General features: G+C 49.9%; 1 protein-coding gene across 1 annotated transcript; it reads right to left on the reverse strand.

Moving 5' to 3' along the window:
* Positions 1 to 23,520: 23,520 nt before the first annotated feature.
* MMP15 (matrix metallopeptidase 15) lies at positions 23,521 to 57,068 on the reverse strand. Its single transcript, XM_068264955.1, has 7 exons — positions 56,918 to 57,068; positions 50,126 to 50,287; positions 48,234 to 48,454; positions 46,528 to 46,666; positions 42,667 to 42,817; positions 36,929 to 37,044; positions 23,521 to 24,603 (listed from the first exon to the last, which is right to left on the reverse strand). The coding sequence occupies exons 1-7, from the start codon at positions 56,979 to 56,981 to the stop codon at positions 24,170 to 24,172; spliced, it is 1,287 nt and encodes a 428-aa protein (XP_068121056.1). The 5' UTR covers positions 56,982 to 57,068; the 3' UTR covers positions 23,521 to 24,169.
* Between the last annotated feature and the right edge of the window lie 13,247 nt (positions 57,069 to 70,315).

The following is a 70,315-nucleotide window of genomic DNA, read 5'->3' on the forward strand; positions in this document are numbered from 1 at the left end:
AAATCGCAATGTGGGCAGCAGTCACCAGAAAATCGCAATGTGGGCAGCAGTCACCAGAAAATCGCAATGTGGGCAGCAGTCACCAGAAAATCACAACGTGGGCAGCAGTCACCTGAAAATCGCAACGTGGGCAGCAGTCACCTGAAAATCGCAACGTGGGCAGCAGTCACCTGTTAAATCGCAACGTGGGCAGCAGTCACCTGAAAATCGCAATGTGGGCAGCAGTCACCAGAAAAAAAAAATGCACCTGCGAAAAAAAAACAATTCACTTACCTGACAGAAGTCTTCTCCTCTCCCAGCATCTGGCACCAGCTCCCCGACGTCGATCCTCCTGCAGCACATCTCCCGCGCTGACAGGCAGAGTGCAGGGCTACAGCAAGATGGCTTCCAAAGCCCTGTACTGGAGACACAATAGTCTCCAGAGCAGGGCTTCGGCAGCCATCTTGCCGTAGCCCTGCTCTGCCTCCCGGGAGAGTACAGGCTGCGGGGATGAAGCTCTACACTTGGCTGGGGGGTCCCGCAATTGAGAAGGCGTCAGCGCTCCCCCCCCCCCCCCCCACACACACACGGCTGGCGGGCCCCGGGATCCCGGAGCACACACACATGAGCAGGCGGCAGCTGCACTATAACAGTGGCTGCCGCTGCTCAGATTCAGGAGGCACTTCCGGTCTAGGTGCGAGGGGGTGGTTCCAGACACCCGGAACACCCCCTTCCGTGCGCCATTGTCAGTATAGGTAGATAGGCATAGGTAGGAGTCCCAGTATAGGTAGGTAGGCATAGGTAGGTCCCCTAGTATAGGTAGGTAGGTGTCCCCGTATAGGTAAGTAGGTGCCCCAGTAGTTAGGTAGGAGTCCCAGTATAGGTAGGTAGGCATAGGTAGGAGTCCCAGTATAGGTAGGTAGGTGCCTCAGTAGTTAGCTAGGCATAGGTAGGAGACCCAGTATAGGTAGGTAGGTGCCTCAGTAGTTAGCTAGGCATAGGTAGGAAACCCAGTATAGGTAGGTAGGCATAGGTAGGTGCCTCAGTAGTTAGCTAGGCATAGGTAGGAGACACCCAGTATAGGTAGGTAGGCATAGGTAGGTGTCCCAGTATAGGTAGGTAGGCATAGGTAGGTCCCCTAGTATAAGTAGGTAGGTAGGTGTCCCTGTATAGGTAAGTAGGTGCCCCAGTAGTTAGGTAGGCATAGGTAGGTGTCCCAGTATAGATAGTTAGGCAGGGCCTGGCTGGCACAGTAATAACAATTACCAAGGTCCAGCTGCAACAGATAGGGCTGTATAATGTTAGTGAGCAACACACACACAAAAACCACATCAGGAGAATATTAGCTCTCAAAAGAGCTGTTGAGGGGTGCTATTTTAGCAATAACAATCAGCCAGGAGCAAGCCAAGAGCCTAACTAATCTTTCCCTAGGAGAAAAAATCTATAGCAGCTGTCCCTAAAAATCTGCAGCAGCTCTCCCTAGTCTGTCTATTTGCAGCAGGCACACGAGTGAGTGTCATGGCCAGCAAGCCTGCCTTATATAAGGGGGGTGGGGCTCCAGGGCTTAGTGTAGCCTGAATGGCTACAATGTGCCTGCTGACTGTGATGCAGAGGGTCAAAGTTGGCCCTCATAGTGCATTATGAGGCGAATCGAACTTCCGCAAAAGTTCGCCTGGAACCGTTCGCCGGCGAACCGTTCGCTACATCTCTAATGATAATATGAAGGATAATGAACCAGGATGAAAAGGATCAGTGTGGTTTGAATGATAAAACAACATATTTTTCCTACGAAATCATTACGGTATGCGTGACTAGGGGTGTGTCAGGGGGGGGGGGGGTGATCAGGGGTGTGGCTTAAGTGTCCCACTTTCTTGGGAGGTATGCTCCTCCCCCTTCCAAAACACCTCATTCCAAAAACCGTTCCCCTAACTATTAACGATTGTTAATAGCGACAGATGTGTATGAGGGATTAGTGACTGAGGCAAGTGTCCAAAGTCACTTAGAAACAAGCATCCTCTCTAATAATCTCCCTGTGTCGCTGCGTCCAGCTGTCCCTGTTATTTGCTACTGCGCATGTGCGCAGAACAGACAGCTGGACGGGACCAGGGAGCGAGGCGGGCGAGGCCGCGCGGCGGGTGCGTGCGCACTGGTGGCGGCAGTAGAAAAACGACCTAGAGCCTGTTTTTAAATGTGCTTAGGTCTGCTAGTCAGTGTAATAAATGTCATTTGCAGCAATAATAAATAATAATACAATTGTTAGAGACATAGTGGAGGAGAGTGTATTTCAGGGCTGGCCTTAGATCCCCGCCCTTAGTTCCTGGAAGGGTTCCCGCCCGCCTTGTTGTCTTCCTGCCGCCCCTTTAACATTTTCCATAAAATAAACCAAAACAAACAAGACAAAAGGTGCCGGCAGCTGCGCAAAGCTGAGAACCTCTCCGCAGACTTCCCGAGAGAGATGGATGAAACATCTGCGTAGTACAAGTCTCCAGCCTCCACCGAATGCCGAAATACAGATTCTGGGTGGAGTGACCCCTATAAAGAGGACCTGTAGTGAAAATAACAGAATGGATAAAATGGCTTAATTTTTTTGTTTGTTTGTCTTACAATAATTAGGGTTCGTTCACGCTGGAGGCGTTTGGATTTTTTTAAGCGCCTGTGATCTTTCAAAATCGCCCTGAAAGCGCTTACACTATGCTTTCCTATGTGCCAGTTCAGATTGGGGCGATCCGTTCGCTTTCCGCTCAGAGAAGCGCTGCGTGGACCATTTTCGGGGTGATTTTGCTACAATGGAAGGTATAAGAAAAATGCAAAACGCTCACAAAATAGCTTTGTGCAGCGCTTGCGTTCGCATGTTTAAGAATAAATACATTGTATTCATTTTCCGGAACAAAGAAAAAAAAAACGAATCGCTTTGCAAAAACTTACAAGAACGCTTACCAAAAACGTCAAACTAACAGAAATCGCCGGGAAGGGGAAAAAATATTGCTTCAAAAAAAGTCCAACGCTAACGCGATCGGAACACAATGTGAACGAGACCTTATAGATTTAGTCAGTGTTTGCTCACTGTAAAATATTTCCACTCCCTGATTTACATTCTGAAATTTTTCACAGGTGGTGACATATTTAGTCCTGTCAGGTGATTTCTGCGGAATGTTTGTTAGTAAGAGCTCTATGCACACTGGTTGCTTAGCAGTTGATAACAGCAGCTATTTCCCACAATGCAACAAACTGTGAGGGCCTGACATCACACTGTGGGAGGGGTTTCTCCACAATATCAGCCATACAGACCCCCTTCTCCCCCCCGATGATCGATTAGAGAAAAGGAATAGATTTCTCATGGGAAAGGGGGTATCAGCTTCAATTCGTTCCCCTTTAAGGTGTGGCCAGACAGGCTGGGCCTCTGGTGGGCGTAGGGTGTGACTGCAATCTCTAGGGCAGTGAAGGGCGCACATAATCTGGGCACAACGCAGCGGCGTTGGGAGACTTTGATAAGATGCCTGCGGGCAGGAAAGATTCCACCATCTGCTGTGGGGATAATAATGACCCTCTGTGTTGTGGGCCCGGCTGGGTGACCGGAGGGGGGTGAAATCTGCTGCGCTCTGCTGTTCTCTCTCCCTCGCTAAACTTTTGATTCCCTTTGCAACAAAGCCTTCTGTTTGGTTCCTTGTTGATCCGTCTGGAACTTCTGCAGATCTTTGACAGAAGAAATGTGTTGTTTTTGTGATATCTTCCTACTCAGTGCTCAACCAGCAAAGCTACTTCCCCTTCCCAAAGCTGCTGATGCTGAGTATACTGGTTCCTCGAGAGACCCCCAGCTGTATATACAGTATACACCCATCATATGCCTCCTATCCTATGTGGCCCATACACCAAGTACAGCCGCCCACCAAACACATTCCCCAATCAGAATACATGAGGTTTGTGGTGGGCTCCATATCAGGGGAACTCTTAGGCCAGATACTAGAGTGCTATCTGTACCCTCTGAAGGTGGCCCTGCCCTCGTATGAACGGGGCAGCCATCATCTCATCGCCCCATAACAAGTCCAGCCATCATCTCATGTCACCCCAATAACAAGTCCAGCTGTCCTCTCATGTTACCCCAATAACAAGTCCAGCCGTCGTCTCATGTTACCCCAATAACAAGTCCAGCCGTCGTCTCATGTCACCCCAATAACAGGTCCAGCCGTCGTCTCATGTCACCCCAATAACAAGTCCAGCCGTCATCCCATGTCACCCCAATAACAAGTCCAGCCGTCGTCGCATGTTACCCCAATAACAAGTCCAGCCATCCTCTCATGTCACCCCAATAACAAGTCCAGCCATCATCTCATGTCACCCCAATAACAAGCCCAGCCATCATCTCATGTCACCCCAATAACAAGTCTAGCCGTCCTCTCATGTCACCCCAATAACAAGTCCAGCCGTCCTCTCATGTCACCCCAATAACAAGTCTAGCTGTCATCTCATGTCACCCCAATAACAAGTCCAGCCGTCATCTCATGTCACCCCAATAACAAGCCCAGCCGTCACCTCATGTCACCCCAATAACAAGCCCAGCCGTCACCTCATGTCACCCCAATAACAAGTCCAGCCGTCACCTCATGTCACCCCAATAACAAGTCCAGCCGTCATCTCATGTCACCCCAATAACAAGTCCAGCCGTCACCTCATGTCACCCCAATAACAAGTCCAGCCGTCACCTCATGTCACCCCAATAACAAGTCCAGCCGTCATCTCATGTCACCCCAATAACAAGTCCAGCCGTCCTCTCATGTCACCCCAATAACAAGTCCAGCCGTCCTCTCGTGTCACCCCAATAACAAGTCCAGCCATCATCTCGTGTCACCCCAATAACAAATCCAGCCGTCCTCTCGTGTCACCCCAATAACAAGTCTAGCCGTCATCTCATGTCACCCCAATAACAAGTCCAGCCGTCAACCCATGTCACCCCAATAACAAGTCCAGCCGTCCTCTCATGTCACCCCAATAACAAGTCTAGCTGTCATCTCATGTCACCCCAATAACAAGTCCAGCCGTCCTCTCATGTCACCCCAATAACAAGCCCAGCCGTCCTCTCATGTCACCCCAATAACAAGTCCAGCTGTCATCTCATGTCACCCCAATAACATGTCCAGCCGTCACCTCATGTCACCCCAATAACAAGTCCAGCCATCCTCTCATGTCACCCCAATAACAAGTCCAGCCGTCATCTCATGTCACCCCAATAACAAGTCCAGCCGTCCTCTCATGTCACCCCAATAACAAGTCCAGCCGTCCTCTCATGTCACCCCAATAACATGTCCAGCCGTCATCTCATGTCACCCCAATAACAAGTCCAGCCGTCATCTCATGTCACCCCATAACAAGTCCAGCCGTCATCTCATGTCACCCCATAACAAGCCCAGCCGTCCTCTCATGTCACCTCAATAACAAGTCCAGCCGTCACCTCATGTCACCCCAATAACAAGTCCAGCCGTCACCTCATGTCACCCCAATAACAAGTCCAGCCGTCCTCTCATGTCACCCCAATAACAAGTCCAGCCGTCATCTCATGTCACCCCAATAACAAGTCCAGCCGTCCTCTCATGTCACCCCAATAACAAGTCCAGCCGTCATCTCATGTCACCCCAATAACAAGCCCAGCCGTCATCTCATGTCACCCCAATAACAAGTCCAGCTGTCATCTCAAGTCACCCCAATAACAAGTCCAGCCGTCATCTCATGTTACCCCAATAACAAGTCCAGCCGTCCTCTCATGTCTCCCCAATAACAAGTCCAGCCGTCCTCTCATGTCACCCCAATAACAAGTCCAGCCGTCCTCTCATGTCACCCCAATAACAAGTCCAGCTGTCATCTCATGTCACCCCAATAACAAGTCCAGCCGTCATCTCATGTCACCCCAATAACAAGTCCAGCCGTCCTCTCATGTCACCCCAATAACAAGTCCAGCCGTCCTCTCATGTCACCCCAATAACAAGTCCAGCCGTCCTCTCATGTCACCCCAATAACAAGTCCAGCCGTCATCTCATGTCACCCCAATAACAAGTCCAGCCGTCCTCTCATGTCACCCCAATAACAAGTCCAGCCGTCCTCTCATGTCACCCCAATAACAAGTCCAGCCGTCCTCTCATGTCACCCCAATAACAAGTCCAGCCGTCACCTCATGTCACCCCAATAACAGGTCCAGCCGTCACCTCATGTCACCCCAATAACAGGTCCAGCCGTCACCTCATGTCACCCCAATAACAGGTCCAGCCGTCACCTCATGTCACCCCAATAACAAGTCCAGCCGTCACCTCATGTCACCCCAATAACAAGTCCAGCCGTCACCTCATGTCACCCCAATAACAAGTCCAGCCGTCACCTCATGTCACCCCAATAACAATTCCAGCCGTCACCTCATGTCACCCCAATAACAAGTCCAGCCGTCACCTCATGTCACCCCAATAACAAGCCCAGCCGTCACCTCGTGTCACCCCAATAACAAGCCCAGCCGTCATCTCGTGTCACCCCAATAACAAGCCCAGCCGTCATCTCATGTCACCCCAATAACAAGCCTAGCCGTCATCTCATGTCACCCCAATAACAAGTCCAGCCGTCACCTCATGTCACCCCAATAACAAGCCCAGCCGTCACCTCATGTCACCCCAATAACAAGCCCAGCCGTCATCTCATGTCACCCCAATAACAAGCCCAGCCGTCATCTCATGTCACCCCAATAACAAGTCCAGCCGTCGTCCCATGTCACCCCAATAACAAGCCCAGCCGTCGTCTCATGTCACCCCAATAACAAGTCCAGCCGTCATCTCATGTCACCCCAATAACAAGTCCAGCCGTCACCTCATGTCACCCCAATAACAAGTCCAGCTGTCATCTCATGTCACCCCAATAACAAGTCCAGCCGTCCTCTCATGTCTCCCCAATAACAAGTCCAGCCGTCATCTCATGTCACCCCAATAACAAGTCCAGCCGTCATCTCATGTCACCCCAATAACAAGTCCAGCCGTCCTCTCATGTCACCCCAATAACAAATCCAGCCGTCATCTCATGTCACCCCAATAACAAGTCCAGCCGTCATCTCATGTCACCCCAATAACAAGTCCAGCCGTCACCTCATGTCACCCCAATAACAGGTCCAGCCGTCATCTCATGTCACCCCAATAACAAGTCCAGCCGTCCTCTCATGTCACCCCAATAACATGTCCAGCCGTCATCTCATGTCACCCCAATAACAAGTCCAGCCGTCATCTCATGTCACCCCAATAACAAGTCCAGCCGTCCTCTCATGTCACCCCAATAACATGTCCAGCCGTCATCTCATGTCACCCCAATAACAAGTCCAGCTGTCATCTCATGTCACCCCAATAACAAGTCTAGCCGTCCTCTCATGTCACCCCAATAACATGTCCAGCCGTCATCTCATGTCACCCCAATAACAAGTCCAGCTGTCATCTCATGTCACCCCAATAACAAGTCCAGCCGTCGTCTCATGTCACCCCAATAACAAGTCCAGCCGTCGTCTCATGTCACCCCAATAACAAGTCCAGCCGTCCTCTCATGTCACCCCAATAACATGTCCAGCTGTCCTCTCATGTCACCCCAATAACATGTCCAGCCGTCGTCTCATGTCACCCCAATAACATGTCCAGCCGTCATTTCATGTCACCCCAATAACAAGTCCCAAATAACAAGAGGCGATGATGTGAATAAGCCCCCGCATGCCGTGTATCCGTAGCGGTGATGTGAATAAGCCCCCCAGCACGCTGTGTGTATCAGGAACAGTGATGTGAGTTTTGGCGCTGCTCCCGGAGGACACTTCAGCTGTATCCGGAGTCTGGGAATATTCTCCCGCAGTTTCCTGTCACTTCCACAGTTGATGCCAGATTGTGGGACAATTAAGCTCTGGGGTGGAAGTTGCTGCTGGAGGGAACGTGTGACATATATGGAGAGCTGCAGCATCTTCCACGGGAGCCACAAGGAATCACCCTCCAACCCTTCTGTGTCATCCACTTGGAAATTCTCCCCCCCCCTTTCACCCCATATTCACCTACTAGGCAAAGTAGAAATGAAAGAACATGATACACTTGGTGCTGAGGTGTAGCTAGACTTAATAGGGCAAAAAGGGTCCATGAGAGTCGCGTGATCGGGAGGCGGCGAATGGTAGCAGAGAGTGTTCTGCTGTGAAGCAGTGTCTAGATTCTAGAAGCAGGAAAAAATACAGACGATCCCGTTACTCTGCATGGCGGGAGGAGGTGGCAAGGAAGTTTTTAGTGAGTGAACGGGAAGGTTTATTTGCTAATTGGCTGCACTTTTGGTTGGGGCGAGGGTGGAGGAGGGTCCACAGCCTCTGGGCCCCCCCTGCGATGGCAGTGGTTGCAGGGGTGATTGCTACGCCCATGACTTGGTGTTAACATGCAATCATTGTCTGCTGCTGTTGGGTGGAAGGCATGCCGCGTAATTCTGATGTGCTGGGTGGGGGTGAGCAGGCAATGTCCTTTTGATATGGGTGTGATTGGGGGGAGGGGTACGTCAGGGCCCATGCTTCCATAAAGTCAAACTGGGCAATTGCCTGGGACTGCAAACTCCATAGGGACCCCACAAGTCAGGAACTCTAGTTTACTGCCAGTACAGTATGAGACTGTAAGGGGACCCAGGTTATTTCTTTGCCCCATTTTACCTAAAACCACCAACCACGGGGCTCTACCAGGTATCTAATTCTGATGAGGATGTCATCGGGGTACTTAATTCTGAAGTGGTGGTGGTTTCATCAGGCAAATTAATTTTCTGATGGGGAATATTTGTTACATGGCCCTGCCCACAAACTATCATGGCCACACCCACTTTTCCCATGTCACACTGCTCACTCCACATGATTGCACCTCTACTGGTGTTTCCCATCCGTCCTCAGAGCTATTAAAGGGAACCTGTACTGAGTAAAATTATTTAAAATAATATGAGGTAACTTCAAATGAACATTACCTACCGGAAGTTACCTTGCCATCAGTTCCTCTCAGAAACTTACCATTTTCTTCTGACAATGATCCCTTCCAGTTCTGACAACATTTTTGTCAGAACTGAAATATATCAGTTGCTGTCAGTTCTAGATCAGTTGCTGTCAGTTACAGCTGAGAGGATAACTGATGTGTCCAAGTTTCCCTATGGCTCAAGTGGGCGATGTTACAGTGTAACTGTGTGCTGACCAGGAAGCTGTTAGGGGGTAGTGGCCATTTTTCAAAATGGAGGACGGAGAATTCCATCGATCACAGTGGACAAACAGGATGCAGGAGAGGAAAAAGAGATTGATGAGTAGACTACATGAGAGGTAAGTATGACTTGTGTACGGTTATTTTGACTTTTCATTTTCAGTTCAGGTTCTCTTTAAGCTTAGAATCTGCCCTGCATGTAGAAGAAACGTATACATTACGCAACGGTTTCTGGCAACTTTCAGCATTGAGGTTTTGAGACTGAAGAAGATGCATCAGGGATTGGATGTTCTGGATGTTCATGGTGTGATTTTGACACATTCAATCAATCTCAGCTAATTCAATTGTTGATACACATTGAGATTACAATTCATGAGTGTTTGTATGCCAAGGCGATCAGCTAAGTGGGTACTGAAATGTTTAAACAGAACTTTTATTTGTTAACCACGTCGTGCAATATTCAACTCCATATATATATATCCTGTATTTATCCATTCCTCAGACAGGACCCTACTAAAATGCTGGTTCCTGCCATTGATAGAAAGAATAGTATAACATTCTGCTGTGTGGTGGACGGTCTTACAGACTGGCACCACCTCCTTCCATCCTGCACACGTCATCCACCTCTCCTCTCCATCCTCCTCTGCTGCTCCTCTCTGCCAAGTCCTCCAACGGCCGCCAATTCCCAAATATATCCAGTTCAAACATTTTACGTTAACCTTGAAAGGTAATCACAACCTTGTTCCTCCATATCTCTCTTCACCAACCTCCAGGTACCACGCTAATATTCTGCAAGCCACCCTCTAATGTACACTAGAATTCACTCTTCACATTCACATACAGGTTTTCTCAGGAGCTCCCCATCCCCCTCCTCAGACTTCATCCTACAATTTTCTACTCCTCAACAGTTGAATCCTTTAAAGGCAACCTGAAATGAGAGGGATATGGAGGCTGCCATGTTTATTTTCTTTTAAGCAATACCAGTTTCCTGGCTGTCCTGCTGATCCTCCGCCTCTAATACTATTAGCCATAGCCCCTGAACAAGCATGCAGCAGATCAGGTGTTTCTGACAAAAATATGACAAGATTAGCCACATGCTTGTTTCAGGTAATTCAGACACTGCCAGGGCAACTAGAAATAAATATGGCAGCCTCCATATACATCTCTCGCTTCAGGTTCCCTTTAAATGCGAACAAAAACTCAAAGCAAGGATATCATTTATCCAAGAGCGCGCCTCACCAAGGTCTTCTTTCTGCAGAATATAGAGCTGACAAGAATCTTATCTGTCAGCCTGTCTCTATTCTGGGCCATTGCCGGGGTGAGGGAAGCTTGTTATCTCTCCTCCCACATTTCTGCTCCTCACTGATTGGCTGAGGGCAGTTCAGTGAGTCCTATACAACTCACTTCCACCGATCCAGCACTGGGACTAACACACACACCCCGCCGAGCGTCTCTGTGCTACTGCACATGTGCAAGGTGTCTTGCGGCTGCACAGTGCATCTGCAGACTTCCACAGGGTCTTAGCACTGGATCGGTTGCTTTTTCTTAAATGACAAGTTTACTTTAACCACTTCACCGCCCGGGTACAGTATATCTACGCCCCTTTTAACTTCATTTCCTTACCTGGGGCGTAGATATACGCACCCCTGCCGCTACCGCCACTGTCCGTGCTCCCGCTCGCTCCCGCGCTCGTGCACACCGCCGCCAGCTCGGAGATCAAAGAATGGGAAGAACAGTTCCTGTTCGTTGATCTAAGCCCCCCAGCAATGATCGTCTGCTTCTATGAGAAGCTGCGCAATCATTGTGTAAAAAAAAGTTTTCCATCCTCACTGCACTTCCTGTAAGCGTACTTACTACGCTTACAGGATCATTCACATAAAGTGTCAGTCTAAAGCATTTTTTATATACAAATACATAATTTAACATTTTAAATTAACTCATTACCTCCCACAATCCCCAATTGTTCAAGAAAACAACAATCCTTTGGGTGACGGTCTACCACTTGGATATGAGAACTGAATGACCACTGAGGTGAAATACAATTGATTGTGAAACAGTGGATTCACTCATGATCTGCGCTGACTTTAAATAAATAAAAAAATGACAATACAAAAATACATAAATAGTTACCTTGGGGACTGAACTCTTTAAATATTTATGTCATGAGGGTATAACAGTGTTACTTTATAAACTATGGGCTTGTAATTAGGGATGAGCGCAAAACTGAAAAAAATGCACCTTTATTTCCAAACATTGTGATCGGGACATAATTTAAATGGTGTAATAACCAGGACAAATGGGCAAATAAATGGCATGGATTTTGATAACGGTAGCATGCATTACTTAAAAACTATAATGGCCGAAAACTGAAAAAATATTTTTTCCCAATTTTTTTTTCCTATTTTCCCATTGAAACACATTTATAATAAAATAATTATTGGCATAATGTCCAACCTAAAGAAAGCCTAATTAGTAGCAAAAAATACCAAGATATCGTTCATTTCATTGTGATAAGTAATGATAAAGTTATAGGCGAATGAATGGAAGGAGCGCTGAAAGGTGAAAAATTGCTCTGGTGCTCAAGGGGTAAAACCCCTCAGTTGTGAAGGGGTTAAACAACTGATGTAAGTGGCTCATATCTGGCATAGTTTATTATTTTGATTTATGTAAATTAGATTTAGGGGCCTGAAGTACTGGGGAGGGGGGGGAGGGTTGAGGAGAAGGGTACTTGGTGCAATATTTGCACAGGGGCAGCAGCTATGAAGGCACACCTCTGCTACCTGCCCCAGTAATAGGGAGTCATGCTGGCAGCAGAGGGGAAGCTGATCAGCAACCAAACACTTTGCACACGAAAGAGTAAAGAGCTGGCACGTCCAAAGTAATTAAGGACCAGACCAGGCTATGCTGGTCGGATCTGTGCTGCGTGGGCTCTCCAGCCCACAGCACAGATCGTATAATAGCCAGGGCGACCAGAATTCTCCCCCCCCCCCCCCCTTTTTCCCCACTAGGGGGATGTCCTGCAGGGGGGGTCTGATCGCCGCCGGCTTGCTGCATGTAGCACAGGGGCTCCTCAAAGGCCTCCGCAGCGATATCGGGCCTCCCTGTGCTAACCTCCGTCCCCTGGGCGGCACAGGACGGCGATGCGGCCTGCACCGCCTCTAATAGGCTTCAGCCTATCAGATGCCGGCAATCCCTGGCCAATCAGAGGCCGGGGATCGCCGATCTCCTTGCCGTATGATGTAAACAGCGGGGATTTCTTCCCCATGTGTTTACATTTAACCTGCGAGCCGCGATCGGCGGCTAGCAGACTGTTCATGGAGACACCCTCCGTGAACTGACATGGAAAGGCCGTTTCCATGGGAAACCACTTGCGACCTGCCGACGCCTATGGACGTTAGGTGGTCGTTAAGTGGTTAATTGGTTCCATGTAAAAGCATATGGCCAACGTTTTGGAGCCACGCAGGTCCCCTTTATCAAGGCAATGTTTGCTCAGAGTTAAAACTCTGTCTGCTGCTGTGTAAAAGTTCCAGTAGAAGTAGGAGACAGGCTCTTCAGTACTCACTCCACAGCAATGTGTGTTCAGCGGGCGGCTGCCTGAGGCCTAGTTCATGCTAGAAATCGCCAGCGCAATTGCAAGTGCTTTTTACGCTTTTTAAAGCTATTTCCCCAGCAATTTTAGTGCAATAAGGCCTTGTTAACGTCATAAATCACAAGCGTTTGCACGCAATTTTTTTTAAGCACCTGCCGGCGCTTACCTTCACATTAGGGATTGTAGACTGGAGCTTTTGATGAGTGATTCGTTTTTTTCACTTCCTGACGTAAGTCAGGAAGTGAACTCTTTGACCTGGAAAATGATACAATGTATTTATTCTTAAAAGCGCTAAGGAAATCGCTATACAAAGCGCTTAGTGATTTCCCTATACCTTCCATTGAACCAAAACGCTCAGAAAATGTTACAGGCAGCGCTTTGGTGAGCGGAAAGCAGTCGAAAACGCGCCGATATGAACACTGTCATAAAGAATCTTTGCACAAGCACTTTTAAAGCGATTTTGAAAATCACTGGCGTGTAAAAAACCTGAAAGCACCCTTAGTGTAAACAAGCCCTTAACGATTTTACTTAGCGCTTTTGTTTGGCAATTCGATTTTTTTGTTTGTTTTGCTGACACTCAGGAAGTGAACTCTTTGACCTGGAACTGAATATGACTAATATAGTTTCTATTGAAAAACGCGCAGAAAATCACTGCTACAAGCGCTTTTTCAAGCGCTTAGCGATTTTCCTATACTTTACATTGAAGCGCAAACGCTCAGGAAATGGTGCAGGAGCCGTGTTTGCGATTGGAAAGAAAGATCATCGCTCATGTGAGAATACTCACGGTGAGAAACATGGCTCAAACACTTTTAAAAATCGAAAAGCGCTCATGGGGCTTGAATCACAAAAGAGTGCTAACTGATAGCACAGCCGTTTTCGCGTGGATTTTCGCATTTCGCACGATCGCAAATCTTTGCGTGAAACGATAAGTTTTTGCGCACAAACTATATCATTTTTGCACGTAAATTCGCGTTTGGAGTGAAAAATTGTGATCGCGCGAACCATGAAAATTAGCGCGAAAATGGCCGTGCTATCAGTTAGCACTCTTTTGTGAATCAAACCCATAGTGTGAACATTTGTGACTATGCATACGAAGCCCACACTAGACGCAATGAGGAGCTCCAATACTACGCTAGGCGGCCAATGTGGATGTCGTCCAGCTCGCAGGCTGGCGATATATGGAGCCTGCAGATGTCAGTTTACCCCACTCAGCCCGTCTGCCATTATATTAATGAATGACTCACATTGTGGGACCGGCGGCCATTAAACTGATGAAATGCGTAGAGAGGAAATTTCATTAAGTAAAAAGCAGTCCCCTTCCCCCGCTGCAGGTCAGACACATTACTGTGACGTACGGAGGCTGACAGGGGTCAGACTGCGCACTATTCACAGGGATGTATAAATATTATACTGCCAATAACGCATCTCTGCAGTGGGTGGAGGCTGCTGCCGCTTCTCCTGATCCTGCAGGTTTTTTGTTTTTTTTTTTTTAGACTTGGAAATTTCCTGACCCATTTCTGTTCTTTGCCAGGCACAAATCGTTTTTCTGAAACGACTGCCTTTCTAAACTCATCAATAGCCGGCACGGTAAAGTGCTGCTAAGAGCATCTGACAAATGAGAGTCACAATGCGCTGTGCTGTCTGGCTGTGGCAGCCAATCAGGAAATTACTGCCAGCACGTAAAAATCTCACTTCACTTTTACTGATATGTTCAGGCAAAGACTTTGACAAGACTTCTCTTGGGCTGCCCCAATTCAGTGAAATTTAAAGTGAATCTGAGCTCAGAACTTCATCTCTGCTCTAAGGGTTGGTGCACACCGAGCGGCTTTTTCAGCGTTTCTGCAGCAGCTTGCGGCTGCGGATCCGCTTGGTCAATGTATCTCAATGGGGTGGTGCACACCAGAGCAGGAGGCGTTTTGCAGAAACGAAAAATGCCGGGGTGAGGCATTTTTTGGATTGTGGGTGCGTTTCTGCCTCAATGTTAAGTATAGGAAAAACGCAAACCGCTCTGAAAAACGCCTGTTCAGAGCGGTTTTGCCGGCGTTTTTGTTACAGAAGCTGTTCAGTAACAGCTTTACTGTAACAATATATGAAATCTACTATACTGAAATCCGCTGCAGCAATCCGCAAAACGCTAGCAAGACGCCATAGAAAAATAACAAAGCGTTTCAAAATCTGCCAGCATTTTGCGGATCTGCTAGCGGTTTTTGGTGTGCACCAGGCCTAAAAGATTAGGCACAGAATGAAAACAATCAGGGAAAAAAAATCTTTGTTACAATACACTGAAATCCAAAAAAAAACCATGAAAATGGACTGGATGAGCCTTCAGGGAGCAAAGGGTTAAAGCATCTGTCTTTTCCTGCACAGTCAGCGCTGCCAGCACCTAGGCGCTACTGATAAAGTCTTACAGATAATTACACTCAAATGCATCTAAATGAACAAACACAGCTCAGTGCAGCCGATTTCTACAGCATTGCTATGTGGAATGATCACTTTTCAGTCTGTTCTTTGCAAGAGCTCGAACCCTAGTTTAATTTCCTTTCCCTATATTGCTATATTCATAGTGTTAGGATATGTCAGGAATGGATGCCATATCATCTTTGGCGCACGTTGTTTCCTGGCGTTGTTTAGTGTGGTGGTGCAGTGTACATTTTCACATTGATAAATTACCACTTTAGATTGATGCCATTAAAACGATCAACAATGCGTCAGCCAATTATCATTGAAAAATAATGTAGTGAAACGAGAAGAGAGGATTATCGTGCTTTCTGACCAATCCACCTGGTGCCTAGTTTTGGCAGATTTTCGCAAGCCATAGTGTGTACAGAGATTATGTTACAGACGATGCACAGCAAGTAGTACGTAACGCGGCGGAAGGTGCATTACATTTCTGGCTTACCAAGTATTTTAGCACAATTGCTATTGTGTGTTAGTGTGTGCTTCACTTAGAGACACTGAAGCGAAAAAAAATTATATGATTTGTATGTGTAGTACAGCTAAGAAATAAAGCATTAGCAGCACTGATATGAGTCTCATATTGTTTCCAGTACAGGAAGCGTTAAGAAACTCCAGTTGTTATCTATGCAAAAGAGCCATTGAGCTCCAGGACTTCAAAGAGCTCTGTCTTCTGAAGCTTGTTATCTCAAGTGTCAGTCACTGTATTTTTTTTGTCCTGCAGAGGACAGTTCAAAACTTCACAAGCCTGCTCTGTAAAATCATTTAGAATGCTGAGTAGTGTGTAAACTGCAAATATTAGAGAATGATGCACTGTTATATAAAAAAAAACCTAACTGAAAATAAAAATGGGAGAATATTTTCTTTGCTGCTAACGGTCTAGCAATTATTCATACTACACAACCAATTCATTATATCATTTTTTGTCTTCGCTTCAGTGTCTCTTTAATACATGCACTGGTGATTTGGATGGTATGGGCAGAGGGTTGACTTCCGGTTCTTACAGGACAAAAGTACGTCTATAATGTAAACTGATTCTTTAAACCTATACAAGTCAGTCTGCAGTTGTACATTGTTTGCTCTAAACAACATCCATTGAACGTGTGTGCAGGGGGCATAAAAGACACTGCAAGCAGGGTCCACCTTAAGTTATCTATGCAAAAGAGTCAAATTTAGTTAGGGTTTCCTGAAATGTAAATAGAGGCTAAAGCAGCTGAGGGTTAAGGCTTCTTCCCCACTAGGACCCTGCGTTAGATGCGACGTTAAGGTCACATAACATGCCTGCAACGCATAGCGAGGTTGAAGCTGGACGTCAGACTGAGCCATGTTACGCAGCTCTTCCTGTGATGCGTACTCTTGGACGCATGCGGCATCACGTCTTCCTGCCAGCCAATCGCCGTACAGAGCGCCGCTCCAGGAAGTAAACACTGCACTTCACATTGTGCAGTGAATATTAATTAGCCATGTGGCTGGCCGCGGAGGAGGAGGGGAGACCTCCTCCTACATTACTGAGCATGTGCAAGCAGTCTAACGCTGCTTAGCCCAGTATAACGTACAGCATGCAGCTCTTGGTGCGCCTTTTTTGTGCTATAGACTGCAGAGACCACGTGATCCGAATCACATGGTCCCGCCAGCCAATCGCCGCACAGAGCGGCCGCTCCAGGAAGTAAACACTGCACGTCACTGAGTGCAGTGAATATTAATTAGCCATGTGCCCGGCCGCTCTCTGCTCCTCTCCAACCTTACTGAGCATGTGCAAACAGTCTAACGCGTCTCTGCCGCTTATAAAGTACTGCATGCAGTACGTTGTCTTATGGCGTAACGTTACTAAGTAACGCAACGTGGGCACTGTGAACAGCCCATTGATTTTTCATTACTGTGAGTTGGGCTGCGTTACAGGCTGCTCTAACGTGCGCCTGTAACGTCCCACTGTGATACCAGCCTATGTGCAGTAAAATTCCAAGGGTCATTACTTCTCTTTCAGCTTAAGAAGGCAGAGTGTGAATTCTAAACAGCAATGGATGCAATCTTAAAGATTAAGCCATTAAACTAAAAATATGAGCCTCATTTCCATGTTACTAATGTTCTATTTATCCTCCGTACTACACATGGGCCTCAATTCACAGAGCTTTATCCAACACTTTATCGAACGTTTGATACATTTTCCTCATGGGTAAGATCTAATTTTGAATTCAGTAAGGTGTTATAGATTTGTTGAACGTTTTATCAAAAAAATATTCGATAAATATAACACCTTAGTAAATTCAGAATTAGTGAATTGAGGCCATAGAGTGAATTACCTGATAAGTCTATTTTCACTTCAGGTCCCCTGTAAGGTGAGGTGGGAGAGAATGGGCCCAGAAGTGAAGCCAACGAGGCCCCTAAACACCAACTAGGAAATATGTGCCTGCCCAGCTTGCCTTGTGAATAGACCGGCTCTGCTTTATTTGTATTTGCAGGGGATAAAAACGGTTGCCCCTCATCATAACTTTGAAGAGTTGGTTGAATGAAGGTGTGATTGGGTGCAATGGTACATTTTTGCCTAGCAGTCAGAGAAGGAACGGCTGGGGATCATAAATGTACAGTGTACCACGCCGTAAGATAGATCTTGGTCTGATCCAATCTAATCTGTTGGCTACCCATACACCGCAAGGCCGACTCCTGATCGATTTCAGCAGGATCGAATTGACCTCGAGATGCTTTTCCGCCGCCTGGCCACCCACAACGTTAATGTTTTTTTAATCGCCTTTCCTTGCGCATTCTAAGCGCTTTTGCAGAGCGTCTTTTTTTTTTTAGTCAGGAAATGAACTCTGACCTGGAAATGAATACAATGTATTTATTCATAGAAACGCTGGGGAAGTCGCTATACAAAGTGCTTTTCTCATGTGTGAACTCTCTCATAGGGAATCATTGCAAAAGCGCTTTTAAAGGAGAACTGTAGTGAGAGGTATATGGAGGCTGCCATATGTATTTCCTTTTAAGCAATACCAGTTGCCTGGCAGCCCTGCTGATCCTCTGCCTCTAATACTAATAGCCATAGCCCCTGAACAAGCATGCAGCAGATCAGGTGTTTCTGACTTATTGTCAGATCTGACAAGAATAGCTGCATGCTTGTTTCTGGTGTGATTTAGCCACTACTGCAGGCAAATAGCTCAGCAGGGCTGCCAGGCAACTAGTATTACTTAAAAGGAAAGCAATATGGCAGCCTCCATATACCTCTTGTTACAGTTCTCCTTTAAGGTGCCCATACATGGTACAATTTTTCAATTTTTTTCGATTAGATAATTTAGTTCGATTATTCTGTTAGATCAAATATAAAGATTTTTCCAGCATGTCCGATCAGATTTTTTTTCTCGGAAAAATGGGATAATCGTTTGAATTTCTTGATCGACTTTTTTTTTTTTCGACTTTCATTCAATTTGATCATTTAGATCGAATGAACGGGAAAATCTAACGTTTCTATTGTGTTCTGTACGGCCACCGGGTGATTTCTAAAATTGACAGCGCTTAAGAAAATACGCAAATGCTCATAGTGTGGACACGCCCTGTCCTGAGGCTGCCGCAGCCGTTTCCAGGCACCGGATCAGACGGTGCTGATGAGATCCGGGGAGATGCTCAGACATTGGCTGAATATTCCCGCAGGTGGAATTCTGTATCTCCTGCTGTGGGTGACACGTATATAATGTCATTGTTAGCGGAGGTCATGGCAGATGTGACCCCCAGAGGATCCTGGGAGCCCCTCCCCCGCCTCTACTAATAGAAAGAGGAAATGTATGATGTCAGTATGGGAGAGAGGATGTGGAATTAACCCTCATTATCCCAGAATCTCTCTGTCCCTGGGGGGGGGCAGCTTCCTCCAGCGATGGTCCCGCAACACTCGGGATGGAGCTGCTGATTACAGAGTACAGAGATGGGTGGAGTTGTGGTGGGATTATTGGAATCTCATAGGGGGGGGGCACCCAGCTGTCTGCAGGGACGTCCATCACCATCAGGGGGACACAATGGTCAGGATTGTTCTCTGTACAGAAGCCCGTCTCTGTCCGCTGGGCTCTCGTTTCATCAGCTGCATTCTCACTAGGAGGAGCGACATTGCTGGGCCATATTTAGATAGTTTAAATTTCTTCTTCTGTAATGCCAAAAACAGAGGCCTGCAGATGGTTTTTACAGCTCTGCCTCCCTAACATGCAATATTATATAATTATTATTATACAGCAGTGATGGGTAACCTTGGCACTCCAGCTGTGACAAAAAACTACAAATCCCATTATGCCTCTGCCTCCCCGAGTTATGCTTAGAGCTGTCAGAGTATTGCAATGCCTCATGGGACTTGTAGTTCCACCACAGCTGGAGTGCCAAGGTTAGCCATCTCTGGTATACAGTCATTTACACAGAATATTGATGAGAGGAGCTGTAGTGAAAATAACAGGCGGTTCATTATTGGGTTCCCTGCAGTAGTTTGTGTCTCCTCCCCTCCTACAATGGTGAGATCTCCCTGCAGTGGTTTGTGTCTCCTCCCCTCCCACAATGGTGAGATCTCCCTGCAGTAGTTTGTGTCTCCTCCCCTCCCGCAATGGTGAGATCTCCCTGCAGTAGTTTGTGTCTCCTCCCCTCCCGCAATGGTGAGATCTCCCTGCAGTAGTTTGTGTCTCCTCCCCTCCCGCAATGGTGAGATCTCCCTGCAGTAGTTTGTGTCTCCTCCCCTCCCGCAATGGTGAGATCTCCCTGCAGTAGTTTGTGTCTCCTCCCCTCCCGCAATGGTGAGATCTCCCTGCAGTAGTTTGTGTCTCCTCCCCTCCCGCAATGGTGAGATCTCCCTGCAGTAGTTTGTGTCTCCTCCCCTCCCGCAATGGTGAGATCTCCCTGCAGTAGTTTGTGTCTCCTCCCCTCCCGCAATGGTGAGATCTCCCTGCAGTAGTTTGTGTCTCCTCCCCTCCCGCAATGGTGAGATCTCCCTGCAGTAGTTTGTGTCTCCTCCCCTCCCGCAATGGTGAGATCTCCCTGCAGTAGTGTGTCTCCTCCCCTCCCGCAATGGTGAGACCTCCCTGCAGTAGTTTGTGTCTCCTCCCCTCCCACAATGGTGAGACCTCCCTGCAGTAGTTTGTGTCTCCTCCCCTCCCACAATGGTGAGATCTTACTGCATTAGTTTGTGTCTACTCCCCTCCCACAATGGGGAGATCTCCCTGCAGTAGTTTGTGTCTACTCCCCTCCCACAATGGTGAGCTCTCCCTGCAGTAGTTTGTGTCTCCTCTCCTCCCACAATGGTGAGATCTCCCTGCAGCAGTTTGTGTCTCCTCCCCTCCTGCAATGGTGAGACCTCCCTGCAGTAGTTTGTGTATCCTCCCCTCCCACAATGGTGAGATCTCCCTGCAGTGGTTTGTCTCCTCCCCTCCCACAATGGTGAGAACTCCCTGCAGTAGTTTGTGTCTCCTCCCACAATGGTGAGATCTCCCTGCAGTAGTTTGTGCCTCCTCCCACAATGGTGAGATCTCCCTGCAGTAGTTTGTGTCTTCTCCCACAATGGTGAGATCTCCCTGCAGTGGTTTGTGTCTCCGCCCCTCCCACAATGGGGAGATTTCCCTGCAGTAGTTTGCGTCTCCTCCCCTCCCACAATGGTGAGACCTCCCTGCAGAAGTTTGTGTCTCCTCCCCTCCCACAATGGTGAGATCTCCCTGCAGCGGTTTGTGTCTCCTCCCCTCCCGCAATGGTGGGATCTTCCTGCAGTGGTTTGTGTCTCCTCCCCTCCCACAATGGGGAGATCTCCCTGCAGTAGTTTGTATCTCCTCCCCTCCCACAATGGTGAGATCTCCCTGCAGTGGTTTGTGTCTCCTCCCCTCCTGCAATGGTGGGATCTTCCTGCAGTAGTTTGTGTCTCCTCCCCTCCCACAATGGTGAGATCTCCGTGCAGTAGTTTGTGTCTCCTCCCCTCCCACAATGGTGAGATCTCCCTGCAGTAGTGTGTCTCCTCCCCTCCCACAATGGTGAGATCTCCCTGCAGTAGTTTGTGTCTCCTCCCACAATGGTGAGATCTCCCTGAAGTGGTTTGTCTCCGCCCCTCCCACAATGGTGAGATCTCCCTGCAGTGGTTTGTGTCTCCTCCCCTCCCACAATGGTGAGCTGTCCCTGCAGTGGTTTGTCTCCTCCCGTCCCAAAATGGTGAGATCTCCCTACAGTAGTGTGTCTCCTCCCCTCCCACAATGGTGAGATTTTCCTGCAGTGGTGTGTCTCCTCCCCTGCCACAATGGTGAGATCTCCCTGCAGTAGTCTGTGTCTCCTCCCCTCCCACAATGGTGAGATCTCCCTGCAGTAGTTCTGTCTCCTCCCCTCCCACAATGGTGAGATCTCCCTGCAGTAGTTCTGTCTCCTCTCCTCCCACTATGGTGAAATCTCCCTGCAGTGGTTTGTGTCTCCGCCCCTACCACAATGGGGAGATCTCCCTGCAGTAGTGTGTCTCCTCCCCTCCCACAATGAGTTCTGGGTCACCATGAGCTTGCTGGTTAGTCTGTACCTCCCACAATGGTGAGATCTCCCTGCAGTAGTTTGTGTCTTCTCCCACAATGGTGAGATCTCCCTGCAGTGGTTTGTCTCCGCCCCTCCCACAATGGGGAGATCTCCCTGCAGTAGTTTGCGTCTCCTCCCCTCCTGCAATGGTGAGATCTCCCTGCAGTAGTGTGTCTCCTCCCCTCCCACAATGGTGAGATCTCCCTGCAGTAGTTTGTGTCTCCTCCCCTCCCACAATGGTGAGATCTCCCTGCAGTAGTGTGTCTCCTCCCCTCCCGCAATGGTGAGATCTCCCTGCAGTGGTTTTTGTCTCCTCCCCTCCCACAATGGTGAGATCTCCCTGCAGTGGTTTGTGTCTCCTCCCCTCCCACAATGGTGAGATCTCCCTGCAGTAATTTGTCTCCTCCCCTCCCACAATGGTGAGATCTCCCTGCAGTAGTTTGTCTCCTCCCCTCCCACAATGGTGAGATTTCCCTGCAGTGGTTTGTGTCTCCTCCCACAATGGTGAGATCTCCCTGCAGTAGTGTGTCTCCTCCCCTCCCACAATGGTGAGATCTCCCTGCAGTAATTTGTCTCCTCCCCTCCCACAATGGTGAGATCTCCCTGCAGTAGTCTCTGTCTCCTCCCCTCCCACAATGGTGAGATTTCCCTGCAGTGGTTTGTGTCTCCTCCCCTCCCACAATGGTGAGATCTCCCTGCAGTGGTTTGTGTCTCCTCCCACAATGGTGAGATCTCCCTGCAGTAGATTGTGTCTCCTCCCCTCCCACAATGGTGATATCTCCCTGCAGTAGTGTGTCTCCTCCCCTCCCACAATGGTGAGATTTCCCTGCAGTAGTTTGTGTCTCCTCCCCTCCCACAATGGTGAGATCTCCCTGCAGTGGTTTGTGTCTCCTCCCCTCCCACAATGGTGAGATCTCCCTGCAGTGGTTTGTGTCTCCTCCCCTCCCACAATGGTGAGATCTCCCTGCAGTGGTTTGTGTCTCCTCCCACAATGGTGAGATCTCCCTGCAGTGGTTTGTGTCTCCTCCCCTCCCACAATGGTGAGATCTCCCTGCAGTAATCTGTGTCTCCTCCCTAAATTATGAGATTTTCCTGCAGTAGTTTGTGTCTCTTTCCACCACGGAGCCCCTAAAGCTATATACTCACCACCCGACGGAGGAAGATGGATCCAGCAGCGTACCCCTGACAAGCGTTTCACGATCCATCTCCTGGACGGCGGATACACGTAACGTCACATGACGGCTGCGAATGGGAAGTCAAGTGATGGCGGTATTTTGCGCAGAGTCATCGGAGATCTTATAGAGATGCCACGCCTCTGTGTCCTGGTGCCGCTGCTAGTCGTCCCCGTCGTCCCCCCTCCCCCCCAGGGTCTGTCCTGATTGGCAAGCCTCAGGTACACAAAGCAGGCGAGCAACAAGCAGATTGTCGCTAGCCTGGAGATATTTTCAGGGGGGACAGCAGAGCCCGGGGGGGGGGGGGGGACTAGCAGGGGCAATAGAGAGACACAGAGGCATGATATTGTGCACAGGACACGCCTCTGGGTCCTATTAAGATTTAAATATTCCGCCTCTGGTTCTCTTTAAAGATCTTATCCGCCGTGACAGTCATTGGCGGCGTGCTTCATATGATCGCGTCTGTACCCAACTCACGAGATCGTGGAAACAATCGCTCAAAAAATAAAAATAGAAAAAACTGTTGTAGTCAAAAAAAATCTTGCATTTTGGTGGAGCTGGGCCTTTCGCTTTCATACACAATGACCAATTACTGAATTGAGCTGTTGCCAAGAGACATCAGAAATGACAAGACACCATTAAAAATTTACTAAAAAAAAAAAAAAAAATTAAAACAAAAATTAAAACATTGAGGTGAAAGACATTCGTACAAGATTGTGAAATTCAAATTAACTTTTTCCTTCGCTACTAGACAAATTCCACAGAACACAGGACCCCATTCTATCCCGCGGTGACCTCCTGCTGACCTCCGACCTTATCGGGGGGTCACGTGTGTGGGAGCGGGGGAGGGGCGCCAGCATTCTGCTATCCATCGCGCCAGCATTGCTTTCCATTTCAGATCTCATCAGTGCAAAGTTCTAGCAACGTTTGTGTTCTGTCCTAATAGTGCTTGATTGAGATACCAACTCGAGGGGGCAGCCAGTGTGCAATAAAGTACCTTCCACCGACACAAGTGCAATTCACAGAACAGCCACCAGGCGGCGCCAACAGCATGGCCCCCTGCAACATTCACAGTGGTCAGCAGGGGTGGGGGCAGCAACTTCACACAGGGCACAAGCAGATCAGACTTTGTGACATTCCTTCATATCTTCCCTTTCTCCCTCCATAGAAAATGGCGGAACGGAAACATTCGCTCCCACCAGTCTCTGCGTTATCCCTGCGAGAAGATCGGCTTAAAAAAGGCAAATAAAGTGAGGTGACGCAAAGGGGAGTGGTCATACCCATTCCTGGAGGGAGCGCTTACAGTATCGAAGAGCTCTAGGCGGTCCTTTCCTGTGCATCTGAACAATGACGTAGACAAGTCCCAGAATGCACAGCAGCAGTAGTAGCGGTACTATTACCATGGCAACACTGACTGCACGAGTGTACTCGTCAATATGGACAACGACATCGACATCGCGTCCAGTGTCCTCGCCGCCCCCGCCGGGCTCACTGTCTCTGCTTCTGTCGCGCTCCTCGGGTTCCACGTCAGGGTCAAAGGGGGGCTGATCAGGATTGGGCCACCGGGGGGCAGTCTCTGGGTCTTTGTACACTTCCTCCTGGCAGCCCATGAAATCTCGCAAGATGGATTTGGGGTAACCTGGCTCCGTTTTCAGACGCTGGTTATCGAACTTCCAGTATTTGGCCCCTTTGTAGAAGTAGGTGTATGCTGCAAGTGAAACAAAGCGGATCAGTAATGGAGAATTCAAATACAGTGCCCCTTGTGGAAAGGGGAATAATAATTAAAGGCCATAGTAGTGATTATTTTGACATTGTTACCCCTGTAGACATTCATGTAATAGGAGCCAACTTGATTTTATGCCAGGATTCTAAAGAAATTAACAGTCATGAGATGAGTTCTGTGTTAATCTTTGTAGCTCAAACTAATGTATATGCTTTAACTGCACATAAACGCTCAGATTTTTTACTACCAACTGATTCAAGACAGCCTTTCAGCTATCTCATATTTCTGGTTTAACCATGACAGCCTTTTAGCTATCTCGTATTCCTAGCTTAATATAAACAGCCTTTTAGCTATCTCGTATTCCTAGCTTAATATAAACAGCCTTTTAGCTATCTCGTATTCCTAGCTTAATCTAGACAGCATTTTAGCTATCTCCTATTCCTGGCTTAATCTAGACAGCCTTTTAGCTATCTCGTATTCCTAGCTTAATATAAACAGCCTTTTAGCTATCTCGTATTCCTAGCTTAATATAAACAGCCTTTTAGCTATCTCATATTCCTGGCTTAATCTAGACAGCATTTTAGCTATCTCCTATTCCTGTCTTAATCTAGACAGCCTTTCAGCTATCTTACATTTCTGGCTTAATCTAGACAGCCTTTCAGCTATCTTGTATTCCTGGCTTTTTTATGCATATGATGGCAGATTTGCATCAATTAGCAATGTGCAAGGTTTGTGAATTCCATGTCTGTACGTTTGGCAATTAATATATTGGAAGTACAGATTTAAATACCTAGTGCAAGAACTACAATAGCGGCGACATACACATACACTTGCGAGGGGTTCGTCTGAAAATAAACGCTGTTACCGCCGCACGCCCGATTGGGCCCTCTTGAGACTGAGATCATCCAGCATGCTTGATCAATTCTTTCGATCGATTTCAATTGGAAATATAACTGAATCCGCCAGCTATTGATTAATGTATGTGCAGCCTAACAATGTGAGCAGCCGGACAAGGAACAATACTAGAAAGATCTGTCATCTGAATCTCCACCCACTATGAAGCAGTAAACCACTGGGCTGATGGGAAGTGTAGTCCAGCCTGTGAGCTGCGCCTGCAAGGTAGGCTCCTCCCTCCAGCTCTGTGAAAGAGCATCAGCACACCAATGATGAGGTCACCACAACTTCAGCTGCAGATGAAAGGCTCCCTTACTAGCAATATAATGTGTTTTCTCTCCTGAGCAGAAGCCATTTGGTATTCTGTTCCTGAATGGGGAGCTCAGACTACAGTTCTGCGTTATTCAGTGCAGTTACCTTGCTTGTATCAGTAGAGTGACCTCAGGCTCCACATGCCAGCTCTGATGGAAATCCCCCCAGAAGGGGAAACAGAGAAAAGCTGCTGGTATCAGCAATATGGAATACCCACTGCTATGTGAGAGTCAGGAGAAGTTCCCCTTCCACTTCCCTATCAGAGAAGTCACGGCATTGTACACAGGGGGAGGGGCAAAGTCCTGTACACACGCCAGATGACTAGAACGTTCGCCTCTGCATGGAATCCATCGTGTGCAGTGCGGCCCTCAATGCCCCCCGACCTCTCTGCCAGCAATCTGTCCTGGCAGAACACTCCGGGCAGGAGACCGCGACCGTGACATCACTCCCATGCTGCTCCGCCTCTGCCAGCGATCTGCCCTGGCGGATCACTCCAGGGAGAGATAGCATTGTTCTGCCCCATTTACCCCGCCCATCACGTGACATCACTCCCACACTGCTCCGCCTCTGCCAGCAATCTGCCCTGGCGGATCACTCTGGAGAGAAAGCATTGTTCTGCCCCACTTAACCCGCCCATCACATGACATCACTCCCATGATGCTCCGCCTTCTCTGCATAGAGCAGAACAAGGCACCTGTAGGCTGACTACGCATCTGCTCAGCCTCGGCCTGAAATCTCCCCCGAGGGACTGAATGCAGATCACCGTCGGGCGACGTTAATGGAGTGTGTGTACGGGGCCCTTAAAGAGGAACTGCAGTTAAATTAACAATGAATAAAATTGCTTATTTATTTTAACAATATTCATGTATAGATTATTCAGTCAGTGTTTGCCCATTGTAAAATCTTTTCTTTCCCCGATTTACATTCAGAAATTTATCACATGTTGCGACATCTTTAGTGCTGGCGGCTGATCTATGCAGAATGTTTGTTCACTGAGAGCACTATGCATAGAGTGAGATCCTGCTTGCTTTGCAGTTGGAAAAAGACATTATTTCCCACAATGCAATGAGGTTCTCAGACAGCAAACTGTCAGAACCATGGTCATGACCTCACACTGTGGGAGGAGTTTCACCACAATATCAGGGTCCTCCTTAAGAGTTGGGGGAGGGGTAGAGGCCGAGCATTGTCCCTCCGTATCCGCAGCATCTATACAGGTGCCCGGGGGTCTCTGTGAGTGAGTCGAGAGACTTGTGGTTAGAAGGGGAGATCACTGCAGCTGAGTCTACCCCTGCCAGCCATCAGTAAGGTGCCCGGGGGTCTCTGTGAGTGAGTCATGAGACTTGTGGTTAGAAGGGGAGATCGCTGCAGCTGAGTCTACCCCTGCCAGCCATCAGTAAGGTGCCCGGGGGTCTCTGTGAGTGAGTCGAGAGACTTGTGGTTAGAAGGGGAGATCACTGCAGCTGAGTCTACCCCTGCCAGCCATCAGTAAGGTGCCCGGGGGTCTCTGTGAGTGAGTCGAGAGACTTGTGGTTAGAAGGGGAGATCACTGCAGCTGAGTCTACCCCTGCCAGCCATCAGTAAGGTGCCCGGGGGTCTCTGTGAGTGAGTCATGAGACTTGAGGTTAGAAGGGGAGATCGCTGCAGCTGAGTCTACCCCTGCCAGCCATCAGTAAGGTGCCCGGGGGTCTCTGTGAGTGAGTCATGAGACTTGTGGTTAGAAGGGGAGATCGCTGCAGCTGAGTCTACCCCTGCCAGCCATCAGTAAGGTGCCCGGGGGTCTCTGTGAGTGAGTCATGAGACTTGTGGTTAGAAGGGGAGATCGCTGCAGCTGAGTCTACCCCTGCCAGCCATCAGTAAGGTGCCCGGGGGTCTCTGTGAGTGAGTCGAGAGACTTGTGGTTAGAAGGGGAGATCACTGCAGCTGAGTCTACCCCTGCCAGCCATCAGTAAGGTGCCCGGGGGTCTCTGTGAGTGAGTCATGAGACTTGAGGTTAGAAGGGGAGATCGCTGCAGCTGAGTCTACCCCTGCCAGCCATCAGTAAGGTGCCCGGGGGTCTCTGTGAGTGAGTCATGAGACTTGTGGTTAGAAGGGGAGATCGCTGCAGCTGAGTCTACCCCTGCCAGCCATCAGTAAGGTGCCCGGGGGTCTCTGTGAGTGAGTCATGAGACTTGTGGTTAGAAGGGGAGATCGCTGCAGCTGAGTCTACCCCTGCCAGCCATCAGTAAGGTGCCCGGGGGTCTCTGTGAGTGAGTCATGAGACTTGAGGTTAGAAGGGGAGATCGCTGCAACTGAGTCTACCCCTGCCAGCCATCAGTAAGGTGCCCGGGGGTCTCTGTGAGTGAGTCATGAGACTTGTGGTTAGAAGGGGAGATCGCTGCAGCTGAGTCGACCCCTGCCAGCCATCAGTAAGGTGCCCGGGGGTCTCTGTGAGTGAGTCGAGAGACTTGTGGTTAGAAGGGGAGATCACTGCAGCTGAGTCTACCCCTGCCAGCCATCAGTAAGGTGCCCGGGGGTCTCTGTGAGTCGAGAGACTTGTGGTTAGAAGGGGAGATCGCTGCAGCTGAGTCTACCCCTGCCAGCCATCAGTAAGGTGCCCGGGGGTCTCTGTGAGTGAGTCATGAGACTTGTGGTTAGAAGGGGAGATCGCTGCAGCTGAGTCTACCCCTGCCAGCCATCAGTAAGGTGCCCGGGGGTCTCTGTGAGTGAGTCATGAGACTTGTGGTTAGAAGGGGAGATCGCTGCAGCTGAGTCTACCCCTGCCAGCCATCAGTAAGGTGCCCGGGGGTCTCTGTGAGTGAGTCATGAGACTTGTGGTTAGAAGGGGAGATCGCTGCAGCTGAGTCTACCCCTGCCAGCCATCAGTAAGGTGCCCGGGGGTCTCTGTGAGTGAGTCATGAGACTTGTGGTTAGAAGGGGAGATCGCTGCAGCTGAGTCTACCCCTGCCAGCCATCAGTAAGGTGCCCGGGGGTCTCTGTGAGTGAGTCATGAGACTTGAGGTTAGAAGGGGAGATCGCTGCAACTGAGTCTACCCCTGCCAGCCATCAGTAAGGTGCCCGGGGGTCTCTGTGAGTGAGTCATGAGACTTGTGGTTAGAAGGGGAGATCGCTGCAGCTGAGTCGACCCCTGCCAGCCATCAGTAAGGTGCCCGGGGGTCTCTGTGAGTGAGTCGAGAGACTTGTGGTTAGAAGGGGAGATCACTGCAGCTGAGTCTACCCCTGCCAGCCATCAGTAAGGTGCCCGGGGGTCTCTGTGAGTCGAGAGACTTGTGGTTAGAAGGGGAGATCGCTGCAGCTGAGTCTACCCCTGCCAGCCATCAGTAAGGTGCCCGGGGGTCTCTGTGAGTGAGTCATGAGACTTGTGGTTAGAAGGGGAGATCGCTGCAGCTGAGTCTACCCCTGCCAGCCATCAGTAAGGTGCCCGGGGGTCTCTGTGAGTGAGTCATGAGACTTGTGGTTAGAAGGGGAGATCGCTGCAGCTGAGTCTACCCCTGCCAGCCATCAGTAAGGTGCCCGGGGGTCTCTGTGAGTGAGTCATGAGACTTGTGGTTAGAAGGGGAGATCGCTGCAGCTGAGTCTACCCCTGCCAGCCATCAGTAAGGTGCCCGGGGGTCTCTGTGAGTGAGTCATGAGACTTGTGGTTAGAAGGGGAGATCGCTGCAGCTGAGTCTACCCCTGCCAGCCATCAGTAAGGTGCCCGGGGGTCTCTGTGAGTGAGTCATGAGACTTGTGGTTAGAAGGGGAGATCGCTGCAGCTGAGTCTACCCCTGCCAGCCATCAGTAAGGTGCCCGGGGGTCTCTGTGAGTGAGTCATGAGACTTGAGGTTAGAAGGGGAGATCGCTGCAGCTGAGTCTACCCCTGCCAGCCATCAGTAAGGTGCCCGGGGGTCTCTGTGAGTGAGTCATGAGACTTGTGGTTAGAAGGGGAGATCGCTGCAGCTGAGTCTACCCCTGCCAGCCATCAGTAAGGTGCCCGGGGTCTCTGTGAGTGAGTCGAGAGACTTGTGGTTAGAAGGGGAGATCACTGCAGCTGAGTCTACCCCTGCCAGCCATCAGTAAGGTGCCCGGGGGTCTCTGTGAGTCGAGAGACTTGTGGTTAGAAGGGGAGATCGCTGCAGCTGAGTCTACCCCTGCCAGCCATCAGTAAGGTGCCCGGGGGTCTCTGTGAGTAAGTCATGAGACTTGTGGTTAGAAGGGGAGATCGCTGCAGCTGAGTCTACCCCTGCCAGCCATCAGTAAGGTGCCCGGGGGTCTCTGTGAGTGAGTCATGAGACTTGTGGTTAGAAGGGGAGATCGCTGCAGCTGAGTCTACCCCTGCCAGCCATCAGTAAGGTGCCCGGGGGTCTCTGTGAGTGAGTCATGAGACTTGTGGTTAGAAGGGGAGATCGCTGCAGCTGAGTCTACCCCTGCCAGCCATCAGTAAGGTGCCCGGGGGTCTCTGTGAGTGAGTCGAGAGACTTGTGGTTAGAAGGGGAGATCGCTGCAGCTGAGTCTACCCCTGCCAGCCATCAGTAAGGTGCCCGGGGGTCTCTGTGAGTGAGTCGAGAGACTTGTGGTTAGAAGGGGAGATCGCTGCAGCTGAGTCTACCCCTGCCAGCCATCAGTAAGGTGCCGGGCTGGATCTGGTTGGAGATGCCCTTATACACTTTCACTCCTATATTATGTAGTCTTTACAGTGGAGATCTATCCATGCTTTGTAAAGGCCTGATGAAGGGTTATAAACCTGAAACAGACCAGTGTTGTTGCCTGAAATACATTACTGGTATTTCATATAACAAAACACATTGGCCTCAATTCACTAAGCTTTATCAAACACTTTATCGAACATATGATAATTTACCTCATGGGTAAAATCTAATTACTCATGAGGTAAATTATCAAACGTTCGATAAAGTGTTTGATAAAGCTCTGTGAATTGCGGCCAATGTGTTTATTATAATCGTCTGTCAAAACAGAGTGATCTCCTGTACCGTGTTTCCCTGAATATAAGACACTGTCTTATAGTAATTTTTGCTCCAAAAGATGTTCTAGGACTAATTTTCAGAGGATGTCTTATTTTGGGGGAAAACACTGGTAGTTTTCCTATACAGAATGTAAATACTGCATGCCATGCTGAAACACAAGCAGCATGCACAGAGCTTGTGGTGTGCAGATATTGGCTCTCACTTACAAGATCACGGCCGCGTTCCATGTCGTGCGCACGCCCCATCCGTGCTGCTGATCCCCCCCCCCCCCCCCCCCGTCGTCCTCCTGTCCCAACGGCTACACATGCTCAGTAGCCAAAACCCACGGACAGAAGGATGAGGCAGGGACAGTTAGGTTTTATTATACACTAGATGACCTAAGCCTGTTTAAAAATGGGCTCTAGGTCTGTGTCGAAATCCCATCCCCTCTCCTCCCCTCCACTCTCCTCCCCTCACCTCTCCTCTCCTCCCCTCTCCTCCCCTCCCACTCTCCTCCCCTCACCTCTCCGCCACAGTGTCACCGCGCATGTGCGCACCCGCCGACCCGCTGCAGACCCGGCCACCCGCTATCCCTTTGTAGCGTTGTCCGTGCTGCGCAGTGCGCACATGACACAGGGGTTTTATTATATAGGACTAGTAGATCCAAGCCCGTTTAAAAACGGGCTCTAGGTCTTTTTCCTGCCGCCGCCGCCAGTGCGCATGCCCACCTCGCTCCCTGGTCCTGTCCAACTGTCCGCACTGCACACATGCGCAGTAGCAAATAACAGGGACACAGGGACAGCTGGATGCAGCGACACAGGGAGATTATAGTATTGGATTATGTGGTTTCATTATCTGAACTGATCCTCTTATATACAAACTTCTAATATCAGCCCTGCAGTCTGGCTCTATGACGGCCGCTGACTCACTGGTCTGGCGGATGTAATTCATTCAGGTTTTCTCTCCGGAGCAGCAAAGAAGCTGCAGCAGGAGAAGATAATGTGATCTCAGGAAGCACCAGCCCTCCACTTCATCTAATTCATCCAATTCCAGCAGAAGATATCTCATTAACCCATCAGTGACTGGAGGAAGCCAGACTACCGAGTATGAGAAATCCCGGAGGAAATCTCCAATTGCTAAGAAGATCCAACTTTACCGTCCACAATTCAGATGGATTGTGGCCACACCCACCCTTCTGCACCCCCAAAATTGTGAGGTAAATCCAACCGTGTTACCTATATAATACAAGGGACTACATAAAGTCACAAGTTTAAGTATCTTTTCCGTATTTTTCAGCATATAAGATGCTCCGGACTATAGAATGCACCCAGGCCTAGAGGGCAAAAACCAGGGGAAAAAAATATACTAAACCTGGTGCATCCATGGTCCAGGAGCATCTTGTAGATGTTCTCCCCCAATGATTGCCTCCCTTGTACTCCATGTGTCCCCCTGTGCCCTCCTCTGCTCCCCATGTGTCCCCCGGTGCCCTCCTCTGCTCCCCATGTGTCCCCCGGTGCCCTCCTCTGCTCCCCATGTGTCCCCCGGTGCCCTCCTCTGCTCCCCATGTGTCCCCCAGTGCTCTCCTCTGCTTCCCATGTGTCCCCCGTGCCCTCCTCTGCTCCCCGTGTCCCCCTGTGCCCTCCTCTGCTCCCCCTGTGCCCTCCTCTGCTCCCCCTGTGCCCTCCTCTGCTCCCCCTGTGCCCTCCTCTGCTCCCCATGTGTCCCCCGGTGCCCTCCTCTGCTCCCCATGTGTCCCCCTGTGCCCTCCTCTGCTCCCCATGTGCCCTCCTCTGCTCCCCATGTGCTCTCCTCTGCTCCCCATGTGTACCCCGGTGCCCTCCTCTGCTCCCCATGTGTCCCCCGGTGCCCTCCTCTGCTCCCCATGTGTCCCCCTGTGCCCTCCTCTGCTCCCCATGTGCCCTCCTCTACTCCCCATGTGTCCCCCGGTGCCCTCCTCTGCTCCCCATGTGCCCTCCTCTACTCCCCATGTGTCCCCCGGTGCCCTCCTCTGCTCCCCATGTGTCCCCCTGTGCCCTCCTCTGCTCCCCATGTGTCCCCCGGTGCCCTCCTCTGCTCCCCATGTGTCCCCCTGTGCCCTCCTCTGCTCCCCATGTGTCTCCCTGTGCCCTCCTCTGCTCCCCCATGTGTCCTCCTCTGCTCCCCCTGTGCCATCCTCTGCTCCCCCTGTGCCCTCCTCTGCTCCCCATGTGTCTCCCTGTGCCCTCCTCTGCTCCCCCATGTGTCCTCCTCTGCTCCCCCTGTGCCATCCTCTGCTCCCCCTGTGCCCTCCTCTGCTCCCCATGTGTCCCCCTGTGCCCTTCTCTGCTCCCCATGTGTCCCCCTTCGCCCTTCTCTGCTCCCCATGTGTCCCCCTCTGCTCCCCCTGTGCCCTCCTCTGCTCCCCATGTGTCCCCCTGTGTCCTCCTCTGCTCCCCCTGTGTCCTCCTCTGCTCCCCCTGTGTCCCCCGGTGCTCTCCTCTGCTCCCCATGTGTCCCCGGTGCCCTCCTCTGCTCCCCCTGTGTCTCCCAGGTGCCCTCCTCTGCTCCCCGTGTCCCCCTGTGCCCTCCTCTGCTCCCCGTGTCCCCCGGTGCTCTCCTCTGCTCCCCATGTGTCCCCCGTGTCCTCCTCTGCTCCCCCTGTGTCCCCCTGTGCCCTCCTCTGCTCCCCCATGTGCCCTTTGATTGGCCAATTTTACCACCTCCATGTAGTATGAGGGTCAACAGATTTTGAATACTACTAGCAGATTGTGTGAGGTGATAAAATTGGGCAATCATTAGCCAATCAAAATTGCATGTGTGTATGTACCCTAGGGCTGCATAGGCAGTCCATGGTGTAATCTGGATTTTAGGACCTAAAAGCGGTGCAATTTTTTTCACAAGCTTTAAGATCCTAAGGGCATGTTCACACTGCAGGCGGTTTCGGCTTTTTTTTCGCCCGCGGTTTTTCAAAACTATGAGAAGGTTGATATCAGTGAGCGCGGGTCGTTCGTGGTGCGGCTAGGAAAGCGGTGCATGTTCCATTTTCGGGGCGATTCCGCCTCAATGGAAGGTATAGGAAAACCGGCGAACGCGTACAAAAACGTGCAACAAGGCGATTGCGTTCGCGTTAAGGATACATTGTATTTATTATTTTCCAGGTCAAAGCGTTCACTTCCTGACTTTCATCAGGGACTGAATTGCAAAACCGCTCAGATAAAACGCTTATAAAACCGCTAAGCACAAAAACGAATCGCCCACCCAAGCGCCGGGAACGGAAGAAAAAACGCCTAAAAAAAAAACAACGCGGACGGACACGAGAATGGAACGCTGTGTGCACAAGGCCTAAAAGCAGGAAAAAAAATCATACAAAAGTGAGATCTGTTACAGCCCCTGCCCTGGATCCAGCGCTGCAATTCTCCCTCCGACCACCAGGAGCCCTGGGCTTTCCATTATCTCCCTATCCACAGCCCTGTGCTTTCCATCATCGTCTATCCTTATAGTAAGATCACTGTCTGAATGGCTGCCAGTGTCTGGATTCCCGGGAGAGGTGAGTTGCAAAAACCCGCTGCACAAAGACTCGACATATCCCTCCCGGTGGCTACCACGAGTCAGACTCGGGGTTACCGCACTGAGCTGCGGATTTCCAGCCCGAGCCTGACTCGGGGTTTCCGCTAAGGAGGTTAATTACATTATTTTCACTTCCTCTTTAAGTACCTGGCGCGGTCAAATTTGGTCAAATCTCCGCAAGAAGAATGCATGTAGAACAATCTGATCATTTCTTCGAGTTAGCTTTAAGGACGATTGGGTGAACAGTTTTTTTTTAACATAAAATTCATCATAATGAATGGCAGCATCTCTCCAGACAATGAAGGGTTAAGATGAGCTGCCAGGAACAGTCTCCGCCACGAATAGAAGGAGGCAATGAATTATTAATGCTGGCCGGTGCAGAAGCTTCTAGCAATGCGGTCAGCAAGGGAACGTCGCCAAATGGAAAGACCGGATTCTGCAAAACAGTACATTATACATTTGTGCCATTACTTAGCAGAATCACTTCTGCCTTCTCATGTTTATTTCCTGGCTGTCTGTCTCATTACCCCTCCCCGACCCAATCCTTACCTCCTCTACCCCTATATTCATTCTACCTCCAACTCTATTCCATCCACCCCCAACCATGCCCCTCCCCTGACCCCGCCCAATCCTTTCCTCCTTTACCCCTATATTCATTCTACCCCCAATCATGCACCTCCCCTGACTCCGCCCAATCCTTTCCTCCTGTACCCCTATATTCATTCTACCTCCAACTCTAGTCCACCCATCCCCAACCATGTCCCTCCCCTGACCACGCCCAATCCGTTCCTCCTTTACCCCTATATTCATTCTACCCCCAACCATGCCCCTCCCCTGACCCCGCCCAATCCTTTCCTCCTCTTCCCCTACATTCATTCCACCAACTCTATTCCATCCACCCCCCCCCAACCATGCTCCTCCCCTGGCCCCGCCCAATCCTTTCCTCCTTTACCCCTATATTCATTCTACCCCCAACCATGCCCCTCCCCTGACCCCGCCCAATCCTTTCCTCCTCTTCCCCTATATTCATTCCACTCTATTACATCCACCCCCAACCATGCTCCTCCCTTTGCCATTCCTGCAGCCCTATCCACTCCCCCATGCTCCTGACAGGCACATACCAGTAATAGTAAAGATACTATTAGATTGTAAGCTCCTTTGGCGCAGAAACATTTAGCTCAATTTTCTCTTTGCAATATGAAGAGTGATAAAATTAGCCGGGCGTAGCTAGTTGAAATCTACACCTCGACTGTGGCCACTGATCCCTGCCAGAGTGTAGCTCAACTATTCCCCCGCCGCACACTCACGCCATTCCCATCGCTCTCGAGCCCCTCCCCCCCGATCTGCTGTCATTGTGACAGCAGAGCTCCGTATCCTGGTCAATTTTATTGCTTCCTGACCCCATGATTACTGTGAGACAATCACAGTACACACACTGCCAGCTGCACGGTATCAGCCAAGCAGTGGTGTGAGTTGATCCGCCGTATGGATCGGGCAAACCACCTGTTATCAGTCACTAGTCTAGTCGTTTGTCACGCGTACACACATCCAACTATCGCCCAACAGACCAAGTTTAGTAAATAGTTGGGCAGAAAAGTTGCGCGTGTGTACGGGCCTTAAGGGGCCAGAGCGTCTGGTCCCCAAGAGGTTAAATTGTTATTGGTTTTATTTGTTGTTTTTTTTGACAGTGAACAAATTGTATTTAATGTCAGTGGTGTGAACAGAATTTTCCTTAAGGGACTGAGTCAACCAAGCTAAGGCTGTCAGTTGCTATTAAAGGAACACTATTGCTTAACATGTGTTTTTCATTTGAGATAGGAGTAGTTTGGGAAGTGCTGCTAAGTCCTGATGTATACATTTCAAATCTCTTTGTTTACTGTTATTAAAATCCTTTCACACTTCACTGATGCCAAGTCTGACAAACCAGTGAACCATGAGGGGAGGGGGGATTCCCTCACACTACATCTGTGTGTGAAAAGTCTCACTAGCTGAACTGCAGCTGCTTGTGTCTCTGACTGAGCTGTCTGCAGGAGAGGAGAGGAAATATATCTTTTTTGTAATTGTGTGTGAAACCTGACAGCAGAGGCGTTTCATATAACTCTGCAGTCTGACATGCAAAGAACAGTGTAACATTGAAGAGAGATTCACCTTTGCAAATGAAACATTCCAACCGAACTAAAATCTCCACACAATGATTTACAGCTTTTGCCTCTGATATTTAACATGAAAAGTGGGGAAATGTTTACACAGCTACTGAGACATTTTTTGCACACTGTCATTTTAGAACACTTGGTTTGATGGTTAGTTAAAGACACTTAGTTCCTTTAACTATTTGTTGCCACATATTCCTCCACTTGCTTTGCACACATAATTTACAGACAATAGGCTTTATGAGATCTTTGCTGAGAGAAACAGAGGATGTCATTATCATCCATGGCTGTCATGCTGATCCTCTGGCAAGAGAACATTTGTAGGGTCTGACTAATAATGAGCATGTAAATCAGGAGTTCTGACTCTTCCAGCTGCATGTTTCCTCCAGTGCTGAAGCCCAAGGATCGGGATGACAGAGGGACAAAGGCCTGATTATTTTCCTTGCACGGGGCGCTGACTATACTCACATGTGTCGGAACTCAGGAATGCCCCCTTCGGCGTGTCTGGGATACCAGCCCAAACTTTTATGGATTTCGGGTAACCAGAATCAACGGAGCGCGACTCTTCATTGAAGCGCCAGTAACTGGAAGCAGAGAGAGAAGAAAACCATTACTGGAGGTAAGGACTGAGACAGTGACTGAAGAGCAAAGACCCCCTAAAAGCAGTGAGGTAGCAATAGGGGATGCAGAGGTTTATGACAGTACCGGGGCCCCTGGACTAGAGGGGCCCACTAGCGGCCCTCCTTCCTGTATCTTATTAGCTTTTCATTGGTGGTATCCTGGCAATAAACACAATTATTATTATGAACTAATTAGTAATAATCCTTACCAAACTGTTTCCTTACTCTGATTACACCTCTCTGACACCGCAGTTGTCCCGTCCCCTGCTTAGACCTCTGACACTGCAGCTGTCCCCTCCCCTGCTTACACCTCTGATGCTGCAGCTGTCCCCTTCCCTGCTTACACCTCTCTGACACTGCAGCTGTTCCTCCCCTGCTTACACCTCTCTGATGCTGCGGCTGTCCCCTCCCCTGCTTACACCTCTCTGACACTGCAGCTGTTCCCCTCCGCTGCTTACACCTCTGACACTGCAGCTGTTCCTTCCCTGCTTACACCTCTTTGACACTGCAGCTGTCACCTCTCCTGCTTACACCTCTGACACTGCAGCTGTCCCCTCCCCTGCTTACACCTCTTTGACACTGCAGCTGTCACCTCTCCTGCTTACACCTCTGACACTGCAACTGTCCCCTCCCCTGCTTACACCTCTGACACTACAGTTGTCCCCTCCCCTGCTTACACCTCTCTGACACCGCAGTTGTCCCCTCCCCTGCTTAGACCTCTGACACTGCAGCTGTCCCCTCCCCTGCTTACACCTCTCTGATGCTGCGGCTGTCCCCTTCCCTGCTTACACCTCTGATGCTGCAGTTGTCCCCTCCCCTGCTTACACCTCTCTGACACTGCAGCTGTCCCCTCCCCTGCTTACACCTCTCTGATGCTGCGGCTGTCCCCTTCCCTGCTTACACCTCTGATGCTGCAGTTGTCCCCTTCCCTGCTTACACCTCTCTGACACTACAGCTGTCCCCTCCCCTGCTTACACCTCTCTGACACCGCAGTTGTCCCCTCCCCTGCTTAGACCTCTGACACTGCAGCTGTCCCCTCCCCTGCTTACACCTCTCTGATGCTGCAGCTGTCCCCTCCCCTGCTAACTCCTCTCTGACACAGCAGCTGTTCCTCCCCTGCTTACACCTCTCTGACACTGCAACTGTCCCCTCCCCTGCTTACACCTCTCTGATGCTGCGGCTGTCCCCTCCCCTGCTAACTCCTCTCTGACACTGCAGCTGTCCCCTCTCCTGCTTACACCTCTGACACTGCAGCTGTCCCCTCCCCAGCTTACTCCTCTCTACAGCATCTCTCCTTGGTAGGCATTAAGGCTCCATATCAGTACAGTGCTTGGGGCCCCATGTAAGACTTGCACTGGGGCCCCAAGCTCCTCAGTTACCCCACTGCCTAAAAGTCAAAAGAAGAGGATGGAGTGAGCCAGAGAAGAAGGGCACTGTCGGGGCAGATTGCATCATGATGCGCTGCGTATGAAATGCCCCATAGACTTTCATTGGTGAAGGCGAACGAGAAGGATAGATTTTGCGCAGTTCTGATCTCACAATCAATCCCTTTCTTGATCGGAAGCAGATCTGTGCATGCTGGAAATTATCAAACAACGGAAATGTCCTGTCCATCTGACATGTAAATTGTATAGTGTGTGTCCAGCCTTAGAAGTCTGATGGATGAGAGTGGCGCTCTTGCAAGCGATGTGCCCAGAGACGGTGGATTAGGATACAGCGCGTGGCTGTGCTTCTGATTCCATAGGATCTTCCTGTGTGACCCAGGACACGCATATCATCGGTGGGAGAGGGGAGACCTTCCTGTCCGCTTCGCTAGCCTCTTCTATTCTTATACTTTTCCTGTTTTTCAAACACATTTATCTAAACATCCCCCCGTATCTGAGGTCTTCTGTCAGTGAGAGAGAGAGGAGCCACTTCCCCCAGGCCCGAGCATGCACATCAACGCTCCAAAACAGGGTCATCACAGCGACCGCGAGCGTCAGTGCGTCCCCGCGCACCCAACAGAGAGGAGCCACTTCCCCCAGGCCCGAGCATGCACATCAACGCTCCAAAACAGGGTCATTACAGCGACTGCGAGCGTCAGTGCGTCCCCTCGCACCCAACAGAGAGGAGCCACTTCCCCCAGGCCCAAGCATGCACATCAACGCTCCAAAACAGGGTCATCACAGCGACCGCGAGCATCAGTGCGTCCCCGCGCACCCAACAGAGAGGAGCCACTTCCCCCAGGCCTGAGCATGCACATCAACGCTCCAAAACAGGGTCATCACAGCGACCGCGAGCGTCAGTGTGTCCCCGCGCACCCAACAGAGAGGAGCCACTTCCCCCAGGCTCAAGCATGCACATCAACGCTCCAAAACAGGGTCATCACAGCGACCGCGAGCGTCAGTGCATCCCCCCCGCACCCAACAGAGAGAAGCCACTTCCTCCAGGCCCGAGCATGCACATCAACGCTCCAAAACAGGGTCATCACAGCGACCGCGAGCGTCAGTGCGTCCCCGCGCACCCAACAGAGAGGAGACACTTCCCCCAGGCCGCCCAAGCATGCACATCAACTCTCCAAAACAGGGTCATCACAGCGACCGCGAGCGTCAGTGCGTCCCCGCGCACCCAACAGAGAGGAGCCACTTCCCCCAGGCCCGAGCATGCACATCAACGCTCCAAAACAGGGTCATCACAGCGACCGCGAGCGTCAGTGCGTCCCCGGGCACCCAACAGAGAGGAGCCACTTCCTCCAGGCCCGAGCATGCACATCAACGCTCCAAAACAGGGTCATCACAGCGACCGCGAGCGTCAGTGCGTCCCCGCGCACCCAACAGAGAGGAGCCACTTCCCCCAGGCCTGAGCATGCACATCAACGCTCCAAAACAGGGTCATCACAGCGACCGCGAGCGTCAGTGCGTCCCCGCGCACCCAACAGAGAGGAGCCACTTCCCCCAGGCCCGAGCATGCACATCAACGCTCCAAAACAGGGTCATCACAGCGACCGCGAGCGTCAGTGCGTCCCCGCGCACCCAACAGAGAGAAGCCACTTCCCCCAGGCCTGAGCATGCACATCAACGCTTCAAAACAGGGATCATCACAGTGACCGTGAGAGTCAGTGCGTCCCTGCGCACCCAACAGAGAGGAGCCACTTCCCCCAGGCCCGAGCATGCACATCAACGCTCCAAAACAGGGTCATCACAGCGACCGCGAGCGTCAGTGCGTCCCCGCGCACCCAACAGAGAGAAGCCACTTCCCCCAGGCCTGAGCATGCACATCAACGCTCCAAAACAGGGTCATCACAGCGACCGCGAGCGTCAGTGCATCCCCCCCGCACCCAACAGAGAGAAGCCACTTCCTCCAGGCCCGAGCATGCACATCAACGCTCCAAAACAGGGTCATCACAGCGACCGCGAGCGTCAGTGCGTCCCCGCGCACCCAACAGAGAGGAGCCACTTCCCCCAGGCCTGAGCATGCACATCAACGCTCCAAAACAGGGTCATCACAGCGACCGCGAGCGTCAGTGCGTCCCCGGGCACCCAACAGAGAGGAGCCACTTCCCCCAGGCCCGAGCATGCACATCACCGCTCCAAAACAGGGTCATCACAGCGACCGCGAGCGTCAGTGCGTCCCCGCGCACCCAACAGAGAGAAGCCACTTCCCCCAGGCCCCAGCATGCACATCAACGCTCCAAAACAGGGTCATCACAGCGACCGCGAGCGTCAGTGCGTCCCCGCGCACCCAACAGAGAGGAGCCACTTCCCCCAGGCCTGAGCATGCACATCAACTCTCCAAAACAGGGTCATCACAGCGACCGCGAGCGTCAGTGCGTCCCCGCGCACCCAACAGAGAGAAGCCACTTCCCCCAGGCCCGAGCATGCACATCAACGCTCCAAAACAGGGTCATCACAGCGACCGCGAGCGTCAGTGCGTCCCTGCGCACCCAACAGAGGAGCCACTTCCCCCAGGCTCAAGCATGCACATCAACGCTCCAAAACAGGGTCATCACAGCGACCGCGAGCGTCAGTGCGTCCCTGCGCACCCAACAGAGGAGCCACTTCCCCCAGGCTCAAGCATGCACATCAACGCTCCAAAACAGGGTCATCACAGCGACCGCGAGCGTCAGTGCGTCCCCGCGCACCCAACAGAGAGGAGCCACTTCCCCCAGGCCCAAGCATGCACATCAACGCTCCAAAACAGGGTCATCACAGCGACCGCGAGCGTCAGTGTGTCCCCGCGCACCCAACAGAGAGGAGCCACTTCCCCCAGGCTCAAGCATGCACATCAACGCTCCAAAACAGGGTCATCACAGCGACCGCGAGCGTCAGTGCATCCCCGCGCACCCAACAGAGAGGAGCCACTTCCCCCAGGCCCGAGCATGCACATCAACGCTCCAAAACAGGGTCATCACAGCGACCGCGAGCATCAGTGCATCCCCGCGCACCCAACAGAGAGGAGCCACTTCCCCCAGGCCCGAGCATGCACATCAACGCTCCAAAACAGGGTCATCACAGCGACCGCGAGCGTCAGTGCGTCCCCGCGCACCCAACAGAGAGGAGCCACTTCCCCCAGGCCCAAGCATGCACATCAACGCTCCAAAACAGGGTCATCACAGCGACCGCGAGCGTCAGTGCGTCCCCGCGCACCCAACAGAGGAGCCACTTCCCCCAGGCCTGAGCATGCACATCAACGCTCCAAAACAGGGTCATCACAGCGACCGCGAGCGTCAGTGCGTCCCCTCGCACCCAACAGAGAGGAGCCACTTCCTCCAGGCCCGAGCATGCACATCAACGCTCCAAAACAGGGTCATCACAGCGACCGCGAGCGTCAGTGCGTCCCCGCGCACCCAACAGAGAGGAGCCACTTCCCCCAGGCCCGAGCATGCACATCAACGCTCCAAAACAGGGTCATCACAGCGACCGCGAGCGTCAGTGCATCCCCCCCGCACCCAACAGAGAGGAGCCACTTCCCCCAGGCCCGAGCATGTACATCAACGCTCCAAAACAGGGTCATCACAGCGACCGCGAGCGTCAGTGCATCCCCGCGCACCCAACAGAGAGAAGCCACTTCCTCCAGGCCCGAGCATGCACATCAACGCTCCAAAACAGGGTCATCACAGCGACCGCGAGCGTCAGTGCGTCCCCGCGCACCCAACACTGCCGCAGCTCTAACACTCAACAAAGGAAACCTGGAGAGAAAGGGGTATGGAGGCTACTAAATGCTTGTGCAGGACATAATCATTATTTTGCATTTTTACAGCCTTATGTATAAAAACAATCCACTGCGCTCTTCCGGGAGTTAGACCTGCTTCACATAGCGTAACACTGCTTCATTTGGCATCTCTCTCATACTTCACCAAAACTTCAGTGACTGCCAGTGCAACACTGTGTGCCCACCACCTTAAACTGGGAGGCTCGCCAGATGCAGACCACCTTTTTTCAGGTGGGGCTCTCGCTCAAACCGTATGTCTCACTCCGCACTTCAGGGATTGTCAATCCAACAATTAAAACACCATGTTGTGCATCAAAATGGGCAGATACCGATGTCCTATCAAAAACTCATGTCTGTGCCCCCTAAGAGGTGCTCTAGCAGCTCATCAGCTCTTACCTGTCACCGCGGAAGAAGTAGGTGTGTCCTGTCGGCTCCCACCATATGGCCGTGTCTATCCTGTCATACGGGATGCCGTACCCGAAGCTGGTGAGAGGCTGCGGGTAACCACTCTCTAGGTTGGCCTCTCGGAATAACCAGTAGCGATCCCCTAGAAATCAGAAATCGGTTTAAAGAGGAACTTTTACGAAAAGGGGGAAAAAATAAATCAATACATTGCAAAGCGAGAAGGTAAACAATAGAGAGATCAAGAAATGATTGATAATCGCCAAGTAATCTGTTCATATTGTTTGATCCACAATCAGCCTGCATGTCATCATCTTTAGGGCTCGTTCCCACTGTTGCGACGCGATTTCGGCCGCATTCCGACGCTTGTAAAAACGCATGCGGATGAGTTTCCGCATGCGTTTTTACCCGCGATTTCGCGTGCGATTTCGCATGGCAGGGTGCCATGCGAAATTAACCATGACACTGCCAGGGCTAAATAAAATTGAAAAAGGTGCGAAATCGCACGCGAAATCGCGGGTAAAAACGCATGTAACAAACGCATGCGTTTTTACTATTAAATACATTAGCGGCGATTCGCACGGATTCCCGACGCAGGCGAAATCGTTGGCTCTTTTGTGCGTTTTTTTCACGCTGAAAAAAACGCACCTCAACAACGCTACAGTGGAAACAGGCCCATCCACTTGCATTACATGTGCGGATCTGCATGCGTTGGACGCATGCAGATTCGCGATAGTGGGAACGAGCCCTTACTGCTGGCAGACATGTAAATAACAGACAGCACCAGCTGCCATTATCTATAACTTCCCCCCTAATATTGCAATAGGCTAAGAGGATTTTTTTTAATAGATTGTGCATCTACTATCACAGATGGTAGGGAACCTATGGCTTGCCTCTTTTGATGGCTACATCTGGCTCACATACAAATCAGTAGGGGTTGAGTCACTAAGCTACACTGATCAAGCAGCACAGCTTAGTGTGGCAGCACAAGTAACATTTTCTTAGCAGTGCACGCTACTGCTGTAGCATGCACTGCTAACTTTGTCGAGCTCCACCCAAAACAAATGGCTGCTCCAATTGTCCCATCCTGGATCCTGTCAGGTCCAGTGACTTTGTAGGACGAGACCCCCGCACTTTGATTGGCCCTAAAGGCTGCCTGTCAAGTGGGGATCTTGTCCTACAAAGTGAATCAACCCCAAAGTCAGCTAGCTAATTGTACAAGCTGTTAGTCGGAATTTCTCCTGTCTCGGAAATTGCTGATGTTGCTGAAACCCAAGAGAAGCTGAAGACGTTTCTGACACTTCCGCTGCCCTGCGGATCAACTGTATACACATCACCATGGCAACAGGGACGGGAGCCCTACTGTCACAGTTTGAAACATATTGTATGGCTGTCATGCAATTACATTTTAAAATAAATGGCGTTTATGGCTCTCTCAGCCAAAAGGGTTCCTGACGCCTGATCCATCAGGACCTAGGTGGTGACATCACACTGTGGGAGGGGTTTCACCACAATATCATCCCCCCCCCCCCCCCCCATAATGATCTATTAGAGAAAAGCAATACATTTCTCAAGGGAAAGGGAGCATCAGCTACTGATTGGGATAAAGCACAATCCTGCGTTACAGGTCCTCTTTAAAGCCAATATCAAAAGGGCTGAGAAAAGAAATGGCCTATTCAGTGACCCGAATTCATCATAACTTGTAGTGCAGGACTGGCTGATCAGCTGGGACAATCCTGATCAGTGATAGATTTAGAGAAGGCAAATCCTGTCCTCAAATTAGGCAAATACTTTATTGAAACTCAATTCTCCAGCCGCAGTGTATTTACTTCAGAACATAGTGCAGAAGGGTTTAAGGAGAACTGAACTGTAAGGGCTATGGAGGCTGCCATATTTATTTCCTGTTAAATAATGCACATTGCCTGGCTGTCCTGCTGATCCTCTGCCTCTAATACTTATCACCATGCACCCTAAACTAACATGCCATTTACATGTTTATCATAAAGGGGAGCTTAAAGAAAACCTGTAATGAGAAAAACCTCCCCTGGGGGGTGCTCACCTCGGGTGGGGGAAGTCTCCGGATCCTATCGAGGCTTCCCCCGTCCTCCTTGGTCCCGTGGCGGCGGAAAAAATCCTCCCGGAATGGCGGCAATGTAAATATTTACCTTCCCGGCTCCAGTGCAGGCACAGTATCGGCTCGGAGATAGGCGGAAATAGGCAATCGCTGTCGGGCCGCTCTACTACTCAGGCGCAAGTCTCCTGCACCTACACAGTAAATCGGCTATTTCTGCCTATCTCCGTGCTGAGAGCCGCAACAGCGCCCCCGCTGGAGCCAGGGAAGGTAAATAAACCAGCGCTTGTCAGGCTTGTCGGGGGAGGATTGCCGGAGACTTCGGGGAGCCAGCGCTGGACTGCCTACAGCTACAGGGGAGGGGAAGCCTCATTGGGACCCTGAGGCTCCCCCCTCCCGAGGTGAGTACCCCCAGGGGACTTTTTTTTTTGTTACAGGGTCTCTTTAAGTGACATGTGACATGATGAGATAGACATGCGTATGGACAGTGCCTAGCACACAAATAACTATGCTGTGTTCCTTTTTTCCTTTCTCTGTCTGAAAGAGTTAATATTCAGCTATGAAACTTTAAAGAGACTCTGAAGTCTCTAGAAAACGCAGTTTTTATGTAACAAACACTGCATCCCCGCTGCTGAAATCTCAGTTAATCCCCCCGAAATCCCTCGTGGGAGATTTGGGCAGCGCTTCCGCATAGAGGCAGAGCTTTGAGCAGTAGCTCTGCCTCTCGTCCGTCAATCTGCACGGATCTCCGCCTCTCTCACTCTACTTTCACTGAAAGGGGCGGGGAGAGGCGGCGATCAGCGCTAATGCATGGAGGCAGAGCTACAGCCCAAAGCTCTGCTTCCCCGGGCAGCAAAATCCAGGACCAGAAAAGTTGTGGATTTTTGCACTGTGGTTTTGGGGGGGGATTGATTGAGATTTTAGTAGCGGGGATGCGGCGTTTCAGAGGGGGCATTCATGCCTTACAACATTGTAACATTAAAAACTGCGTTTTCTGGAGGCTTCAGAGTCTCTTTAAAACACAAAACCCACAGAAAAATTCTTCAGTAAATATATGTGTTGTAAAGACTTTTCATTGTGTGCTGTGCAAGAGTTCCGGTCTGCTCTAATGAGAAAACACAATGGGTGTGGCTGGATGGTGTAATGGTTAGGGGCTCTGCCTCTGACGCAGGAGACCAAGGTTCGAATCTTGACCCTGCCTGTTCAGTAAGCCAGCACCTATTCAGTAGGAGACCTTAGGCAAGTCTCCATAACACTACTACTGCCTATAGAGCGCCCCCTAGTGGCTGCTGCTCTGGCGCTTTGAGTCCGCCAGGAGAAAAGCGCGATAAAATGTTATTTGTCTTGTCATTTGTTAGTCTTGTGTGCAAAATGATGCTGCAGGGCTGTACATTGTTTTCCCACAAATGCGGACAACACGCATTAGATGTGAAGGAGTCCATTGACTTTCATTGGTTGTAAGTACTAATGCTAACTGACTTGCAGGGAAATGTGGGAGCCATATGATGATCAGTTGATACTGCTCCAGTGTACTCGCTTTCTACTTTAAAGGGCCGGTAACTATTCAGCAGAAAATGATGAGTTATAATGAAATATCAGAGATGAGACTGTGGGAACTGGGGGCTTCTCACAGACTCCACATGTACTAGATTCCTGTAAATCTGTCACCATGACGTCAGGGGTCCTGCACAGATCAGACTGCACTGTGTTCCTGTTGGAGTTTCCTGTTGGAGGTGACCTTCCCTGATATGACCCAGCCAGGGTAGTCCCAGTCTGACTCTCACCTTTAAAAAAGACAAATTTTCCATCGTGCCGTTCATAAACCGCGCTGATGTTGCCAGGCAACCCTCTCCAGAAGTGTCCGATCGGCATGGGGTAATTATCCAAGACGCGGTTATGCCGCACCCTCCAGAACCAGTTGCCCTGCATGGGAAAAAACATGAGATGAACAAGCTGAGGGCCGCGATGCACCGACAGAAGGTCCAGCGGTGGTAAAAGGGCACCTGTCACTGCTGTTTACCAAACACCTGCCAGTAACAACGTCACAATACCCTCAGCCTTTCTGCTAAAAACTAAAAGGCAACTATGTCAACCAGATGTTTATGTCAGGACTAGTATCTTGCACTTTTTGTGTATTTTTGTTTTAATAAGAAAAAATACATTTGTGGGTTATGTTTTATGCTGAGTACACACGATGCGTTTTTTCCATCTGATTGATTTCCGATTCAATTTTCCGATCGATTTCCAATTAAATTCTGTTATCTTTGCTTATCTATTTCCATTCACTTCTATGAGAAATCGATCAGAAAAATGATCAAAAATAAGATCGGACATGTCGGAAATTATCTATCGAACCCATCTATCTAACGCTGGATCCACACCATATAATTTTTCGGCCGATTTACCTGCCAGATCGATTATTTCCAGCATGTCCGTTATAAGAATCGAACGATTTTTTGAGCAATTTTCTGACCGATTTCAGTAGAAACTAACGGAAATCTGTCATAAAATCGCTAAAAAAAAAAATCGTTTAATTCTCAGATCGGACATGCTGGAAATAATCGATCGCCAGATAAATCGGTCAAGAAATTGTATGGTGTGTACCTAGCATTAGGTTTCTTGTGTTCTACTTGTAAATGATAAAAGTTTACTTGGTCCAGTAAACTCTGATATAGTAAACTTCTGACTATTGTACATTCAGTCCCCAGGTCCTGACCATGCGCCTGTATGAATATGCGATGTATAACAATGTATGGGGGCAGCACGGTGGCGTTGGGGTTAGCGCTCTCGCCTTGCAGCGCTGGCTCCCCGGTTCCAATCCCAGCCAGGGCACTATCTGCATGGAGTTTGTATGCTGTCTATGTGGGTTTCCTCCAGATACTCCAGTTTCCTCCCACATCCCAAAAACATACAGTTAATTGGCTTCCCCCTAAATTGTCCCTAGACTACTATCCATACATAGACATATGACTATGGTAGGGATTACATTGTGACAAGACAATATACTCTGTACAGCGCTGCGGAAGATGTCAGCACTATATAAATACTAAACAATAACTACTATTGCTGCATATTGGTCTGTAAACTTGCCTTCCCAGTGCTGTTTAGCCAAGTGGAATTCTCATCCCGCCTCCAGCATATTTTCTACTGGCTTCAGAATTCTCTATAAACAAACATTCTGCAGAGCTGCACCTGACAGGACCAAAGATGTCACCACCAGTGATAAATCTCAGAATGTAAATCGGGAAGAGGAGAGATTCCACAATGGGCAAACACTGACTATAATAATTTAAAAATGAATATAATTAATTACGTTATTTTTACTAGAGTTCCTCTTTAGGATTTTAGTAACAAACAGTGAAGGGGGCGGGGCGTTGAAAATCAGAGTTAAGAAAAAGCGCTGAGGCTGAGTTTCCAGAGTGTTTGCTTATTCAGCCAGGGAGTAGTGCAGGGAAACGGTAATTTATCATACGATTAGTTCTCTCCTCACCTTGAACACAAACATCTCCCCTCGCAGGACCGTCACGGCATCGAAGTTCCCCTCGCAGATGTTGGGTCCGTACCGATCGGGAGGGGAGGGGCTCCTGGGAGGCGGGTTTCCGGGCCGATCCGGCCTGCCTCTTGGGGGCGGTGGCCTGGGAGGTCTCTGGTCGGGGTTCCCTGGCGTGGGGATGGGGGAGAGGGTGCTGCTGCCATCCTGGGTAGGGTTCCCTGAAAATGGAAGAGGGTTGCATTTACTGTCATGCATGCTGAGTTCAGGACCACGAGGATATTAGCAGATGTAGAATGATTGCACACAGCAGCGACAGGACCAGATTACCGGAGAGGATTCACTTCTAAATCAGAAAGCGAAGGTGAAACATTGCAAGATCATTAATGAGATCGCACGATCATTAATGAGATCGCAAGATCATTAACGAGATCGCAAAATCATTAACGAGATCAAAAGATCATTAACGAGATTGCAAAATCATTAAAAAATGAGCAATTCCTGATGGTTAGCAACGAGCGAACGATGTCGGATACAGCCTGCAGATTGGCGAAAATGAGGACCCGGAAGAGTGCAACTAGGCACACACAAGTAGTTTCAAGGCACCCTAAGCAGTCAATAACAATGAAATTGTGACTCACCTGGGCTTCCTCCAGCCCCCCATAGCCCATGAGGACCCTCGGCGTCCCGCTGGCTCCTCTACCGCCCGCTGGCAGCTCCGTTAATTGTTGACCTCGGCTGGATATCGCTCGTGGTTGCCCCCGCCATGCACGTTACCCGTCATGTTACTGGCTGGAGTGAGAGTCCTGCGTATGCACGGTTCTCTAAGACTGACCCACGCATGCGCAGGACTCTCACGCCAGCCGGTGTGATGATGCATAGTGTGCTTGGGGGGACATGCATGAATTCGCCGACTAACAGAGCGTCCAGAGGGACTGGGAGAGGAGCCAGGAGGACACCGGGGACCTCGCGGGCTATTGGGGGGGGGGGGGGGGGGGGCTGGAGAAAGCCCCAGGTAAGTCCAAATTGCGTTTTTAGCCTGAGCTCTGGGTTCCTTTTAATAGAGCGACCGTTCGATATAGACGACCAACAGCGATTATTGTGCGAAGCAATCTGCCAGGATGAATCGGTCTTTTACTATCCTTGGGGCACTTTTTTTTTTTTAACGATTATCAGCAGACCAGCCAGTCCTCGTTTGTGTCGAGTGACGGCGGTTGAGCGTGTGTACAGAGCTCAAATCTCAGGGCTCATTTCCACTGGGTGCTCCACCTGTTTCTGAATTGGGATCGCCGCTGTGACCCCCCCCTCCAAGAGTACAGGCATCGCGGGCAGACAGACAGTGGAGGAGTCGCTAGGCCGATTCCTGATAGAGATGTTGAACTCTATAGGAAATCGTTCGGTGGAGTATGGGCAGCCAACAGATATCGCTCTGATCAGATTCGATCAAAGAGAGATCTGTATCATTCTCAATCTGCACATACATTTATATGATTTATTTATTGAATTTATAAAGCGGCAACATATTACGCAGCGCTGATACACTGCCTGATGTAAGGCCACCTTAGGATTGCACAACCAGATTGTAAGGTGTATTTTTACTATAGTAATTATCGGATTAGGAGCCATCTCATGTCTCTAGGCAGATTACGCAGATTCTTTTGATCTGATAGGTGAAAACAGAACAGTAGCTGATGAAAACACAAGCCATCCTTGCTTCGCAGATGCTGATGAGCAGAGCGGAGGATCAGCGATGTGCACAGCGGGTATAAAGCATCTCTCAGCGCCGGCAGGAAGTGAGGAGGAAGAGGACGCAGCATGGAGGGGTCAGCGGGGGTGCGCAGTGCCGGAGGGGGGAAATTGCCGAGACTTAGATTTGGCTCGTCAGTCCTCACCGTACAGCTGCTGGATTCCTCGTCTGTCATCGTCAGGCAGCTGGAAGCCTTCGGTGTCCATCCACTGGTAGAATGGAGCCATGATAGCCATGGGGTTGTTAGAGTGCTCCAGACCCAGAGAGTGTCCGAGCTCATGGACCGCCACCAGGAACAGGTGATTCCCTGCAGAGGGGGACACAGAGGGTCAGGATACACCAAACAGCCACACACAGAGCTGGCCCTACATCCATAGACAGTGGTTGCCTACAGAGGGGAACACAGAGGGTCAGGATACACCAAACACAGAGCTGGCCCTACATCCACAGACAATGGTTGCCTACAGAGGGGGACACAGAGGGTCAGGATACACCAAACACAGAGCTGGCCCTACATCCACAGACAATGGTTGCCTACAGAGGGGAACACAGAGGGTCAGGATACACCAAACACAGAGCTGGCCCTACATCCACAGACAATGGTTGCCTACAGAGGGGAACACAGAGGGTCAGAATACACCAAACAGCCACACACAGGACTGGAGGTACATCCACAGACAATGGTTCCCTACAGAGGGGGACACAGAGGGTCAGGATACACCAAACAGCCACACACAGACCTGGCCCTACATCCACAGGCAATGGCTTTCTGAGCACTAAAGGTGGGTACACACATCAGATAAAAGTCTTTGGAAAATGAAAGATCACAGACCAATTTTACCCCCTTCCATGTAGTATGAGAGCCATACCTACACAGTCTATTCTATGGAGCTGCGCTCCCCATCAGACAGAAATCTTACCCCCTTCCATGTAGTATGAGAGCCACACCTACACAGTCTATTCTATGGAGCTGAACTCCCCATCAGACAGAGATCTTACCCCCTTCCATGTAGTATGAGAGCCATACCTACACAGTCTATTCTATGGAGCTGCACTCCCCATCAGACAGAAATCTTACCCCCTTCCATGTAGTATGAGAGCCACACCTACACAGTCTATTCTATGGAGCTGCACTCCCCATCAGATAGAAATCTTACCCCCTTCCATGTAGTATGAGAGCCACACCTACACAGTCTATTCTATGGAGCTGAACTCCCCATCAGACAGAGATCTTACCCCCTTCCATGTAGTATGAGAGCCATACCTACACAGTCTATTCTATGGAGCTGCACTCCCCATCAGACAGAAATCTTACCCCCTTCCATGTAGTATGAGAGCCATACCTACACAGTCTATTCTATGGAGCTGCACTCCCCATCAGACAGAGATCTTACCCCCTTCCATGTAGTATGAGAGCCATACCTACACAGTCTATTCTATGGAGCTGAACTCCCCATCAGACATAAATCTTTGCAAGATGCTGCACACAAAGATGCTGCACACATGCAACAGATCAGTATCTGCAAAAGATCCGTTCCTGCAAAATGCATTCATAGTCTTATGCTGGGCATATACGGTGAGTTTGATATCATCAATCGAGCCGCTGATGGCTCGATTGATAATATTCAACCTGTCTGATACCCCGCCGGATCGATACAGCGCTCGATACCGGCGGGGAAAACAATGGGAAGAAACCAGCGGCTGATTAGCAGCGCTCGCGGGGACGTGCGAGAATTGATCCGCGCGCACGAGCGGTGACGCGCCGGCATCGAGCCGCTGGCTCGATACCGGCGCAAAAACTCACTGTGTATGCCCAGCATAAGATATCTGCAGATCTCATACACACCTTGTTTAACGGACAATCATCTGCAGATCGGATCCACCAGGATGGATTTTCAGATCTGCAGATGATTGTCCATTAAACAAGGTGTGTATGAGATCTGCAGAGATCATAGACTATGTATACATTTTGCAGGAACGGATCTTTTGCAGATACTGATCTTTTGTGTCTGTACAGCATCTGTGTGTGCAGCATCTTGCAAAGATTTCTGTCTGATGGGGAGTGCAGCACCATAGAATAGACTGTAGGTGTGGCTCTCATACTACATGGAAGGGGGTAAGATTTCTGTCTGATGGGGAGTGCAGCTCCATAGAATAGACTGTGTAGGTATGGCTCTCATACTACATGGAAGGGGGTAAGATTTCTGTCTGATGGGGAGTGCAGCTCCATAGAATAGACTGTGTAGGTGTGGCTCTCATACTACATGGAAGGGGGTAAGATTTCTGTCTGATGGGGAGGGCAGCTCCATAGAATAGACTGTGTAGGTGTGGCTCTCATACTACATGGAAGGGGGTAAGATTTCTGTCTGATGGGGAGTGCAGCTCCATAGAATAGACTGTGTAGGTGTGGCTCTCATACTACATGGAAGGGGGTAAGATTTCTATCTGATGGGGAGTGCAGCTCCATAGAATAGACTGTGTAGGTGTGGCTCTCATACTACATGGAAGGGGGTAAGATCTCTGTCTGATGGGGAGTGCAGCTCCATAGAATAGACTGTGTAGGTGTGGCTCTCATACTACATGGAAGGGGGTAAGATTTCTGTCTGATGGGGAGTGCAGCTCCATAGAATAGACTGTGTAGGTGTGGCTCTCATACTACATGGAAGGGGGTAAGATCTCTGTGTGATGGGGAGTGCAGCTCCATAGAATAGACTGTGTAGGTGTGGCTGTCATACTACATGGAAGGGGGTAAGATCTCTGTCTGATGGGGAGTGCAGCTCCATAGAATAGACTGTGTAGGTGTGGCTCTCATACTGCATGGAAGGGGGTAAGATTTCTGTCTGATGGGGAGTTCAGCTCCATAGAATAGACTGTGTAGGTGTGGCTCTCATACTACATGGAAGGGGGTAAGATTTCTGTCTGATGGGGAGTGCAGCTCCATAGAATAGACTGTGTAGAGTATGGCTCTCATACTACATGGAAGGGGGTAAGATTGGTCTGTGATCTTTCATTTTCCAAAGACTTATCTGATGTGTGTACTCACCTTAAGAATAGATGTTCATCTGCAAACCCATATTCCAAACACCACTAATAATAAAATGGCTTCATCTCACTCGAGGAAAAAGCAGACTCTCAGCTCACACAGCTAAATTATCTCACACCAGGGAGTCGGCCAGTCCACACCCGGGTCCATACAAGGTGTAATGAGGAACAGCAGAAAAGAGAGGAGGACTGGGTCTCGACCTGGATTGTAAGCAACAATGGCTGCATTTATTATACTATAATTCACAAAAACACACAACGTTTCGACCAGCGGCCTTTATCAAGTGTTCTTTGATGAAGGCCGCTGGCCAAAACGTGTGTTTTTGTGAATTATAGTATAATAAATGCAGCCATTGTTGCTTACAATCCAGGTCGAGACCCAGTCCTCCTTTCTTTTCTGCTGTTCAACTCACTAGAGGCCTGATGCAGTAACTCCGGTAAAGCTGCCCTGCACAGGGAGTGCACGGCAAGTTTACCGCTACTAATGCCGGGCGAGAAAACCCAATGGGAGGAAACCCATAAGCGGCACACATGTTACCAGATTCATGCACACAGTGCTATGGTAATGCATTTTGTCATACCAACGCGCATGTGAACCCGCTAACGTTTCTGCTGCTAACATTCTGGGCTCCCTTGGCAATAGTAATGGTAAAAAAGCCTTGCTACGCATGGCAACGTTATTGAAGTTTAACACATCAGGGCCCTAAGACAGGTTGGATAAAAATGTCACGTGTTCGGTAATTTACCTCATGCAGCATTTTAGACTTTCCCCCAAATACACTTAGAATGTCACACAGGCGGCAATAGTTGGTAACTTACCGAAAAACTGCATTACTATTCACTGAGATTTCTACCTCATGCGGTATTTTGTTTGTATTTTAAAGAGGAACTGAATTAAAAATGACAATGTATAAAATCGATTTTTTATTATAATAATTTATAGATTATTTAGTCAGTGTTTGCCCATTGTAACATCTTTCCTCTCCCTGATTTACATTCTAAATAAATGTATGTGTAAAATACAGACCAATTTGTGGGCAAAGGTTAATATCAATGTACACTTATATTGGAGGTATCAGTATTACTCAGTTGTTAATTCAGAGAAATGGAATGATCCTACCTTAATAAGTAGTCACTTCCATACGGTTAGGTGTAAAACTAAAATTTATTGTAGCACTTTAAAATGACAATGCGTTTTGCGGTTAAAACCGCTTCATCAGGTCGTATATCGTACCTATTCCAAAGGTTCTCCAGACTAACCTTTGCCCACAAATTGGTCTGTATTTTACACATAAATTTATCTATTGAGTTGGAAGCCTGATCAAAAGTACCTCCAAGGGCGCCTCCTACCCTCCCGTGTTGTTTACTCCCCCTGGGATCAGGAGTCACCACCTTGGCAGGTGGCATCTTTCTGCAGGAGCTGCGACCATCAACATTACCTCACAAGGCCGAGTGGGGACGGTACTTCCCCACATGCGACATATACTGGTTGCCTCATGTGCAACCTAGCTTTGTGAGTATATACGATCTTTTCTTACTAACGAAAGGAACCGTTTGTGAGATACTACACTAGATTGGGCTCCCGGTGTCTTCCCGTCCCTCTTTTATTCCTTCAGCATACACTCTGATTTACATTCTGGAATTTATCCCAGGTAGCAGTATCTCTATTTCCGCCAGGTGATCTCTGCAGAATGTTATTTACTGAGAGTTTGAAAGCCAGTAGGAAAGATCTCTGGTCTCCCATAATGGTGGAGGGGGAGGGGGGATTTGTATAATAAACAGCCTAGGCCAAGCCTCAGTGGGTGGGCGGGGATACATAGCAGTATAAAGCTATGGGCTGAGACACAAATATAGCCATATCCATTGCCACCACTATGGACCCAAACTACACTGTCCACTATAACCTCATCAACAAATGTAGTCCAACCCTCTATCCCCCTCCCCCACCATAGCCCTGACCACAAATATTGAGCAGGGACAAGGTCCTCCAGCACCCAAGGCTGAGACACCAAAGTGCGCCCCTCCATCCCTCCCACCCCAGCCGTCACACACTGATTGCTATTAGACTAATGCTACGTACACACATGCGACAACGATCGTTCGTTAAGAACGACGAACGAACTTTTAATTGATGAAAGAACAACCTAAGTAAAGTTAGTTTTAAAATGTGTGTAACGATCTGATCGTTAGAACGAACGTTACATCACAGAAAGCAACTATTGCGCCTGCGCATAAAAATGAGAAGTTCCATGGAGAAATAGTGAAATGCGCATGTCAAGCCTAGTACGAACGATCGTTTCCAACGATGTACTACTTTTGCAAACGATCGTCGTTGGTTAAAATCCGCCGAGACAGAACTTTCTTTTGTAGCGATTTGGCTCGTTCGTCGTTTGCCTTAATAGTCGGTGGTTCGTTTTTTGTAACGATCGTCGTTGGTAAAGATCGGGGAACGATCGTTACAAACGACTATAGTCGCATGTGTGTACGCACCTTAAGAGGTGCCACAGGGCCCACAACCTCCCCAACACCTTGATATCTAGTTATCTGGCTTGCAGTCACTGCTATGTATCCCCTTTTCTTATTTCTTTCTGCTTCAAACACAATTAGGAATGACAGGTGAATGAATTGTGCACCCCCTGCTACACTGCGCCCTGAGGCTGGAGCCTCTCCAGCCTATGCCTCGGCCCTGTAGCCCGAGCCACCAATATAGCCCCACCTTTATCTGTAGCCTCCACTACAACCTGAGCTGCCAATATAGCTCCACCCTCCACTCCAACCCCACCCCAACTACATCTACTGTGTCCACTACAGCCTCAGTCACTAAGAAAGCCCCACCCACTGTCTCCACTACAGCCTGAGCTGCCAATATAGCTCCACCCTCCACTTCAACCCCACCCCAACTACATCTATTGTCTACATTACAGCCTCAATCACTAAGAAAGCCCCACCCACTGTCTCCACTACAGCCCCAAACACAAAGAGGTGCCGCCCACTGTCACAATAATAGCATAAATCACAATAAAGCTCCACCTACTGCCTGTGCCAAAGCCCAACCACCAACATAGTGTCATCACCTTCCTTTACTTAAAGAGAAACTCCGACCAAGAATTTAACTTTATCGCAATCAGTAGCTGATACCCCCTTTTACATGAGAAATCTATTCCTTTTCACAAACAGACCATCAGGGGGCGCTGTGTGGCTGATATTGTGGTGAAACCCCTCCCACAGGAAACTGTGAGGACCATGGTCCTGGCAGTTTCCTGTCTGTAAACCTTGCTGCATTGTGGGAAATAGTTGTTTACAGCTGTCTCCAACTGCCAAAACAGCTAGCAGCAGCTACATAACCTGCCCACAGTAAAAATGTCACCATGTAATAAATGTCAGAATGTAAATCAGGGATTTACAAGATTGAAAAGATTTTACAATGGGCAAACCCTGACTAAATCATTTATACATAATTATTGTAAAAATGAAGCACTTTTTTTATAACATTATTTTCACTGGAGTTCCTCTTTAAGATCAACCAGCATTATGTTTCTACCCAGTGCCTACAGTAGAGCCCAACCCACCTGCAAGGTACTTCACAACCCCTTATAAATAAAACTCCAGCTTACTGCCTCCAGCTTGAACTTTTACCATTGTCCCATAACCAATATACCCCCGCTCTCTGCTTCCATAGGTACAACCAATCCAATAGTCCTTTCAGTATAAGCCCAATCACAAATACTTTCCCCCCATAAACCTTCAGTACAGATGAAGCCACTGCTGTCAATACAGTCTTACTAACTTCTTCAGTATTTCCCCAACCACCAATACCCATATAACTCCAGGCACTAGATGCCCTATAGCTCCACTCAATGCACACCCAAGGCACTACCATTGTTTTCAGTCTTACCTGTTACATCTGCATTGTCCACAGTCCAAGGTTCTTCAGAGTCAAAATGTGCATCGCCCCCCATCCCTGGCCCTGGGAAGTAAGCATGTGCCAGGAACCCGCCAGGGCCATCGAAAGGAGAGCTGTCACCATGGAATCCGTGGGCAAAAAGTATCACAATGTCTGCAGTGGCTTGGCGCTGGCGTAGGGATTCATAGGGAACTTCTGTGAAGGTGAGGGGAGTAGCGCTGGACCACACGGCGAAGGCTTTACGGATGGAGTCCACCGAGTTGTACACGCCCAGCTTGTCTGAGTAGTTCTGGATACTAAGGGAAAGAAATTGAAGAAGGGTTGTAAAGTGATATAAGGTTTAAAAAAAAATGCCTACGTGAGTTCAACTGTCTCACCATAAAAGGAGGGAACTGTGATAAAGGACTAGTAATATTAGTTATGTTAGTGATAAAGGACTAGTAATATTAGTTATGTTAGTGATAAAGGACTATGCTTTTCCAAAATCTGTACTCAGAGAAGAAGGGACTGCAATATGTCACGTATAGAAGACCCCAAACCATCTCCAGCCACCATCTATCCATGGAGAAGAAGGGACTGTGATATGTGACATATAGAAGACCCCAAACCATCTCCATCCGCCATCTATCCATGGAGAAGAAGGGACTGTGATATGTGACATATAGAAGACCCCAAACCATCTCCAGCCACCATCTATCCATGGAGAAGAAGGGACTGTGATATGTGACATATAGAAGACCCCAGACCATCTCCATCCGCCATCTATCCATGGAGAAGAAGGGACTGTGATATGTGACATATAGAAGACCCCAGACCATCTCCATCCGCCATCTATCCATGGAGAAGAAGGGACTGTGATATGTGACATATAGAAGACCCCAAACCATCTCCAGCCACCATCTATCCATGGAGAAGAAGGGACTGTGATATGTGACATATAGAAGACCCCAAATCATCTCCATCCGCCATCTATCCATGGAGAAGAAGGGACTGCAATATGTCACGTATAGAAGACCCCAGACCATCTCCAGCCACCATCTATCCATGGAGAAGAAGGCACAGCAATATGTGATCTATGGAAGCAACCAACTCTTTTTCTCTGTTTAAAGGGGCGCTATGGCGCAAACTTGTAGAATTTAAAATATGTGCAAACAGACAAATAAGAAATACGTTTTTTTTCCAGAGTAAAATGAGGCATACATTACTTTTCTCCCATGTTGCTGTCACTTACAGTAGGTAGCAGAAATCTGACAGAAGTGACAGGTTTTGGACTAGTCCATCTCTTCATAGGGGATTCTCAGCAAGGCTTTTATTCTTTATAAAGCTATTCCCTAAAAAGGATTTAAACAAAGATGCTGGCCAGCTTTCCCTGCTTACTACAGTTTTTTGGCAGTTGGACAGACAACTGCCATTCACTAAGTGCTTTTGAAAATAAATCCCTGAGAATCCCCTATGAAGAGATGGATTAGTCCCAAACCTGTCACTTCTGTCAGATTTCTACTACCTACTGTAAGTGACAGCAACATAGGAGAAAAGTAATTTCTGGCGCATTTTACTCTGGAAAAAAAACGTACTACTCATTTCTATATGTTTGCACATATTTTAAATTTTACAATTTTTCGCCATAGTGCCCCTTTAAAGCAGACCCAAACCAAAAATGTTTTTAATTTAAAATATATAGTTGCAGCACTCTGACATATACAAAGATAAATAAACACTCCTTCAAGCCTATGAGCATTTCAGTGCATGCTTTTCACCCTTCTCTTCCCATAACTAGGGTTATACAGGTGGCAGCCATTAGCAGTTCCTACATTGCCGGACACCACCTACTCCACCAGTCTGTCGGATTCTGTCCCGGCAATATGAAAGGAAGGGAGGGGTTCCTCCAATAAATGTAAAATATTTTATATTTGTCATCATGCAGCTGAAAAAAGGCTGCTATTTATTATTATAAGTTAGAAAACAGATTTTATTTCTGAAATCTTGTATTTTTAATTTGGGTCCACTTTAATCTAATTTTGGAAAATACAATTAAGAAAAATGTTTAAAAGCTCATAATCCATGAAATGGTATTTAGCCTCCAGTGTAAGGACTCAGTTCCATTCACATTGCTTCCTATCGGACCATCTCCAGCTGCCATCTATCCATGGAGAAAGCAGCACTGCAATATGTAATCTATGAAAGCAACAGAGTCTCCTCCAATCACCATCCATAATTGACTTGGTCAAGTATTTTCTTCTGACAAATCTCATTTTGAAAAATACAATTAAGAAAAAGGTTAAAAATTCATGACGCCTGGTCTCCAGTGTAAACGCACATCGGCCGTACACAATGCTCCCCATCGCTCAGCAACGGATTGTTCCATTCATCTGTACGGGGGGGGGGGGGGGGGGGGGAGGGGGGGGGGGTGCTGCTCCCCTTCCATCTACACCTCACTGGGTGCACCAGAATTAGGCTGACAGGTCAGTTTACTTATTTACCCTTCATCTGATTGGTCAGGTTTAAAAGTCTTGAAGACTGCTGACAGCACAGGATGTCAAATCTCCATAGAGTCATCTAGACTTAATAAACATGTGCCTCAGAACCTCGCTGGATGGAGCTCCATACATAATAATATTAGTGGCTCGAGCAGAGCACATCATTGAGACACGGGGACATTTATCAAGAGTGTCCGAGACAAAATATTGGTAGGTTTTTAGAAATCCGTGCAGAACTGTCTTAGACATATAAAGAAATCACTAAATAGTGCAGATTCCTTCTAAAACTGTTGTAAAATAGGAGGAGTTAGGAAGATCTCTCAGACAGTGCAGTGTGTGAGGGAAATTGCTGTTGCTGAGGTAACCAGTACATCTGCTGTATTGATACTGGCAAGCTCTGAGGAGGAATTCAGCAGGAGGATGAGCACTTCACAAATCATGTCTAGCCTGCACTGCTGCACTATCTGTAGAACTGCTATCAAGCACTTCTTAATCTGCACTTTTCATCACTAGTGCAGCTCTAGAAATTCATGCTAAACTGCCACTATTACCTAGGATTTAAGAAGGTTCTTATTATCATGCAGAACTGTTCTCCCTGCTGGTTAGAACCGTTTAAGAAGAAATAACTGTTGGTAATGCTTTAACCACTTGCCGACCGCGCACTCATAACGCGCGTCGGCAAAGTGGTAGCTGCAGGACCAGCGACGCAGTATTGCGTCGCCAGCTGCAGGCTAATTAATCAGGCAGCAGCCGCTCGCGCGAGCGGCTGCTTCCTGTCAGTTCACGGCGGGGGGCTCCGTGAATAGCCTGCGTGCCGCCGATGGCGGCTCGCAGGCTAAATGTAAACACAAGCGGAAATAATCCGCTTTGTTTACATTGTACGGCGCTGCTGCGCAGCAGCGCCGTAAGGCAGATCGGCGATCCCCGGCCAATCAGCGGCCGGGGATCGCCGCCATGTGACAGGGGACGTCCTGTCACTGGCTGCACAGGACGGATAGTGTCCTGTGCAGCCCCGATCACCGGGGATGACAGGGAGGAGAGGGAGGGGGGAATTTCGCCGCGGAGGGGGGCTTTGAGGTGCCCCCCCCGCAACATGCCAGCCAAGAGGAGCGATCAGACCCCCCTGCACACCATCCCCATAGGGGGGAAAAAAGGGGGGCGATCTGATCGCTCTGCGTGCACCCTGAGCTGTGCTGGGGGCTGCAGAGCCCACCCAGCACAGATCACAGAATACTGCGCTGGTCCTTAAGGGGGGGTAAAGGGGGGGTCCTCAAGTGGTTAATAAATCTGTCCCACAGTGTTATTCACGCTGCACCTCCCTGTGTGTAACCTGCACGGCGGGGAGAGACCCGGAAATCACGGAGAGAGTGAAGAGTGCTGCAGGGCGAGGACTTTCCAGATGGTATAAACTGCTCATGATAAACATTTTATTTGTTTTCACCCAACGGAGGAAAAGTTTAAAGTCCAGCCCCACCTGACCACACGCTGTAATACAGCCAATAAAATGATCACGCCGGGGTGTAAGTGGTTTCTGTCAACGCATCAATCCCAGGAGTCTGTCATACAGCAAGGTCAGCAACATGCGCATACCACCCACTTAGCGGGAAGCGATAACCGTCTGCACTCTGACTCACTAAACCACGCATTACTACCCCTTTATTAAAAACACCTGTATATACCAACCTAGAAAACTAGTTATTGTTTACATGGCCAGTCTACGGTGTAACAAAAAATTATGGAGCCTGCAGCAAAATGTTACACCTTGTCCACCACATCTACAGTCGAGGAGTAATTTTTGGGTACCTGGACTCTGTGTCAGTGGTTTCATAACCACATCGCACATACCCATCCTCCAGGCCCCACTCACATCACACAGACCCATCCTCCAGGCCCCACTCACATCACACAGACCCATCCTCCAGGCCCCACTCACATCACACAGCCCTATCCTCCAGGCCCCACTCACATCACACAGCCCTATCCTCCAGGCCCCACTCACATCACACAGCCCTATCCTCCAGGCCCCACTCACATCACACAGCCCCATCCTCCAGGCCCACTCACATCACACAGCCCTATCCTCCAGGCCCCATTCACATCACACAGCCCTATCCTCCAGGCCCCACTCACATCACACAGCCCTATCCTCCAGGCCCCACTCGCATCACACAGCCCTATCCTCCAGGCCCCACTCACATCACACAGACCCATCCTCCAGGCCCCACTCACATCACACAGCCCTATCCTCCAGGCCCCACTCACATCACACAGCCCTATCCTCCAGGCCCCACTCACATCACACAGCCCTATCCTCCAGGCCCACTCACATCACACAGCCCTATCCTCCAGGCCTCACTCACATCACACAGCCCTATCCTCCAGGCCCCACTCACATCACACAGCCCTATCCTCCAGGCCCCACTCACATCACACAGCCCTATCCTCCAGGCCCCACTCACATCACACAGCCCTATCCTCCAGGCCCCACTCACATCACACAGACCCATCCTCCAGGCCCCACTCACATCACACAGCCCTATCCTCCAGGCCCCACTCACATCACACAGACCCATCCTCCAGGCCCCACTCACATCACACAGCCCTATCCTCCAGGCCCCACTCACATCACACAGCCCTATCCTCCAGGCCCCACTCACATCACACAGCCCTATCCTCCAGGCCCCACTCACCTCACACAGACCCATCCTCCAGGCCCCACTCACATCACACAGCCCTATCCTCCAGGCCCCACTCACATCACACAGACCCATCCTCCAGGCCCCACTCACATCACACAGACTCATCCTCCAGGCCCCACTCACATCACACAGACCCATCCTCCAGGCCCCACTCACATCACACAGACCTATCCTCCAGGCCCACTCACATCACACAGCCCTATCCTCCAGGCCCCACTCACATCACACAGCCCTATCCTCCAGGCCCCACTCACATCACACAGCCCTATCCTCCAGGCCCCACTCACATCACACAGCCCTATCCTCCAGGCCCCACTCACATCACACAGACCCATCCTCCAGGCCCCACTCACATCACACAGACTCATCCTCCAGGCCCCACTCACATCACACAGACCCATCCTCCAGGCCCCACTCACATCACACAGACCTATCCTCCAGGCCCCACTCACATCACACAGCCCCATCCTCCAGGCCCCACTCACATCACACAGCCCTATCCTCCAGGCCCCACTCACATCACACAGCCCTATCCTCCAGGCCCCACTCACATCACACAGCCCTATCCTCCAGGCCCCACTCACATCACACAGACCCATCCTCCAGGCCCCACTCACATCACACAGCCCTATCCTCCAGGCCCCACTCACATCACACAGCCCTATCCTCCAGGCCCCACTCACATCACACAGACCCATCCTCCAGGCCCCACTCACATCACACAGCCCTATCCTCCAGGCCCCACTCACATCACACAGCCCTATCCTCCAGGCCCCACTCACATCACACAGCCCTATCCTCCAGGCCCCACTCACATCACACAGCCCTATCCTCCAGGCCCCACTCACATCACACAGACCCATCCTCCAGGCCCCACTCACCTCACACAGACCCATCCTCCAGGCCCCACTCACATCACACAGACCCATCCTCCAGGCCCCACTCACATCACACAGACCCATCCTCCAGGCCCCACTCACATCACACATACCTATCCTCCAGGCCCCACTCACATCACACAGACCCATCCTCCAGGCCCCACTCACATCACACAGACCCATCCTCCAGGCCCCACTCACATCACACAGCCCTATCCTCCAGGCCCCACTCACATCACACAGCCCTATCCTCCAGGCCCCACTCACATCACACAGCCCTATCCTCCAGGCCCCACTCACATCACACAGACCCATCCTCCAGGCCCCACTCACATCACACAGACTCATCCTCCAGGCCCCACTCACATCACACAGACCCATCCTCCAGGCCCCACTCACATCACACAGACCTATCCTCCAGGCCCCACTCACATCACACAGACCCATCCTCCAGGCCCCACTCACATCACACAGACCTATCCTCCAGGCCCCACTCACATCACACAGACTCATCCTCCAGGCCCCACTCACATCACACAGACCCATCCTCCAGGCCCCACTCACATCACACAGACCTATCCTCCAAGCCCCACTCACATCACACAGCCCCATCCTCCAGGCCCCACTCACATCACACAGCCCTATCCTCCAGGCCCCACTCACATCACACAGACCCATCCTCCAGGCCCCACTCACATCACACAGCCCTATCCTCCAGGCCCCACTCACATCACACAGACCCATCCTCCAGGCCCCACTCACATCACACAGCCCTATCCTCCAGGCCCCACTCACATCACACAGCCCTATCCTCCAGGCCCCACTCACATCACACAGCCCTATCCTCCAGGCCCCACTCACATCACACAGACCCATCCTCCAGGCCCCACTCACATCACACAGACCCATCCTCCAGGCCCCACTCACCTCACACAGACCCATCCTCCAGGCCCCACTCACATCACACAGACTCATCCTCCAGGCCCCACTCACATCACACAGACCTATCCTCCAGGCCCCACTCACATCACACAGCCCCATCCTCCAGGCCCCACTCACATCACACAGCCCTATCCTCCAGGCCCCACTCACATCACACAGCCCTATCCTCCAGGCCCCACTCACATCACACAGACCCATCCTCCAGGCCCCACTCACATCACACAGCCCTATCCTCCAGGCCCCACTCACATCACACAGCCCTATCCTCCAGGCCCCACTCACATCACACAGCCCTATCCTCCAGGCCCCACTCACATCACACAGCCCTATCCTCCAGGCCCCACTCACATCACACAGACCCATCCTCCAGGCCCCACTCACATCACACAGCCCTATCCTCCAGGCCCCACTCACATCACACAGACTCATCCTCCAGGCCCCACTCACATCACACAGACTCATCCTCCAGGCCCCACTCACATCACACAGCCCTATCCTCCAGGCCCCACTCACATCACACAGCCCTATCCTCCAGGCCCCACTCACATCACACAGCCCTATCCTCCAGGCCCCACTCACATCACACAGCCCTATCCTCCAGGCCCCACTCACATCACACAGCCCCATCCTCCAGGCCCCACTCACATCACACAGACCCATCCTCCAGGCCCACTCACATCACACAGCCCTATCCTCCAGGCCCCACTCACATCACACAGACTCATCCTCCAGGCCCCACTCACCTCACACAGACCCATCCTCCAGGCCCCACTCACATCACACAGCCCTATCCTCCAGGCCCCACTCACATCACACAGACTCATCCTCCAGGCCCCACTCACATCACACAGACTCATCCTCCAGGACCCACTCACATCACACAGCCCTATCCTCCAGGCCCCACTCACCTCACACATACCCATCCTCCAGGCCCCACTCACATCACACAGCCCTATCCTCCAGGCCCCACTCACATCACACAGCCCTATCCTCCAGGCCCACTCACATCACACAGCCCAATCCTCCAGGCCCCACTCACATCACACAGACCCATCCTCCAGGCCCCACTCACATCACACAGCCCTATCCTCCAGGCCCCACTCACATCACACAGCCCTATCCTCCAGGCCCCACTCACATCACACAGACTCATCCTCCAGGCCCCACTCACATCACACAGCCCTATCCTCCAGGCCCCACTCACATCACACAGCCCTATCCTCCAGGCCCCACTCACATCACACAGCCCTATCCTCCAGGCCCCACTCACATCACACAGCCCTATCCTCCAGGCCCCACTCACATCACACAGCCCTATCCTCCAGGCCCCACTCACCTCACACAGACCTATCCTCTGGGTCACATGGATCTGCAGCAATTTGCACACAGCCACGGCCAGATTTACCATAAGGCACTGAAGGCATGTGCCTACAGGCGCCTGATAATAGAAAGGTGGCTCGCTTTCCTCCCCCAGTGCCTCCCTCCTTTCCTGTGCAGAGTCCTGAGGGGAGTGCACATGAGAGGTTACTCACCCAGCTCTCTGCATTCCACTGACGAGATCTCCCTTCAGTCGGGGACACCTCTGGCTACCTAATACTTGGGGACACATTTTGCTAATTAATACTGAGGTTACTTCTGGCTACCTAATACTAGGGGCACATGTAGCTACCTATGAGAGGCAACAGAAGTCAGGGAGAAGTGACAGCTGGGACAGCCAGCACATTTGCAGAGTGGTTCAGCTGAGGTTTGTAGGTTTAAGGAGGGCGGAGTCTAGGGTGCCAGGACATCTGTGCCTATAGGCTCCTGTGATGTAAATCCGGGCCTGCATGCATGGAGGGTGGAGTCTAGGGTGCCTGGGCATCTGTGCCTATAGGCTCCTGTGAGGTAAATCCGGGCCTGCATGCATGGAGGGTGGAGTCTAGGGTGCCAGGGCATCTGTGCCTATAGGCTCCTGTGAGGTAAATCCGGGCCTGCATGCATGGAGGGCGGAGTCCAGGGTGCCAGGACATTTGTGCCTATAGGCTGCTGTGATGTAAATCCGGGCCTGCATGCATGGAGGGCAGAGTCCAGGGTGCCAGGACATTTGTGCCTATAGGCTGCTGTGATGTAAATCCGGGCCTGCATGCATGGAGGGCGGAGTCCAGGGTGCCAGGACATCTGTGCCTATAGGCTGCTGTGATGTAAATCCGGGCCTGCATGCATGGAGGGCGGAGTCCAGGGTGCCAGGACATCTGTGCCTATAGGCTTCTGTGATGTAAATCCGGGCCTGCACACAGCCATTGTAGAATCTAGTTTAAAACAACTCCATGTAATTATAGGCTGCTGGATGTCATGCTGGAAGCTGTACAGTCTGATTTGTGTTGTTGAAGACACACATTAGAAATAAATAGGCCAGATAAATGACACCCTTAACACAGCACCTGACTAGACAGCAATTAGCAGAGGATGCTCCCCTTCCTATAGTGGATATACAGTCTGCTAATGGGCTGCTGAGCCACTAATGGCCTGCAATGTGAGCCTGGCCAGTCTGTTCCTCCTCCTCAGTCAGTGAGCCCTAATCTCATTATCAGGGGTCATGACTTGTAGGTAAACCCTCTCCTGACCGCACAAGATAAACAGACCTCTGCCTGACCTCAGCCACGAAACTATCACATCACATTAAAGAACGTCACAGCAAACCAAGAACTCCATCACGTCACATCACAGAACGTCAGAGAACATCACAGCAAACCCAGAACTCCATCACATCCAATTACAAAACGTCACAGCAAACCAAGAACTTTATCACGACACAGCAAACCAAGAACTCTACCACGTCACATCACAGAACATCACAGCAAACCCAGAACTCTATCACGTCACATCACAGAACGTCACAAAACGTCACAGCAAGCCAAGAACTCTATAATGTCACAGCAAACCAAGAACTCGATCACGTCACATCACAGAACGTCACAGCAAACCAAGAACTCCATCACCTAGGTTCTCAACATGTGGTACGCGTACCCCAGGGGGTACTTCTGATGGTTCCATGGGGTACTCGGGCTTGATATACTTAACCAAGAACAACAAATTTAGAGTTTTTTAGAAAATTATAAATCTTATTTAAACACCAAATTAGTATTTTAGCTAATTAGAAGCAATAGTAAATGCTTGGAAATTGTTTAGAACCAATTATCATGTACTACGATTAAATGTATATTTATCAAGGGGTACTTGTGATAATGTTTCCTATGCTAGGGGGTTCTTGGAGAGTACAGGGTTTTCAAAGGGGTACTTACTAATAAAATGTTGAGAAACACTGCTCTACCACATCACATCACATCACAGATCACAGCAAACCAAGAACTCCATCACGTCACATCACAGAACGTCACAGCAACCCAGAACTCCATCACGTCACATCACAGAACGTCACAGCAAACCAAGAACTCTACCACATCACATCACATCACAGATCACAGCAAACCAAGAACTCCATCACGTCACATCACAGAACGTCACAGCAAACCAAGAACTCCATCACGTCACATCACAGAACGTCACAGCAAATCAAGAACTCCATCACGTCACATCACAGAATGTCACAGCAAACCAAGAACTCCATCACGCCAGATCACAGAACGTCAGAGAACATCACAGCAAACCAAGAACTCCATCACGTCACATCACATCACAGAATGTCACAGCAAACCAAGAACTCTACCACGTCACATCACAGAATGTCACAGCAAACCAAGAACTCCATCACGTCACATCACAGAACGTCACAGCAAATCAAGAACTCCATCACGTCACATCACAGAATGTCACAGCAAACCAAGAACTCCATCACGCCAGATCACAGAACGTCAGAGAACATCACAGCAAACAAAGAACTCCATCACGTCACATCACATCACAGAATGTCACAGCAAACCAAGAACTCTACCACGTCACATCACAGAATGTCACAGCAAACCAAGAACTCCATCACGTCACATCACAGAACGTCACAGCAAAGAACTCTATAATGTTACATCACAGAACATCAGAGAATGTCACAGCAAACCAAGAACTCCATCACGTCACATCACAAAACGTCACAGCAACCCAGAACTCTATAATGTCACAGCAAACCCAGAACTCTATTACGTCACGTCACATCACAACACAGCAAACCAAGAACTCCATCACGTCACATCACAGAACGTCACAGCAAACCAAGAACTCCATCACGTCACATCACAGAACATTACAGCAAAGCAAGAACTCTATCACGTCACCTAACAGAACGTCACAGCAAACCAAGAACTCTACCACGTCACATCACAGAACGTCACAGCAAACCAAGAACTCCATCACGCCAGATCACAGAACGTCACAGAACGTCACAGCAAACCAAGAACTCCATCACTTCACATCACAGAATGTCACAGCAAACCAAGAACTCCATCACGCCACATCACAGAATGTCACAGCAAACCAAGAACTCCATCACGCCAGATCACAGAACGTCAGAGAACATCACAGCAAACCAAGAACTCCATCACGTCACATCACAGAACGTCACAGCAACCCAGAACTCCATCACGTCACATCACAGAACGTCACAGCAACCCAGAACTCTATAATGTCACAGCAAACCCAGAAATCTATTACGTCACGTCACATCACAACACAGCAAACCAAGAACTCCATCACGTCACATCACATCACAGAATGTCACAGCAAACCAAGAACTCCATCACGTCACATCACAGAACATCACAGCAAAGCAAGAACTCCATCACGTCACCTAACAGAACGTCACAGCAAACCAAGAACTCTACCACGTCACATCACAGAACGTCACAGCAAACCAAGAACTCCATCACGCCACATCACAGAACGTCACAGCAAACCAAGAACTCTATCACGTCACATCACAGAATGTCACAGCAAACCAAGAACTCCATCACGCCAGATCACAGAACGTCACAGCAAACCAAGAACTCCATCACGTCACATCACAGAATGTCACAGCAAACCAAGAACTCTACCACGTCACATCACAGAACGTCACAGCAAACCAAGAACTCTACCACGTCACGTCACATCACAGAACGTCACAGCAAACCAAGAACTCCATCACGTCACATCACAGAATGTCACAGAAAACCAAGAACTCTACCACGTCACATCACAGAATGTCACAGCAAACCAAGAACTCTACCACGTCACATCACAGAACGTCACAGCAAACCCAGAACTCCATCACGTCACATCACAGAATGTCACAGCAAACCAAGAACTCTACCACGTCACATCACAGAACGTCACAGCAAACCAAGAACTCTACCACGTCACGTCACATCACAGAACGTCACAGCAAACCAAGAACTCCATCACGTCACATCACAGAATGTCACAGAAAACCAAGAACTCTACCACGTCACATCACAGAATGTCACAGCAAACCCAGAACTTCATCACGTCACATCACAGAACGTCACAGCAAACCCAGAACTCCATCACGTCACATCACAGAACGTCACAGCAAACCAAGAACTCTACCACGTCACATCACAGAACGTCACAGCAAACCCAGAACTCCATCACGTCACATCACAGACCGTCACAGCAAACCCAGAACTCCATCACGTCACATCACAGAATGTCACAGCAAACCCAGAACTCCATCACGTCAGATCACAGAAAAACCCAGCAAACCAAGAACTATTACGTCACCAGGGCTGTGGAGTCGGTACAAAAATCTTCCGACTCCAACTCCTCAGTTTATGAAACCACGACTCAGACTCCGGGTACCCAAAATGGCTCCGACTCAGACTCCTCGACTCCTTGGTCTAATACTTAACAGGGTTGTGGATTTTGTACAGAAATCAGACGACTCCAACTCTTCAGTTTATGAAATCAAGGACTCAGACTCCAACTCCTGGAGCCCAAAATTGCCCCGACTCCAACTCCGGCTCCACAGCCCCGCACGTCAGATCACAGAACGTCACAGCAAACCAAAATAGCTAGATAGTGAAGCGCACAGGGTATTGCTTGATGTATGTGGGCCACTAGTTGATTGGCTTTCAGCCATACTGAGGTTGATCACCCAATAAAGTCGACTGAACCAGAATCGCTAGATGTATGGCTACCTTTATTGAGCATTTATATAATGCCAACATCTTCAGCAGCGCTGTACAGAGTATACTGCCTTGTCCCTTAACTGTCCCTCAGAGGAGCTCACAATCTAATCCCTAACATAGTCCTATATCTATGTATGCTCTAACCACTATGCCACAGTGCTGCATATATTCCTCTATTTAGCCACGCCCCCTGTGTCATGCTGCCCAGGTAAGGTACCAGGTGCAGTGCTAGTCATGCTGGGAGCTGATAAGCCTCGCTTTCCTCTCTCTCTGCAGT

This window comes from Hyperolius riggenbachi, unplaced genomic scaffold (genome assembly GCF_040937935.1).
Source record: "Hyperolius riggenbachi isolate aHypRig1 unplaced genomic scaffold, aHypRig1.pri scaffold_301, whole genome shotgun sequence".
Lineage (NCBI taxonomy): Eukaryota > Metazoa > Chordata > Amphibia > Anura > Hyperoliidae > Hyperolius > Hyperolius riggenbachi.

Bases quoted from the DNA above. Each gene is read 5' to 3' on its own strand.
- MMP15 (XM_068264955.1), bottom strand. From the start codon at position 56,981: ATGGGGGGCGATGCACATTTTGACTCTGAAGAACCTTGGACTGTGGAC. The intron at 50,288-56,917 runs GTAAGACTGAAA...CCCCCTCTGCAG, and splicing joins GGACAATGCAGATGTAACAG to GGAATCACCTGTTCCTGGTG. The intron at 42,818-46,527 runs GTGAGAGTCAGA...TCTGATTTCTAG, and splicing joins AAAATTTGTCTTTTTTAAAG to GGGATCGCTACTGGTTATTC.